At 43.3% G+C, this 71,268-nt stretch overlaps 3 protein-coding genes across 4 annotated transcripts in view; 2 read left to right on the top strand and 1 right to left on the bottom strand.

Annotated features, from left to right (window-relative positions):
* Positions 1 to 11,406, top strand: part of FFAR4 (free fatty acid receptor 4) — a 17,912-nt gene extending 6,506 nt beyond the window's left edge. The window contains exons 2-3 of the mRNA XM_036336568.1: positions 1,941 to 2,069; positions 10,798 to 11,406. Coding sequence (XP_036192461.1) covers positions 1,941 to 2,069; positions 10,798 to 11,187 — 519 coding nt within the window. The 3' untranslated portion in view covers positions 11,188 to 11,406. The remainder of the gene's footprint in view (positions 1 to 1,940; positions 2,070 to 10,797) is intronic.
* Positions 11,407 to 11,792: 386 nt separating this feature from the next.
* On the bottom strand, positions 11,793 to 21,196 carry RBP4 (retinol binding protein 4). Of its 2 annotated transcripts, none has more exons than XM_036336569.1 (6): positions 21,066 to 21,196; positions 20,806 to 20,933; positions 20,569 to 20,705; positions 20,302 to 20,408; positions 15,307 to 15,519; positions 11,793 to 13,812 (listed from the first exon to the last, which is right to left on the bottom strand). In XM_036336569.1, the coding sequence occupies exons 2-6, from the start codon at positions 20,914 to 20,916 to the stop codon at positions 13,775 to 13,777; spliced, it is 606 nt and encodes a 201-aa protein (XP_036192462.1). In that variant the 5' UTR covers positions 20,917 to 20,933; positions 21,066 to 21,196; the 3' UTR covers positions 11,793 to 13,774. The 2 variants fall into 2 exon arrangements, with proteins under 2 accessions (XP_036192462.1, XP_036192463.1); XM_036336570.1 differs by having other exon boundaries at positions 21,087 to 21,109.
* A 7,200-nt stretch (positions 21,197 to 28,396) lies between these two features.
* PDE6C (phosphodiesterase 6C) lies at positions 28,397 to 68,759 on the top strand. Its single transcript, XM_036336567.1, has 22 exons — positions 28,397 to 28,876; positions 35,631 to 35,783; positions 35,891 to 35,980; positions 36,805 to 36,945; positions 38,243 to 38,317; positions 39,276 to 39,340; positions 39,443 to 39,509; positions 41,089 to 41,136; positions 42,471 to 42,620; positions 43,181 to 43,324; positions 44,581 to 44,649; positions 49,672 to 49,818; positions 50,048 to 50,155; positions 51,010 to 51,119; positions 53,607 to 53,694; positions 62,369 to 62,469; positions 63,911 to 64,018; positions 64,107 to 64,170; positions 65,468 to 65,542; positions 65,659 to 65,742; positions 66,110 to 66,266; positions 68,698 to 68,759. The coding sequence occupies exons 1-22, from the start codon at positions 28,397 to 28,399 to the stop codon at positions 68,757 to 68,759; spliced, it is 2,586 nt and encodes an 861-aa protein (XP_036192460.1).
* The last annotated feature ends 2,509 nt before the right edge of the window (positions 68,760 to 71,268 follow it).

The following is a 71,268-nucleotide window of genomic DNA, read 5'->3' as shown; positions in this document are numbered from 1 at the left end:
AACAAAGCAGGCCTAGCACTTTGGGTTTTCAAATTTCCTTTTTAAAATCAGGAAACATTTCAAACATGCAGAGAATATTATAACGCTCTGCCCCCACCTTCGAGATTTGACTCGCTGCCAAACTCCTGTGAGTCACAGCCTGGGAGAGAATACCTAGAATCAAAATGATTTACGTCAAATAGACTTTCCCATAGAAACACAATTATAACATCGAGTTAGAGCTGTGACTCTGGGCCTGGTCCTTGCTGATTTTTTTTTTAATTTTTAAAATGAAATTAAACACTGCATTTAACCAAGGATGCCTTGGGGTGAGGTTCTTGTTTTCCCAGTTTTGCTAATTGTTAGGCACGTGGGGCTTTCTGCCCTGGTGACTTTCTGTGCCTGGCCCATCGTCCTTGTTTTGCTCATGTCTGACTGTCTACCACAGCTGGTCTTAGCTCTTTAGGGAAAATATATGATTCACCAGGACTGCATCATTAGTGTTATATTATTTGAGGAGTATGTTTCTAAGCCTTAGTTTCCTCCTCTGTGTAATTCAAAAAATAGTAATAATACATCTCCATAAGGTTGTTGTGAACACCCAATGAGATAATGTAAGTGTTACTTGGTGCGGACTAAGTGCTTTGTTGATACTGACTAGCCCAGTGATGGCGAACCTATGACACACGTGTCAGAGGTGACACGCAAACTCATTTTTTTGGTTGATTTTTCTTTGTTAAATGGCATTTAAATATATAAAATAAATATCAAAAATATAAGTCTTTGTTTTACTATGGTTGCAAATATCAAAAAATTTATATATGTGACACGGCACCGGAGTTAAGTTAGGGTTTTTCAAAATGCTGACACGCTGAGCTCAAAAGGTTCGCCATCACTGGACTAGGAGAAGAAGGGACTATCTGACAGTATTTTGAGTTTGACCACCTAATTATGATACATGTTGAGAAATGACAAAAACTTTGCCTTTGCCTAGTATAGCATTTAGTAAATATTGAATGAATGAATGAATGAATGAATGGTGCTATGGATGATAATATTTCTTCTGGACAGTGGTTAAGATGCCTTGTTCACCAGAAATCAATAATACGGTCCTTTTACACAAATATACTTTTCAAAACCTATGTCACGTGTTTGGAAGAGCAACTTGTTTCCTGAACAGTTTTGTTCCTATAGTGAAGCGGGCACAGGATATTTGTGTTTGGGAGGAGGGATGGGTAGATGATAGATAGATAGATAGATAGATAGATAGGAATCTTCATTGGCCTACTTATTCACCAGAGGACACTGTTGCAGCACCTCTTGACTATTCAGTAATGTCCTGCTGTTTGGGGGTCTGTATTAATGCCAGATATTTGAATTCAACACAACACAGTGGCAGCAGCATGGTCACGCCTGCAGGTTCTTTAGCCACATTCCAGTGGTCGCCACTTGAACTGATGGAGACTTGTGCTTGCGTCTTGCTCTGGGGCTGCCGTGTGCTCCTCTGGGGAGAGGCCCCCCCAGACAGAACTCCCGAGTCTGGGCACCAGCATTGCCCTGGCGTCAGCCATGCCCTTCTCTGATGCAGCATGATGCTTGTAGACGTTTGCACAGCCTTTAAATGAACTCTATGCCTTAATGTGGACCCTGTTGCCTTGAGCACTGGGCTTGGAGTCATGCCTGGGAACTAACTCTGGCTCTTACCAGCCTGTGACCCTGAGGCCCGGTTGCCTCCCCTGGAGAACGGGAATAATAATGATAGTGATGGTGAGGTCAGAGGCAAATGATTTGTAAGTGGGGTTGCGTGGGCCGTGGAAGAGATTCTGGGATTTCTTGTCAGTTGTGTGGTAGTGTAACTAACACAACAGTGTTACAGTGCCAGGTAAACCCCCAGCTGGAATGAGCGTAAGGCAAAGAAGAAGCCAGCATTTAAATGACCTTCTCTTCCTTCTTGTGACTAGGAAATTCTGATTTGCACACTGGTTTGGCCCAGCATCGCCGGAGAAATCTCCTGGGATGTGTCCTTCGTCACCCTGAACTTCTTGGTGCCAGGACTGCTCATTGTGATCAGCTACTCCAAAATTTTACAGGTACGTGTGCTTCCGGACCGCAGCTGCCCTGCGCTCAGGTGGCGTCTTAGCATTTCTGGGTTAGACGTTACCTTAGCCAGAAGTTACCAATTCTGGCTCACTGCTGAGATCTACGCCTCCTGCAAAAAGAAAAGTTATACCTTTATGATGGCTATTATTTGTCACTAATCACTAAATACAAGTTTATTACAAAAAAATTAAAGACATATGGAAATGGGTAACATACAAACTAAAAATCTATGCTACCCCGGTTGTGAATTCATTGTATGTTTTTCCAAGTTATTTACATATAGACATAGTTTTTTTCTATGTATGTGATAAACCATATAAAATGATCAAATATCAACTATTTTTCAGATTTGAGATACTACTATCTGTTTCTTAACTTTCTTTTTTCGATTAACACTCTGTCATAACATCTTCCCATATCAGATCCTTTATCTCTGCCTCATTATTTTGATAATCTTCTGTCATACAGCTGTGACATAATTTATTTTATGGGCTTTAGGACTGTGTCCTTGTTTCCCTACCACACACAGCAATGTAGTGAGAGAACACACACTTTTAAAATGTTTTATTGACGCATAATCTACATACAGAAAAGCACACCCAGCATACACACCCAGCCTGCAAACTGACCCCACTCCCGGAGCAGCTTCCAGAAACAGCACGACAGACAGCACCGTCCCCAGCTCCCACCACTCTCCTTGCACCCGCTGCCCTAGCCCCCAGCCCCGGAAATGTGCCTTTCCAAAGCCGCTGACACAGGCCCTGGCCTCTGCCTTCGGAGCAAGCATGTAGGGGTGTAAAAAGACCTGCCAGCCTGTTTACATGTATGTGCTGGCCCAGGTCAATCATGTGTATGTGTGTTTGTGCCTGTTTGAGAAGGTTTACTGCAAAGCCTTTGAGTCCTCTCAGAGGTTTACAGTTGTCCGATCTTGGTTTTACAGCATATTATGGGTCAACTGGCACACAGGGATATTGAAGTGGGGCCCTGTAGGTCCTGCTTGCTGTCTGGCCACTTTTATGGCTCTTGCTTTGTAGCTGAGATCTGTCACCGTTTAGATGCTCAAAACCCAAAGCCAGCCGCACCTCCATCCGAGTCTGCTAGTCCTGGGTCCCGTGGTATCCCCTGGACTCCCCCCCATCAGTGGACTTCTGACCCTCCTTCAAGTGACCCCTTCTGGGGCTTTTCAAGGGCATGAGGTCAGTTCAGGCCTAGAGTTAAGGTCTGTAAGGTGCCTGCTACAGTGTCTAGCATGTGTAAGTGCTATGTGGTACGTGTTTGCTATTACTGTTATGTTAAAGGAAGTGAGGGGATAAGGAAATGTAAAATGTATAGAGATGTAGAAATAATTTTAAATTATTTTTAAAAATTATTTAACAAATATTTATGTAGTGTTTATAGTGTGTTAGGAACTAACTCATTCAATACTGCTAAGAATGACAGATGAGGAAACCAAGGTACAGAGAGGTTAAGTAACTTGCCCGAGGCCACACAGCTCATAAGCAGCAGTATCAAAATGCAAGGTCGCCTGGCTCCAGAGTTCCTTAGAAGCCAAGAGGACTCTGGCCTTCTCCTTTCACTCATGTCTCCTACTTCTCAGCTGCCAAGAGGGAGGACTGACTTATTCTAAGAAAAGGTTTCCTACTCACCCCTTCATTCCTTCATTGTTTTCACAGGCAAGGGCCCACCTGGAACATTCTAGGAGACCCCAGGAGCCCTGATGAGTTGGGGGATGTGTAAAGAAAGTGAGGGGATCTAATTGTATCTTCGCCCCATCACTCAGGGCACCATTTCACAACTGTGAGTCGTGATAGATATTCTGTTTCATCCAGGAGCTGTCCTGGGTTCTGTGATAGGAAGGACTGAAGGCTGGCCTTGGGTTTATATGCAGAGTCCCAGAAGACTGATGAATTGGCTAGGAGACACCTCCTTAAGGTTCTATGTGATCTGGCCCCTGCCTGCCCCTCTCACCTCATCTTCTCCCCTCTGTTGTGTCCATGTTGGCTTTGGGGCTATTCTTCCCATGTGCCAGCACATTGCTGCCTTAGAGCCATTGCATCTGCCTTCTTTGCTCCTAGATCTCTCATCCCCAAATTCCTGCATGGGCCATTCCTCCCCTTCAGTTAGGTCTCCATTCAAAAGGCTGTCCCCCACAGAGACTTCCCATCATTCTCCAATTCTCTTTATTTACTTCTTCTCAAAGCACTTACAACCCCATCATATTCCCTTTATATGTATCTATTTGTATGTCATCTGTCTTTCCCATTGGAATGCGAGCTCCATGAGGGCAGCCTTTGTTTGCTGTTATAGCCCCATGCTTAGATCAGGGGCCTGGCTCATCCCTTGTTAGTGCTCAATGAACACTCACTGAGTGAGTAAGGCACTGATAGGGCCAACAGGACCTTCTCCTCGTGGGCAGTGGGAAAATCACTGGTTGAAGAGTCTGAAGACCCGGGTGCTAGTCCAAGCCTTATTTCTGTGTGACCTTAGGCAAGTCACTCTGTTTTCTCTGGAGCTAAATGGGCCCCAGTGGATTGTTTAGCACAACAAAATGAGAGCAGATAATGATAATGTTTTGAAAATCACAATGTTAATGCAAATATAAGACTTTTTAAAAAATTACTTCTCACTTACTAGCAAAACTGTTGCCCATTTTCCGGGAGGACTATAACATGTGTCCTCGCTTTGCACCTGTGGGTTTGCCAGGCTGGTAACTTGGAAGCGGGTGAGTTGCCGCCAGGTGGATGGAGGGTCTGGGCAGGATACCTCTGAAGACATCCATACGCAGAGATACCAAACCAGCTTTTCTGCTGAGTTTTTCTGTCAAGAGCATAACTCAGTAAAAGCAATAGAATGTCAGTGTTAATTAGCCACCTTCATAGAGACACAATTAGCAAATCATGTGAAGCCATGGGACACAAAGCTACACCACGTACCCCTTTCTCGTCAGCCCCACCTTTCACCTGTCACTACTGACTGTAACTCGGGTTCCATCTCTAGGCCTGAGAAGTGCCCCTTACAGATCACCCTGATCTTTTATTCCTCTAAAGCAGGGTTCCCCCTTATGCACTCTCTAGAACTCCATGGGATGTTAGATATTAGGAAGGGTTCCATGATCAAACGAGTTTGGGAAATGCTAAGCTAATCAAAGTTACATGGATTTCTTGGCTGCAGGACTTCTCAGAGTCTTTACTATGTTAATGTACTTTGGGAACCACCAGCACAGGGTCAGAGGAGACAGCATGGCTGAACCTGACAGCAGGACTCTACTCCCCACAGAGCATCTCTCTGGGCTGGCGCCCCACGCGTCTCCTTTGGGAAACTGCTCTGAAGGCCCCACCCTCATTGCTGGTTCTGCCCTGGTCAGGATTGAGAGTAGACGTCACCTGGGCTCTTCCCGTCTTATCTGCCCTTCTGCCTGCCCTGCTTCCTTTTCACTCATGACTCAGCCAGGCTATACATCTTCAGTGGCTTTTTCCAGTCAACAGTTTCCCAGGGAAATAGTCTCCCAGCCACTCCCAAGTACCTTCGATCGGGCTGTCCATGTTAGCTGTTGGGCCTTGGTTTATATTGTCACCCAGCAACCATTGCCATGGCAAGGTGAGACGCTTCTACCCTTTGTTTGTATGTTTCTTGTTCCTCCTCCCCATTCCCTACTACACACTAACGTGGAAGTGCAGGGTAGACAGGGTGCCCTTGCTTTTTGCTATATATCCAGCACCTATACGAGTGCTTGGCACATAGAAGGGGCTCAATAAATGTTTATTGCGTGGGAGTGAGTCTGTGGCTTAAAGCTGGACAATGCTTTTCTATCTCAGAGCTTACCTGAGAAACAAAACGTTTCAGCTGAACGTGAAGGTGCTGGGAAGTGAACACGCATGACCCTCATTCCCCACGTCTGACCCTCATTCCCCAGCTCTGAGGCCTGTTTGCTATGGAAAGGGAGATGGGCCTTCTGGGAGGATGGAGGCTATTGTCTGATGATTCTAATTAGGAAGTTGCTGATTGACCAAGCAGCCCCCAAGGGGACCCAGCGCTCAAGGACCTGAGCCGTGTCGGTGGGGAGCAACCTCTCCCAGCACCCACCTGTCAGCAACCATGGTCTGGGGGAGTGGCTAAGGGTCTGAGGTGGAGAGAAGGGTCCCTCACAGCCTTCAGATGAAGGCGACGAGTCTCAAACAATTTATCAAGTGACTCCTCAAGCCCTGCCAGTGTGGCTCAGTGGTTGAACATTGACCTATGAACCAGGAGGTCATGGTTCGATTTCTGGTCAGGGCACATGCTCAGGTTTCGGGCTTGATCCCCAGTGGGGGCGGTGCAGGAGGCAGCCAATCAATGATTCTCTCTCAGCATTGATGTTTCTCTCTCTCTCCCTTCCTCTCTGAAATCAATAAAAAATATATATATATTTTTAAAGTGACTCCTCAAAGGTCTGGGAGAAAGTTCAAGTCTGTTGCCCCAGATCAGTAGTTCTCGTGCTTTAGTGGGGAGACTCATCTGGGGAGCTTATGAAAGTGTAGATTTCTAGGCTTTACTCAGACCCACAGAAGCAGAGTGTGTGAAAGCAGCCCAACCAGGTGCATTTTATCAAGTGCCAGGTGACTGATGCAGGTGGCTGTGGACCACATTCCCGGCGCTGTCCTCTCTCCCTGCAGCAGTGCCCAGTGAGGAACTCCCCCACCCAGGTCCACACTCCCACTTGGTCTCCAGGCTTTGTGCAAGTCACTTCACTGCTCAGAGCCTCGTCTCTTGTTCCTAAATGGGGTAATGACAGAACATACCCCATTGGCTTGTTTTAAGGATTAAAGTTAATCCTCAGAAGTGAATTGAGCATTTAGTTTCAAAGCACATCAAGCATTCTGCCCAATGCCAGGGACACTGAAAGCCCTGGGTAGCAGCTGACAAGTCTTGTCATCTAATGTGGGGAAGAGAGAAGAGGAGGAGCCACCTTTCATTATAATGGGCCCATTTTCCTCCTCACTCCCCAGAAGTTGCAGAAACTGCCCAGAAGGAAATAGTAGCAGCAGTCAGTTCTAAAAAAAGACGCAACCACGTAGCTACTTGGCTCATGAGTCAGTCCAATTTGTCTGTCTGTCTGCTCACAGTCATTGTCAGGCACAGAAGCCACAGGGCAGCCCGGCACCCAGGGAGCTGGGGTTCAGAGGCAAGAATGACGCTCCAGCATCTGTCACTCAGCGTATGTGGCAGGTGCCATGCGACTGCCTGAAACAAAGCACCGCTGGTGCCGAGCAGACGAACCGGGAAGCCTTCCTTCTCAGAGCTCCTGGCACTGGAGCTTGGAGTTACAGGCTGGGCAAAGGCTTTCCACTGCTGGAGACAGTAGAGAGCGGGAAGGAACTCGTTTAAGAGCATGGGCTGGGTTTGAAGCCCAGCTCTGCAAGTGCTGGGTGCTGTTGGGCAAGTTGTTTAACCTCTTTTAGCCTTAGTTTCCTCATCTGTAAAATGGGGATCCTCAAAGTACATATGTCACAGAACTGCTGGGAGAATTTAAAGAGATAAACCAAGTGATATGTACAGGGCCTGGCACATAAGTGCTCAATCAGGATGAACCTTCATCACCATCATTCATTCCAGAAAATGTCTAAGACCAAGTACCAGGGATTTCATCCTTCTTGGCAGGCAATGTGGGCAGCACGAGCGATGAGGCTGCTTTTGAATCATTCCTTATGTGTCCACCAGGCTGCACATAGGACTAGACCAAGGGTGGGCAAACTTTTTGACTCGAGGGCCACAATGGGTTCTTAAACTGGACCGGAGGGCCGGAACAAAAGCATGGATGGAGTGTGTGTGTGAACTAATATAAATTCAAAGTAAACATCATTACATAAAAGGGTACGGTCTTTTTTTTTTTTTTTTAGTTTTATTCATTTCAAACAGGCCCGCGGGCCGTAGTTTGCCCATGGCTGGACTAGAGTGACACCCCTATTCAGAGGTGGTGGCATTTCCCCTGCAGCCCTTCCACCTGCCAACCTGCCCAGCAGTTACTCTCCTAGGTCTGTTGGCCCAGGTAGTCTCAGCTTAAGCAGCTTTCACCTGCACACACATTCTAACTTGATTCTACGCAGCAGCTTCCAGACCTGGGTGTGCCAATGTGACCTCAGGCATGCGAGCCTGAGATGGTGGGTTATGTCTCCTGGGCAGCCCCACCCTGCGGAACAGGCAGAGGCGGGGGGGGCTGAAGAGGATGGCAGCCCCTTTGGAGCCTTTTATGATGTGGCTCGTCTTTATCTCAACTAAGCTGGGTTTGCACAGATGGGGACTTTGACCAGGTATCACCAGTGAAGTAACCCTCAACAAGTTACTCGAATTGCCTGGGGTTCATTATCCTCATCTCTGCAGCTGAAATAATGATAGTACCAATCTACAGAGCAGCTGTAAAGATGAAACGCGATAATTTATAAATATAAATGCACAGTACAGTGCCTGGCACACAGGGAGCCCTCCCCGAGGGCTGATTCCCAGCGAGCCTGATTCCCTCTGTTCTTGAGGTTGGGATGTGGGTGGGGAAGAGAGGGCTCTGTTCACTCAGCATCTGCTGCCCTGGTCTCCGGCACCAAGAGGTGGACCTAAGCTACTGCACAGAAGCCACAAGCAATTGCATTTCATCATAAAACACACAGCTACTCTTTAATGAGCTAGTAACAGGTATTCTAAGCAGACTATTTTAAGCCATTGTGACCTTTTAGTTAAACTTGCCCAAACTGTGAATTACGCTAATTGCTTTCAAATTGCTTCCCCTCTTGAGATTCCAGAATCTTAGTGGAATGGGCCTAGGCAGGCCTGCTAATGAGATTTGTGGCCATTAATGTCTCCAGTCATGTAAGCACCCACTGGGTGGCTATAGCAGGACACGGGGCCAGACTAAGCAAATGGGAGTTAGCAAGGACCATGCATGTGACCAACACATTCTAAATTTGATCTCTTCCTTGGGGACAGAGGTCGCAGGCTGGAACAAAGCATGTCAAGCTAACAGGTACAGTGCCCCATTGCATCCTGTGCTAGCTAGGCACCAGTTTGTCCCCTGTTCACCATCACAAATCTTTGTCCCTCTCACCCCCAAAACTCTGGGTACCATTAAAGCTGAGCAAGTGATAGGGGACAGCAGGCCTTCTGCCCTCTGGCTGTGCTTAAAGGACAACTGGAATTAGGCATCAAGGCAGGATGCTGAATGTATCTCCAGGGCGGCCTGCACCTGAGCACTGGACTCTTCCCAGCCACCAGGGAGGCCAGACTCCTCCGCCCCCCCCCCCCCCCCCCCACCCCGAGCCTACCCACCACCCCGGGCCTGGGAGACACACTTCACTACTCAAAGTGTGGCCCTCGGACCAGCAGCAGCAGCAGCTGCACAGGAGCTCATGAGAAACGCCGAAGCTCAGCCCCACCCCAGACTCCTTCGGCATCGTCCTGTTTAAGTTTGTATCTTCAGCACATGTTGCTTTTGTGCAAACAATACTTAGCTCTTTCAAAAAAAGAGACAGTAGGGAAGTTGTGTGTCTCAGTCTCTTTGGACTGTCATCACAAAATACCGCAGACTGCGTGGCTTATAAACAATAGACATTGATTTCTCACCGCTCCAGAACCTGGAAGTGGGAAATCAGGGCGCCAGCATGGGGTCCTGGTGAGAGCCTCCCTCAGGCTGCAGACTGCCCACCTCACACCATGTCTTCCCACAGCAGCAGTGTCCAGGGAGCACTCTCGGGCCTCTTTTCTAATGTTTTAATTCAAAATATTTTAAATTACAGTTGATATTGAGTATTAATTTGTTTTTCAGGTGTGCAGCATAGTGGTTAGATATTTATATGACTTACCTGATGATCTCTCAGATAATCTTCCACCCACCTGGCACCTCCATGGTTATTACAATATCACTGTATTGACTACATCCCCATGACTATTCTATAACTGCCAATGAATGAAGATTAATCCCTTCATCTCTCTCTCTCTCTTTTTTAGTAGAATATTTCTAAGGAGTGCTCTGTTTATCAGAAGAGGAGAATCGATTCTTTTCTTTTTTTTTTATTGATTTCAGGGAGGAAGGGAGAGATAGAAACATCAATGATGAGAATCATTGATCAGCTGCCTCCTGCACGCACCCTACTAGGGATCGAGCCTACAACTCAGGCATGTGCCCTTGACCAGAATCGAACCTGGGACCCATCAGTCCACAGGCAGATGCTCTATCCACGGAGCCTAACCGGCTAGGGCCCTTCATCTCTTCCTTAAGGGCACTAATCCCACTCAGCAGGGCTTCCTCCCTATGACCTAATCACCTCGCAAAGGCCCCACCTCCTAATAGCATAGCTTTGGAGGTTAGGTTTTAACAAATACATCTGGGAGAAGGACACACTCAGCCCAAAGCCCTGTGCTTCTGTTCTCACCTCCCTCTTCTACCCCATCCAATGCAGGCCTTTCACTTCCCCTCGTCCACTACAAGTGGATGATTTCCTGCCTTTTTTCTCAGGGGGCCACCCAGGTGCCCCATTTCTTCAACGAACCTAAGGGTGGACCAACCTCACCTAAGGGTGGACCAACCTCTCCTAAGGGTAGACCAATCTCTCCTAAGGATGCGCTCTCCGCACAAAATAGTCCCAGTGCAGCGGGGGCAGCAGATTCCAACTCTGGCGCCCTGTGCTCCTCATGACCCAAATCTCCCTGCTGTCACCTGCGGTGACTGTGGCTCGGCTGCTTGTGTCCCCGCAGATCACCAAGGCGTCGCGCCGGAGGCTGACGGTGAGCCTGGCGTACTCGGAGAGCCACCAGATCCGCGTGTCGCAGCAGGACTTCCGGCTCTTCCGCACCCTCTTCCTGCTCATGATCTCCTTCTTCATCATGTGGAGCCCCATCATCATCACCATCCTGCTCATCCTGATCCAGAACTTCAAGCAGGACCTGGTCATCTGGCCATCACTCTTCTTCTGGGTGGTGGCCTTCACGTTCGCCAACGCGGCCCTGAACCCCATCCTCTACAACATGTCCCTGTTCAGGAACGAATGGAGGAAAATTTTCCGGGGCATCTTCTTCCCAGACAAGGGAGCCATGTTTACAGACACGTCTCTCAGGAGAAATGACCTGTCCATCATTTCCACATAATTAATTTTTCTCTAGAGGCAGAGTGGGTCACTCTGGTGAGCCACTGGTGTGTCTTCGAAGGGAGTGCATCTCCAGGACCCTCACACCAGGGTGCCCTGCTTTAGGAAGATGTAACCTATGCAAATATGTTCAGGGCACCAGTAAATTAAGGGGAGATCCTTCAGCGAAAGCATTGTAGCCTTTATAAAAGGATTTGTTATGGGTTTCTTGAAATATGAACTTTTTCAGTGTGTTTGTCGTATGATTGAATGTAATAAATTTTTATTTATACCTGTTCAACAATCACATCTCCTGCATATAAAGCCACACCTGGCTGGTTTCTGAAGTGAATCTTGCAACTGGTTCCGGACTCAGATTTCTCTGAAGGGCCACAGCCACTCTAGGTCCCTCCCCTGGACTCGCAAGGCCTCAGGATCGTTCATTAATGTTGATAATGCTTGAGGAATTTCCCAGGACAACCAAAGGTGACTTTTTTATTTATTTATAAGAAATGCTATGGACCCCTTTAGGAGATTGGGTGTCATGAAATCAGAAGATATAGGATAACTCCAATGTTTGGAGGCCAGAGGAGCGGGGGAGAATGATCATAGTACATACTTTGGGAAGATGGAGCAAGCACGATTTATTGATGGATGAGATGTACAATGTGAGGGAAAGACAGGATGCAAGGGTGACTTCTAGATTTGTAGACTGACACTGGTTGGATAGTGGGCCAACCAACAACAAGGGGGGGAAGCCTGGGGGGTGGGAGAGCCAAGGATTTTATTTGAGGCTTGTGTGAGTGTGAAATCCAGTGAGATCCAAATGGAGAGTAGGTCGTTGGATGCCAGGTTGTGGAGTGTGGGTCTGAAGGTGCAATGGGGCGAGTCATCAGATCGTGTTTACAGGTCTAAGCTTTTAGGAATTATTCCTGGGAGAGAAGAGAAAGAAGAAACCAGAGCCAAACAGAACCATGGGACATGCCATCACATGGAAGTTGGGCCCGTGCTTGGAATGCGCAGTAGCTTGGGGCCTGGTACATAGGAGGTGCTCAACATGGCTTTGTTGTCAAGTACATCAGCAGCAGTAGTTCCATTGCTTGTGGAGTTTCTTGAATAGCTTCTTCTGCAGTAGGTCTCATGGTGCTCGAGGACAAGAGGACAGGGATTTTCTGTTCATCTTTAGTTAATAGACTTGATGAATTAAAACTATTTTGAAGTGATGTGTGGCTATCTTATGGGTCTCTGGGTTGTCAAACTGAGGCTGAAGGGCCTGGCTCTGACAATCTGCTGCTCTGTGTGATACAGGTAGGCCTTTCCCATACATGGTCACCTGTTTCCTCCTTCCTTGGTGGGAGGACAAGCACACTGGGGTGGGGGACCCAGGAGCCTCCCATGGGCCCTTGATAGGCCAGCACCCATGCAGAGATCTCTGCACACAGGGGAAAAAGGTGTCCTTCCCCACCTGACACATTTCATAGCTGTTAGCCATGCCTGGCCAGTGTTTGCACAGCTCCTACGTGCTCTAATTGAATCCTCACTGCATCCCATCAGGAAGATACTGTTTCCCCGTGTTTCATAAGAGAAAAGTGAGGCTCAGAAAAGCCATGTAATCAGCTCAAATCACACAGCTACTATGTCAGAACTGGACTTGGACTTAAAGACTCTGGCACCAAAGCCTCCTGGGAGTTCCTGGGAAACTGGGGCAAATGGCTTTGCAGCAATTGAACAGTGATGTTCACAAGTACTGCTGATGGTGTGGGGTCCTGGTGCTCACCGCCACCCACCATGCTCTTTCCTGCTGCTCCAAGTCCAGGTAGGGAGCACTGGGAGCTTCCCCCAGACCTGGCTTCCGAGGGCCCCATGTTCTAATTCCCTCAGGGAAGCCCAAGGCCTCCTCTCCTCAACATTTTGGCCGCATATGAAATAAGTGAATTAAGTGCTAGAAACAGTGGGCGGCTGGGATGTTTGCCAGAGCTGACCCAGTCCCATGCCTCTCACACACACCCAGGTGAGCCAGCCATGCTGCCCCTTCCCTGGCCCTGGGCTGCCCGGGGCTTTGGGCTCATGGGCCTGGCCTGGCCCACACTCACTCACCTGCTGTTTTAGCCCCGGTGCCTTGGTCAGGCTGGCAGCTAGGGCCTTCCTGGGTTAATGGAGAACACCCTTTGCAGGAAGTTGGGAGAAGCCACTGTCACTAATGGAGATCAGGCACCAGAATAGGCCAAGATCATAAAGAACCAGGGAGGCAAGAACACCTCCAGGGGTATAGAAGCGCATCCTACCCAACCATCTGCAGGACTTCTCACTTCGACAACATGTGGACACAAATGAACACCCACATCATAGGAAACAGGAGACTACGTTTTAATAATTCAAAGTCTGGAATCCTAAGCCTCAAACGATTCCCTAGAAAACCCCAGAAAAAAACATACATCTGACTGCAAATGGCTTCACTTGTTCCCACATGTATTTTTATGTGTCCTGAAGGTTTTATGTTTCCTGAGGAAGAGGGGAGGAGAGAGGGCCAGACTAAACTACGATAAATAGAGTTGAAGGCTGAGCGAAAGTGGGAAGTTTTCAAATGAAACTTGACCTCCTTGATGTTGCTACAAAAGGTTTCTTTCTGATTTGCCATCACAGTAACCTGAAATATAGAAAACAAAGTCATCAGTGACAGAAAGATGGACCCAGTGCGTAAGGTAGATTACAAATTCTGGACCCATTCTTGTAAGGTTACAGCAGGATGGGGCTGTAATTCATAATCACCTTCAAGGCTTTTTCTGCAACCCTTTGAATTTATCTGGGGCAATGGGATCTGCTGTATGAAATACTGTTCTTTTTATTTGTCTTAAATTTGCCTCACTGCATTTCAAAGGGTTGGGGGGAGGGTGCATCCTCCTTTTCAGAAAGTGTGTCTGCAGGGGATTGTCAAGGGCGGGGGGGGGGGGGGGGGGGAGGACACATATGTAATACTCTTTGTAATACTTTAAGCAATAAAAAAAATAAATAAATAAAATAAAATAAAAAATTAAAAAATAATTACCAAAAGAAAAAAAAAGAAAGTGTGCCTGATTGCAGCCATCCCACTAGTAATTTTATAGAAAGTTCCCCATGTTCTGTGCCCTGTATCACCAGGTGGTGCCACAAGGGGCTTCAGTGCCAAAACAAAACAAAACCACAACATTTTGGTTTGCATACAACTCAGCTACTTACTATACAGATCTTGGGAAACTTTTGTAATCTTCCTTAGCCTCTATTTTCTCATCAGATAGATGAGATATAGGCAAAGGGTTTGGCCTGGAGTCTGCCCATGCTGAAATCCTTGCCTAGACCACCCCAGGGTGAAATATCAAAATCTTACTGATTTATGTTTTTGGTCTGGGTTCATATTGTTTTGGTGTAGTTTTGCTCAGCTAGTTAGAAGACCAACCGAAAAGTTCAGTTTTGTTCTCTTTTTCCTACATTTTAACATTGCCATAGTTTTCCATGGGAGTGAGTGTCAATTCAAGTAGACAGCACTCTTTCTTCTAGAATGTTCCTGGTTTTCAGATCAATATCAGATGAGGATAGAATCTATATAAAGACCCAATTGTCATTCCAGGAAATATCCAAAAACATAAGTGAGGAAGATCAGCTGGTCAATTTGGTTTCACGGTAGAGGAAGAGCATTTGTTGAAATCATTTTTAACTTGCTGTGATAATGTCTCTAAGTTTTTACACCAATGGCCACATTTGCAGCCCAACTCTTTACTGGGGCCACTGAATCCCCAAATAATATTAATTCAGTCAAAAAGGGTTTGGGGCAGAGTATCCAGGGGCAAAATCCTGTGACTTACCAACTGGGCCAAATTGGCAGAAAAAAAGGAAGAGTCCCCTGCAGTTTCACTTAAGTAAAAGTGCCAGGTTTTTGAAAAAAGGCGTTTGTCCACTCCTCCCACATCAGCCCCATGATGAGGCCACTGAAACATCTGATTGAGAAGAGCCAAGACTTGGGCTCCCAGGGGCTTCTAAGGCTCCCTGTTTTCTCCTGCAGGCAGATGAAACACATCCCACCGGCAGGTGGGCACAAACTCCCTGCCCACCGACCCCTCAGGGAGAGCTGGCTGCTGCCCGGGCTCCTGCCCACCAGCCCACTCACCATTGTGCATAATCAGCCTATACTGCCTGCCCAGGCACAGCTCCTCCTGCCTCCGCCTCACGACCTTCTGCACTTCTGGAGGCAGGCCGTAGGGGTTGCGGGCAAACACGAAGGAGTAGCTGTCAGCACAGGTGCCGTCGAAGTTCAGGAGGCGGCAGGAGTACTGCACGGCGTAGGTGTCATAGTCCGTGTCGATGATCCAGTGGTCGTCATCTGCAAGCCAGAAACAGAGCCAATGCCTCGCGTTCAGCCGGCTCAGCCCGCAGGGAAACTCCCCAAACTGAGAAGCCAGCGGCTTCCTGAAACTGGTTTCATTGTGTTAGGAGCAGGAGACCCCAGAGAATTCTGACAGCTTTTATAAGTCTGGGGATGTTGTTCTTGTTTACAGATAAAAAGTTTGATTTGGGGGATCCTCATTCACTTCAATGATTATCTCTCCCCCTGATGACAAATGTGACAGCATCTTTTTAAAGAACAACTGAGCATGTGGGCCCATCAAAACCATGGAATAGATCTTCCTCCTGTGTCTTCTCCATCAATCCCCCAACAGCTATGCCTTAGGGCTGATGTCTGATGGCCACCAACTTATGTTATCTCAACATCTGGATATATCTCTTGAGATGGTCTCTATCAGCTAGCTCCCAGTCATTTCAGTAACCATGCTGCCCTCCTGCCTCTCAATCATGGGAGGAGGCCACTCTGATGGCCTGGTTCATGGCTTTTCTGGCTCCATCCTAATTCCTGTCTAGTAACCCTGCCCATTTTTCCTAGCAGGCAAAGGAATAGTCTTTGCTTTGGGGGTGGGTGGGAGGGGGAAGGGCACATGATGCCTTCCATCTGTCATCAAGTATTCTTTTTAGAGCTTGTACTTGTCAGAACTCCTCTGATAGAGGGAGAGTTAAGTCAATGAAAAATTTAGATATTTATTCCTAAGACTGGGGTATAAGCCACAAATAAGTGTACATGAAGGTGGGGGAAATGCCAATGCCAACAAAGGCAGGATGGGAAATAAGGATGTATGTGAAGGATCTGCCATGGAGAAACAATACTCAGGTTTATCCAAATACCTTATATATGGTAAAAAAAAAAAAAAAGGAAAAAAAAAAAAAAAAGTGCCACATCTCTATTTAATTTAACATTCTCATTGACACATAACCATGAATAGGGCTTTCTGAGCACTTAGCCATGTCAGTCATTGTGTAGACACTTTCCCTTTCGCCCCCAGTTACTTTTTACATGAACCAAAAAGTACACACTATCACCCCCATTTTATAGATGAGGAAAGTGAGGCACGGAGAAACTAAATAATTCACCCAGGATCCCAAAGAGCAGGGCAGAACTGGGTTTCCATTGGACTCAGGGGCCCACTTGCATAAACTCTACACCACGTTGTCTCCAGGCAACAAGTAAATTAGGAGCAGAGGAAACAAGAAACAAAAAGGCTTTGCATCTCTATCTCATGTGGGTCATGAAACAAGTGATCATCTCTGCCCTGTGTCGCGCTCTGCACTGGAGGCTGCAGCGGTCTTGGATTCCCCAGCATTAGAGGCTGTGAGGGAGATGGCTAACACTGCCCTACGTCACCTCCGGCTGTGCCTTCTGGCTCACAGAATGCCAGCCAGTAGGAGTTCAGCCCCAGCCCAGGCCCTGCAGGAGGCCTGCAGAGCAGGAGGTGGTGGAGGCCCCTCTTCAGCTCACTCCAGGTCCCCCAGGAAGAAAGAGCCACCCCTGCACCTCCCAGGCTTAACCACAGAGAGAGTGTCAGGGGCCAGGTGGGGGTGCGCAGACACATGACTGCTCAGGGGTGGCCTTGCAGTTATTCAGCAGGTGGGCCAGGAACAGAAGCCAAGGGGCTGCCTGCTGAGCCCCACCCTAACCACCAGCTCCCCTCGCAGGCTCTGGGCAGAGTCTGCCTTCTCTCCGAATGAAATCATTTCTTCCCTGGTTATGGGCCTCACTGTGTCTCTCAGTCACAGGCAGCCCAGCAGCCTACCCCTCAGACACAAAAGTGCTGTGCTTTGAAATATGACCCGGATTCATGATCCAGGCAGCTATTAGCTCAGCAAATCTGCAGCTTAATTTTTCCCCAGAGTTGTTGCCAGAATGGGAATCCTAACATAGGAAATAAGTAAATTTCAAAGCTCAGCTTTAAGAAAATTGGCTACCTTCTTGACTTTTATAAAAGGCCTAAGCTGGCTAGGTGTTATGTCCAGGCTCTTTTTTGGCTAACTAGTGCAGAGATGAAGAATTTAAACTCTAACAATCTTTACTCGACTCTCCCTCCTAAAACAAAGAGATGAACTGTCAGAGCCATCCTAGAAAGAGTGAGCTCACGTCTCCCACCTCTTCACTGCCAGCTGCTCGGGTGGGTCCCTCTGAAGAGCCAGACGCCCCAGACATTTCTGGATGGCAGCTATCCGCACACAGCAGAGCCAGGGAGAGTAGAGACAGTGGCCATACGGAGGCCTCTGTGTCTACAGATGGGTCCAGAGGTTTTGATTACCAGTCCAAAATCCAAAACAAAAAACCCACTCAGTTTGAGGGAGCCAACTCTGGCTTCCTGTGGTGGGCCTAGAATGTGTCTCTCCAGCTCCCTACGCCTGTGTCTTGCAATCTCCTAAAGTGATGAGAAGGTCCCTGCAGTTCTCAGGTCTAACTGTCCAGGTGGCCAGCCAGACGGTGGTGTGATGCTAGTTCTGACTAATCACCTGAAAAACCCAGCAGGCCTTGTCAAAGAGGAGTCTGAGGCCTGGGGACCCGAGTGATTAGCTGTGTGGCCCTAGGCTAGCCACCTCTCTAACTCGAAGATCTCAATGCCTGATTCTTTTAGTAAAAATAGAGACTCCTGCTGCCTGGACTGTGCGCGTAGTGTGTGTGTGTGTGCGCCTTTACGCTGGAAACGCAGGAGGCCTCGTTTCTGAGTAGGCCTCCGTCGCCTGTAAAATGTTTGGATGTTTAAACCTTAATAAAACTGGGTGTTAACGGGGGGGGGGGGGGGGGGAAGGGCTTTCTCTAATTTGTTCATTGGAAAATGAGAGTCTTGAATCCGATGCTCTTTGTGGATCCTATCATCCCGGACCCAGACTATCAAGCTATTATTTCATGACTGGGGAGAGCTAAGCAGTAATAATATACACGGAGAGAGAACGCATGTCTGAGGCACTGTGCTAAGTGCTTTCTGCACAGTTAACTCATGGCCTCCCCATAACACAACTCCATGAGGCAGGTGCTATGATCACCTCCTTGTACAGGTGAGGAAACCGAGGCACAGAGAAGATAAGGAACGTATCTAAGGTCCCACAAAGTAGGATTTGAACTCGGGCAATCTAACTTTAACTGCGCGCTTAACCACTACACTGCACAGCTTCTTTTCTGAAAAATCCCTGAGAAGGAATTTATCCTTACACCTTCCATAGTTATCTCAATATCATAGCAATCACTTTCAAGATTTCAATGCTTTTTCTCTAAATGAAATCATAGATAGAACCACAATCTACAAGAGGTAAGGGCAGAACAAATCTGGTTAGTTCTCAAGGGGGAGGAGAAGGCAAGAGGCAAAACCCTCTTGCTCATGGGGCCTTCTCTACCCTGCCCAAATGCAGTACCAATAGGATCCTAGTCCTTCAAAGAGTGCATCTCAAAATGCCACTGAGAATTATGTGTTTATGCTTTGTAGAAAGTAATCTTGTACTCCGGTATTGACTTTTGTAACGCATCATCAGAAAAGTATATATTTCATGCTATGTGATTCACTTTTGAAAGTTTTGCTTCATTGTTTGTAATAATTATGATTACTTCTAAGGATAAGAGATTTTTACCCCTTGTAAGATAACAACGCCATCTGTACAGTGTAAATCAGAGCTGAAGCTACATTAGATAAAGCACGCGCTTTTATCTAATATACAACTTTAGAGGAAGTCAAGGTGTATGTGCCCTGTGTAGAGTGATGGGCCACGTAAAGAATGCTTCTGCCCTGGACGACCAGCTAAGAGAGTCACCCCCTGCCCCCCGCCCCCCCCCCCCCCGCCCCTCAAACAGCCCCCTGTGGCCTACCCCACAGGAGAGACCGATGCTTTGTAAAAGCTGGTCTGTAAATTAGGAGTCCCTGCTGCTCAGGGCCACCTAATCCTGGCCCAGGAGCTGGAACCCCCGGCTCTGACACTGACTCTCACAAACTTGTATGACCGTGAGCAAAGCACTTCATTCTCTTGGCCTCGGTTTATTCATCTGTTTATTGAAACCTTTGTAGGGTTAACTATCTCTAAGATCCCATGACCCCCACCCCCACCCCCCCACCCTCGCCCGGCTTGCACAATTCCCTAAGTACCAAGTAGATTACAGGTTTGAAATTTAGGAGAAATGGGTGGCGGCGGCAGGGGCGGAGTAGAAAGAGCCTACAGATGTTGTGTTCTCATGATCAGGCCAAGTTTTAGGATGCTCTTCTGAGAGTCCTCAATACTCTCCCTCCCCCCATCTGAGTTTTGGTGCTTGGGAGAAAGGGAAGAGGGCATTGCCACCAAGAGCACTGTGCCTGGCTCAGAATCTCTGCATCATGAGACAGGGCAGAGGGCGGGCAGTGGGCCAACCCTATGCACCATGCTCCCTACATCCTTGGATGGGGGTCTACCAGCCTCTGCTATCCCAGGGATTCAACCCAAAGAGATAGAGGAAATGCAAAGCCAGGTTGAGTGGTGATGTGGGCTGGGTGGTAAACTTGGAGAAGGCTACACACCCTGGAATAGTGGCTGGACAGAAAAATGGCAGGAGGGGGCCTCACAAGCCCAAAGGTCCTTTGAGCTTGGGCCAGGTTTTATGAGCTGGGGGCATGGGGGGAGGTGGGCCAATCTCATGCCCTAACCTCAGGTGGTGCCCAGGGTTCGTGCCACTTAGAGACCACGTTTTTCCCAAGGGCGCCACTGGAAAAGAAACCCAGAGATTTGGCCCGGTTGTGGCCCTCCTAGCCCCCAAGGCAGTCCCACTGAGCTGATTACTCACTTCCTCTCTGGAGAAAGGACGCTACACCCCAGTACTTCATCTTGAACTTGGCAGGGTCCTCCGTGTCTGTGAAGGTGCCCACCATGTCTGCGCACACGTCCCAGTTGCTGCAAAGGCCAAGGGGATCCTGAGCCAGGTCGGTCAAAGGCTTCCTCCCTCCATCCTCCATCCACCACCCCGGGTGCTCCCTTCCCTCCCCTTCAGGGTTTGGGGCCCAGCCCGGGGGACCCCGGGGCGCAGAGAGCTCTGCCGCCCAGAGCCACTGACTTCAACAGACGGACTCGGCCCTTGGCGGTGGCGCTCATCTGGCCGTTCTCGTCCACGGAGAACTCGGCGATGATGTTGTCCTGCAGAAAGAGGCCCTCGGGGTCCTTCTTGGCCATGGCATACCAGGTCCCGGCGAACTGCAAAGGAGAGGAGAGCGGGTTTGGCGATGCGCGCACGGTGAGGCTGGCCGCGGGGCTGGGGGGACGCGGGCACCGGGGCCCCCGGGCCGGTACCTACCCGAGCCTTGTCGAAGTTCTCCTTTACTCGGAAGCTGCTCACCCGGCAGTCGCGCTCCGCCCGAGCGCTGCCCAGCGCAGCCAGCAGCACGAGTGCCCACACCCACTCCATCGCGCCCAGGAATCGCTCTGCGGGAAACGCGCGCCGTCGGTGAGCGCTGGACCGCGGAGCCTCCCCGCCCCCCGCCCCACGGCCCGCGCCGGCCCCCCGCGCCCTCCCCATCGTGCCGTCCCCGCCGTCCCCGCCCGGGCGCCGCTCACCACCGGGAGACGCGCGCAGACCTGACCGGGAGTCCGGGCGCGCAGGGAGCCAGGGAAGCGAGCGCGCCGCGGGGCCACCGGCCGCTTTATAGCGCCGGGGGGAGGGGGTCGCGCTGTCGCAACTGCGCCGAGGGGGAGGCGCGGGCCGGCGGGCCAGCACTTGCACAACGCGCCCTGACTCACAGGCGCCGCACGCTGGGAGGGTCCCGTTGGCCCGAGCCTCACCTCCAGCGCGGCCCGGGTTGGAGGAGCCGCCGCGCAGGGTGGCCTCGACGGAGCCCAAACTCTGCAGCGGCGACGAGCCGCGGGAACAGGCCTGGCCTCCTCAACTCGCACTCGTGCCAGCGGCCTCCAGCGGCGGCCTGGGGTGGCCTCGCGGCACAGTGGCTCTGGCGGGGGCCCAGGTCGGCCTGGCGGGAAAACCGTGGCCTCCCAGCGCGAGAGGCCCTACGATGATGCCTCCTGGTGCGTCAGTGCCTGGGCCTGGCTACGCCAACTTGGCCCCTCCGCCCTCTTAGGGCCAATTGTGAAGGGGTTGGGGAATATTTCGGCCAAGTCGTTTTTCATTTTATAAAGGATGTATTTTACTCCCTCTCAGGAGAGTTGTGGTGCTCTGTGGGTCAATATTTGTTCTTTCGTTTCAACATCTTTAGAAGCATTAAAACCCTCCCTGTTAAATATTCTCCAGAAACGCAACCCTGGTCAGGACAGGAAATATTTTAGCAACCTCGGTGGTCGCCTACTTTGTGGCGTTTTGCTCAAACCACTTTGAAACACACCTACCAATTGTGTATGATACGATTTCAAAGCCGTAGTAGGACTTCGTTTTGTTTTCAAAACAGCTAAAGCAGTTGTCTGAGTGGTGGACAAGAGGGAGGAGGTGAACTCTATGACAAACGTCTAATGGTCAATTAAGTTACAACGGTGTGACACATCATGCTATTTTTGTCTGCGTGATGGCACAATTTACCCACCTTATTTTTCTCTTTCCATTCAGACTTAACCAGTTCCTCTAATATAATCAAAGTAGCCCGAAGATTTGGCTTTTGGCGGAATGAGAATTAGTGATCTGACTAAGAAATACCCTTTTGTAACATTCCCTCCTTACAATGCCAGTTGTGTCTCCATGACCCAAATTGGAAAGAACTGAGATGAATTTGTACCATTTTGCTGACACAAACTAAGAGAGGGCTGGGGAAGAGAAGGTTGGCTGCCAGACATAGAAATAAGGGGTTGATGGTCCCACAGGGGAAAGCATTGGGGTTCCTGTTGAACCCCCTGAGAAGGCACCTGGGTTTTTCATCACCTTCCTGTTGAAGGAGACTAAAGTTTTGCCACCGGAAGTTGCCTTTTGGAATACTGGCCTTTAACTGGTTACTAAGAGACAAAGACTCAGAAAAGAACCTTTGACTCTCCTCCTTTCATGCCCAAGAGACTGAGAAACACCTGCTTCAGGAAGGGAACCTTAGGACCTCGGATGTCTGTCGCCTTAGCCTAATGTGAATTAAGCGTGGCAAGTAGGAGTGCGTCAGGCAGGGGCCTGCTAGCCAGATACTCCCTGTGTCCCACTGTTTCCTAGTTGCTTCGGGGGATTGTCATACCACCTGTGTTCCCTCTTCTTTAACTCCCTATAAATTGCCCATTCTCACTTTTGAAATCTTAGACCCCTAACCAACCCCCCCCCCCCCCCCCCGCCCCGCTTAACCCTCAACCTTTTTCCTTTGTCCAAAATATCATATATACCCACTGTTCCCTCACTGCCTTTGGAACTTTCATGCTTATTTGAATTCCTTGCATGTATTAACATTTTTATTTTCTCTTGTTAATCTGTCTCTGCTAATGTGATTATTAGCTCAACTAGAAGAATTTAGAAGGTGGGAGGGAAACTTTGTGGGTTTTTCAGCCCCCACACTGTAACTCTTTGGACATCTACCCACCTGTTCTGCTTCCACTTTGCACCTTCCCCTCCACTCCTGCTCCCATTTGAGTCTCTGGTGCCTCTGGAGAGCCAATGATGATGCTTTTATTCCTTACTGCCCCAGAGCTAGGAAAGCCCTGTTTCTGGCCTACGGGCTAACCAGAAGATCTTCTGACTAGGCTGGTTTTATCACAGGATGTATAATCCCTACCAGCTCAGATAACGTCTGCTCCAGAGCCACTCCCGCAGGCCACACAGGTGGTAGTATATGCACTGTAGGTGGGAAAGGACTTGAGGGCATCTCTCAATCTCCTGTGCAATGCTTGGATCCCTTCTGCCATTCCAGAGTAGAGATCTTCCAGGTTCTCCTCCAACACCTCTAGTGACGGAGAGCTCCCCACTTTGGACAGCTATTATGCTAGAAAAGTTCACCTAATACTTCAGCCCTTTCAATAATTTCTCCTAGATCAGTGGTCGGCAAACTCATTAGTCAACAGAGCCAAATATCAACAGTACAACGATTGAAATTTCTTTTGAGAGCCAAATTTTTTAAACTTAAACTATATAGGTAGGTACATTGTTATTAACTTAACTAGGGTACTCCTAAGGCTTAGGAAGAGCCACACTCAAGGGGCCAAAGAGCCGCATGTGGCTCGCGAGCCGCAGTTTGCCGACCATGGTCCTAGATCATATTCTGGTGGTCCTTACACACACTGTATACTGAATAAATGTAGGGGATTTCAATGCATTTTCATAGTGGTTGTTTTTATAGCAACACGTTTCCATTTATTTGTTAGATGCTTAAAGGTCAGTGTGTGTAAATGTTCCTCCTTCTACTCAAGCTCTCTCTTAATGCTAAATCAATGAATCTGTTGTCCCAGACGCTGGCAAAGGAAACAGTTTATTTTGGCATCCTCTCTCGAATTTCTTCATGATCACGGTACGTGAATACAGGTCAACAGGTCAACTGATGTTTTTAACTTTAGTGCTTTGAAATGTATCTACATAAAATACAATTTCAAATATGCATATATAGATAAAATATCAATGGGAAAAATGTTCACAGCAATTACCTCTGTGTGATAGGATTAGGGGCTGTAAAGGTGGGTTTGTTTGTTTTGTCATTTGGCTCCAAATTTTCCTACAGTGAAAATGTTTTATCAGAATATAAAACAGATATTCTCTTTGAAAACAGTTTTTTTCTACATGTAAAATTATGTTGCATATAATATACACAAAGGTTCATTTTCTTTCCTGTCCTGGAGTGACAGACCATGTTTCATTCACCTTGGTATCCGCCCCCACCAACTATTCCAATGGATTCATCCAGAGACTTGCACATAGCCCTATCTGGTTTGGCTCAGTGGATAGAGCATTGGCCTGTGGACTGAGGGGTCGCAGGTTCGATTCCTGTCAAGGCACATGCCCAGGTTGGGGGCTCGATCCCAGTAGGAGGCCTGCAGGAAGCAGCCGATCAATGATTCTCATCATTGATGTTTCTATCTCTCTCTCCCTTCCTCTCTGAAATCAATAAAAATATATTTTAAAAAAAGACTTGCACATAGTAGGTGTTCAATCAATAGATATTGATTTAATTTGTTGTAATAAAATTAGTCATTTTAGGTAAGCTTCAATAAAACATTTATTTAAAAAAACCTGGTCAGCAGTCATTCTTTCTAAAATATAATTTCTCAGGATTTAGTCCTTGTAGCAGAGGGGGCTAACCATCCTTCTATCAAAAAAAATTTGTACTCTCCTTCCATGATGTACACTTTTGGGGAAGAGGGATTGGCCAAAAGGAACCTCCCCACTTTCTGCATCTCTGTAAGGCCATAGGCCTAAGTTTTGGTCAATAGAAGGTGGACTAAAGTGCTGCGTGCTGTGTGCACGCAGACAGGGCTCATGAAAGCTGCCCATCCAATTTTCCTGGCTCTCCTTCCTCACCTGGCCACTGGTAGAGCCTCCATCAGCCTGGGACCCCCAGCAATGATTAATTTTATGTGAATGAGAAATAAACTCTCACTGGATTAAGCTGCTGAAATTTGGGCTTACCTGTAGTAACAGATTTAGTGTTTCCTTAATGAATGCATCAGCAAACAAGCCACTAACTCCTAGGAAATATTGAAAAATGTTTTACCATAATTGAAAGAAGATCTGATGCAATGAATGTATGCCCTTCCCATTATAAAAATTAAGCATTTCCAACCAGCTCCCTTTTGTACAGACTGACATTTACATCCATATCCTGACAGATAAGGAAAAATAGAAACAGAAAAAATGGGTAGCATTTATCTTCTGACTGCATTCAAAAAATGACAAAATAATTGGTGAGAAAATGAAGATTATTCAGCCAACATGTCCAAGTACAAAAAGTCAAACTAATTTTTTTCAATATGGTTTTTTCAGTGGTAACAAAGCTGTCATTAAATTTAATCAATTTAGTTACTTGATTAATAACCTCTGAGATGCCTGGTCATATCCATCAATTAGGTGCAAGGTGAAAGGGCCCTTTGCAGTTAGCTGCCAGGATGTGCCTGACATGCCTGCTGTTATCAGGGAATAAAGACCATGTGGATGGTCTTTCTCCATTGCTAGTGGGATTTGAAGTATTTACAATAACTTGAGAGACTTTTCTGAGACTCACATGGGAGGATGAGTGATTTTTGTCTGCGTGGAATTACATCCCTGGGTTTCCAAAGTCCCATTTCCTTTAATCCAGTCCTGGAAAATGTGTAGCTGGGGATTCAGCAGAGCTAAAAGCAAAGTCAGCATCCAAAGTTTCCTTCTGTGATGGAGTTGGGTCCAGTATAGCATTAGCTAGTTGCAGTCCATCAGTCCATTGTGTGGGGTCCTCATGGCTCACAGCAAATACAGGGAGACCAGGAGGGCACAGACCCTGCAACAAGAGTCCCAAGAACACAAGTAAGTGAAAGAGTGGACCTCTTTGTTTGGGAGATTAAATATCTTAAATTTCCCTGCGTTGGCAGTGGCCACGCTACTCTGGCCAATGACCTGTTCTCAGGTGTGACTGACAGGCAAATATCTTCCCGATTTCACCCACTTACTGTAGCTTCCTGGCAAAGATGCACAAATGGCATGCCCATAATATTTGGCCTTCCCTTTGCTTATTTCCAGTGATTAAAAGAACTCAGTTTATTACAATTTTGGCTATTTTATTGCCGGGGTCCAACCCCAGCGGGTCCAGGGGTCCCCAAAGGTGTGGATGGAGTGGGCGAAGAAGGAATGACACGGAGACAGCGTTCAGTTGATCAGCAGCCTAGCCAGGATCTCCAGCCAGGATCTCCAGCCAAGTTCTGGCCTGGATCTCCAGCGAAGTTCTGCCGTTTATTGTCTTGTTACATCCGTATTTATACCAGTTGATTTTAATCCTGTCAATTTCTATTACAAAGGTTAGGGCGTTTCTTATCTCCATTCCAGGGAGTAAAGATTATGTAGCTTAAGTATGATTGTTTGTAGTTAAAGTGATTAACTACCCACCTGGCACTTAGTTAAGGAGTTTCATCCCCTCCCTAACTTAAGGGAAAAATCCCTGCCTGGGGAAACAACCTTTCTCGGAGAGGTGACCTTGGTTAAAACACACAGGGCTAAGGGGAGCAAACATATTAAGAACAGCATGCTATATACGCCAGGTCCCTTGAAACATATGCTGTGCAGATGTTTCTATCCTGCAGCGACTGTGTCAAGCAGCAAGGATGGGCCGGCTTCTGGCATTTTATAAGCATTACTTCCTATAGAAATAGTTAACCACAGTGGAAAATGTTAGCAGTTTTGGAATTAAATATTATGTGTGTTTATTAATAAAGTATACTACTGAAAAGCATAATCTTGTTAAGCAGAAAGTTTAAGGAAGTTAAGCCATTCTTTGGTATATCTGTAGGCTTTTAAAAAGAGTTCCTGGGATTTTTATTTAACTCTTGTGTTGGTGTTTGACATTTTATGATCTCAGTCTAGATTTTAAATTCCTTGGCGGGAAGGTCTTTGTATATTCCCCTGTAAGCAGCTAGTATGATGTGCTATACAGCTCATGGGTGCACTCTTTAATTTAATTCTATTTAAGCTGGTAGTTTTGGGGCAGGTCACTATCACTTACTAGCTGTGAGGCCTTGAGCAAGTTAATTAATTTCTCTGTGCTTCGGTTTCTCACAAGTAAAAGCTGTATTTCTGTTCAAGGGAGTATGTAATACAAAGATTGTGGCTTTATTGAAATACTTAAAAGATCTTGAGTAAGGTTGAAATCAGCATTTAAATATTTAAGGAAAATTGGTTCATGAAACGGGTAGTTTGACTTATGAGTTGCATAATAGTGTTTAAATATTTGGGAAAATGTACTTAATCAATGTAAAAGCTTAATAAATTGAACATTAAACAAAACTAAGTAGTGGTAAGTGTACTTTCCAGGCCAGAAGTCCCTGAGACATTAAAGATCCTAGCAACAGACAAGACAAATTTTATCCAGTACATTTAACAGGTTGTACCTTAGAGCAAAAATGTATGAGGTCTGGCTATTACTATTGAAAACAAAATCCAGCTAATACGCTTAGCAGGAAAACCCAGTTAGCAGCTGCATGGGTTGCTTTTTGTGCTTATGTCTCTTGATAAGGATTATTTACGTTGGGGCTTGATGAGGCTTGGATCACAGACTAATGTTTTGCCACACTCACCTCTCTAGTAATAAGCCCAAGATTAGTTCCTTTAAAACACTTCCTAGATCCAGCTTTCTCAAGTGAGGGCAACTGAGAGGTGAGGGTTTTAGAGAAAAAAGTAGGCCATGCAACCTGGATAATCAAAGAATTTTTAGGAAGAGGAAAAATTAATATTCCATTTTATCTTGGGTTGATGTTAAACCCTTCCACCTCCCCCAGTGTTCATTAAAGTTGCTATATAAACAGACACAACCAAGGTTGTTCTCACTTCATATCGCTGTCTTGAAAGAATGATTCAAGTTGTCAATTTATGCTAATGGATATATTCACGGATATGTTGATGATGCTTCCGAGCTGTATGACGATTCCACTAAATGCAGAATCAGCATGTGCAGCTGTAAATGGTCACTTCAGTGTGCCGCTTGCCTGGCTGATCTAAGATGCTCTGAAGATTCTCCGAGGACGTACACGCTAATGATGCTTAGGGATTTGTGTCCTGAAGAACTCTGTAATCCTGTGCTTCCTGAATCCCACTCTAAGCCAGGACCTTCTGTCACATCCCAAGAGTTACAGGCAGTTGGAAAGCTCTGCTAAGCAACCATTCTGCTTGGCCTTTGGGGTTCAGTGAGGTGCCACTTAGGATCTACGCAGGAGCCTTGATCAGGATGTAGTTCCTTCTTGGCCCTCGGCCCCAGGTAGTGCTCTGAGGGTCTTCCTTCCTGAACAGCAGCAGTAAAGCCAGCCTTGCCATGGGCGAGGTCAGCCAAGAGGCTGTGGAGAGCTACCTGGAGGACCACCCTGGGTTTGCCGAGGAGTACTTCCACAGGAAGCTGCGGACAGGGGGGCTGAGAGAAGCCTCCGAGCACAGCGAGGTGCAGGGCCCGGCCGGCGGGTCCTCCCCCGGGCTGTCCACAGAGGAGGAGGCAGCCCTGTGCTTGGAGCTGTTCCAGGCCATGCAGGAGGAAGCGGGCAGCGCGGAACCTGCGGCGCACTTGGTCCTGCAGAGGCTGGCGCGGCTGCTGCGGGCGGACCGCTGCAGCCTGTTCCTGTGCCGGGCCCGCAACGGCTCGCCCGAGGTGGCCTCCAGGCTGCTGGACGTCACCCCCACATCCAAGTTTGAGGACAACCTGGTGGTCCCTGACAGAGAAGTGGTGTTTCCATTGGACATCGGGGTAGTGGGTTGGGTTGCTCACTCAAAGAAAGCCCTTAACGTCCCAGATGTAACAAAGGTAGGTGGCCTGAGGGCAGTGGGGCGGAGATGAGGACTTGGCAGGGTCCTGGAGGGACAATGGGAAAGAGAGCTGAGGTGGGGGTGGGGGTGGGGGCATCCTTGTGCCATGGGTTTGGCTCTAACCTGGGGAGTGGGGGCAGCAGAGGAGTACCCAGCTCCAGGGCTGCCAGATTTAGCAAGTAAAAAATTCCAGAGGCCTAGTTCAATCTGAATTTCAGGTAAAGAATAAATAACTTCATAGTGTAAATTTGGCATTTTGTCAGGTAACTTACCTGGGCCAGGTACAGTTCACACCTTCGCTTACACCTCCATGCTCTGGGCACATCCTTCTAACAGCACCACACAGGCTGCCCCTGGGGAGCTCAGCCAACAGTCAGGTGCCGCTCCCCATGCTTCTTACCCACAACACTCACGTCTTTGGGGTGGATTGGCTCCCAGATGGATTCTTTCGCCTGTAGACCAAATGTACAGAAAGAAAAAATAATACCATCGGAAAGTTCAGGTTTAGATCATTAAAAATGTGAATGTTGGTGATGGTTAAGAGCCATTGGCCATCCCCGCCCACCACCCCCCCCCCCCGCACCCCCCGACCCCCAATAATGCAGATCTATCAAGAATGAATTCCAATCTGGTAAATGGGACGTTTGGGCCCCCCTGAGACCAATATTGCACAAACGGTTATCTCCTTTTAAAACGTAACATTTAACTACTCCTTACCATTGCAATGTTGGTTTCTTTTAGGAAGATTCTAAAATACAAATAAAAAGGAGGAAATGCAAGTCACCCATAATCCCTCCACTCTGCAAGAGCCATAGGCAACAGCCTGGAGTCGTGAAACTTTTTCTACACGTGTCCCATTATTTTGATTTGCTATTAACGAAAGGGGAGAGGAGGATTATGCTGTCAGGGAGTCCACAGGGAGCCACCTCCGAAAGGCTTTCTACGTGGAGGCCTGTGAAGGGGGCAGCTGCAGGCAGGAGGATAATCTCCCTCCTGCCTCCCAAAGCTGATTACAGGGAGGAGAGGAGGGGTCCACCGATCCAGAAGTCATGAGTTGTCAAATATTAGCAACACTCAGCAAACAACCACAGGACAGCTCTCAGGTGCAAGGGTTGCTGCAAGCTGGACACATTAGTCCTCAGTCCTTCCCCACCCCTCCCTTCAGGGAGCTGAGGCTGCTTCAAGAGGCCTACTGCAGCTGCTTTGAGTGACTAAACCGAGCTGTGTCCTATGGCAAAGTTCCGGGGACACCATTTAGAAGGCTGTCCCCACACACCTGAGTTTTTCTCATGGAAATGTGCTTTTGGCCAGTCTCCAGCTGAGCCCATCTCCCAAATTACTAGGACATCAAACTTAAGAAAGTGACAAGCAAGATTTTTTTTCTTTCTAAGGAGAGATGGATAAGATGACTTCTGCTGTCATACTTTACTAATGAGCCCAGTTCTCCTTGTTGAGGGGAAAAAGGTAGAATGGAGCTGCTGAAAAGGTCAGTTGGCCTTGGTCTGTTGCTGTCCGTGGTGAGCTCCCTGCGTGGACAGGGCAGGTGATGTGGGATGGGCGTGCCATATCTCTCTGTCCTCCCTTTTCCTGAGGACCTCTGGCTGTTACAGGTGAGACAGAGGTGAGTGTGTTGAAGACAGACACCCTCCTGAGCTCAGAAGAGAGACAAAGGCCTCATTTCATCTCCATTTTTATTTTTTTCCCAAGAGTGGTGCTTTTCAGCTTTTGATGCACATTAAATCAAATTGGGAGTTTAAAAATACTGGTGTCTGAGACTCTCGGTAGATCAATTACATAGACTCTGAGGGGTTGGCATACAGGCAGTAGTATTTTTAAAAAGCTCCTCAGATGATTCCACTATAAGGCCAATGTTGAAAACCATTCCTCTCTGGGTGTGCAGATGTGAGAGGAGGAAGTGAATTTCAAGTCAACTGTGGGATAGGAGGCGGAAAGGGCTCCTGGAGTCCTTAGTCCAACTCTTTCCTGGGGCAGATGGGAAGTTAGGGTCACGGGAGCTGTATCTCTCCCAGAGCTCATGGTCTGGTCAGAGAATGAAAAGGGCTGGAAGAGAATCGAGGCCTCACCCTCACCAAACCCCATGTCTCTGCTGTTTCTTTCTAATGTGTTCTTTAATTATTATTTTTTTAATTTTAATTTTTTAATTACAGTTGACATTCACTATTATTCTGTATTAGTTTCAGGTGTACAGCAGAGTGGTTAGACAATTATATACTTTACAGAGCAATTCCCCCAATGTTTCCAGCACCCACCTGGCACCCATGACTGATCTGTAACTATCAATCTGTACTTGTAATCCTTCATTTTTTTCACCTAGTCCCGACCCCTGGTAGCCAGCAGTCCATGCTCTGCAAGCTCATCACCTTTCCGTCACTGTGGCAAAATCTGCAAAGAGAAAGGTGACAGAAACTGATGTTTTAAATGAAATTTCTATTACTTCTTCACCTTTTCCTTGCACTTGGCATGTTATAAAGATTTTCTCATTCTCAATCTCGCTTGATTCTGGCAAAGACCCTGTGGGAAAGGCATATCTATTTTTCCATCTTGTCTATATGAGACTCTTCACAAGGTCAATGAGGCAGGATGTGGTGGGCCTGGGACCATAACCCAGGCCTTCAGGGGCCGCCATCTTTTACTACACCGCTGACCACACACAACTTCTTTCGGCCAGCAGTGTGTGCACAGGTGAGGGAAGGTCTTCTCACACCCAGACAAAGGCAGAACGGCCCTCGGCCCCAGGTGGTGCTCTCAAAACTGGGGGTCCACAAAGGTTGTAACAGGGAAGCCACATGGTGTAGGGCAGTGGTTGGCAAACTGCAGCTCGGGAGCCACATGCGGCTCTTTGGCCCCTTGAGTGTGGCCCTTCCACAAAATACCACATGCGGGCGCGCACGTACAGTGCAATTGAAACTTCATGGCCCATGCGCAGAAGTCGGTATTTTGTGGAAGAGCCACACTCAAGGGGCCAAAGAGCCGCATGTGGCTCCCGAGCCACAGTTTGCCGACCACTGGAGGGTGACAGCTTTGATATCAGACAGACCTGGGTGCACATCCAGGTCTGAGATGAGGACTGGTGTGATGGATTGTTTCTGCACCTGAGAAATGGAGGTAACCAAATATACAGATTAAATGGACATGAAGTGCCTGATCGTTTTTTAAATTTTTTATTTATTGTTGAGAGTATTACAGAAGTTCCCCATTTTCCCCCAATGCCCCCCACCCACCTGGTTCCCACTCCACCCCAGGCCTTCACCATACTATTGGTCGTGTCCGTGAGCTATGCATGTAAGTGCCTGGTTCCGGTAGGTGGATAAATGATCGCTTTGACAGTATCACATTTATGCCAAAGGGGTTTGGGGGCTGCGTGTGGGTGGACAAAACTGGGTCAAGGGTTATTGCCTGTTTTTAAAATAGGTTAAAGGCAGGAAAACTTTGAATAACAGGAAACTGAGAGATATTCTTTCAAGTTAATAATTTATTTTTCTACTGGGAAAGCTGCTGATTAATTCTATGGATAGGTGATTCTTGTTCTGACTGTGGTTAAAAGAAAGCCATGGAGAAGCCCTACGTTTTCAATGATTAACACGGCGCTATAGCCTCCTTTCCTCCCTCCTCTCTCTTCCTTCTTTTCTCTTTCTGACTCCTAATCTCGAGGGATAATGGTATTTAATCAGAATTTAATAATGCTATGATCCAGGTGGGCTACTGTTCTACACAATGTTCTCGCCAATGCTTTTAGTGGCTGCTTTGAAGAAGGACCATCAAGGGGAGTTTGTGATTTGGAGAAATACAGAAATTACCCAAACAAACATCAATAAGGATGGTTTGAGCTGGTGAAAATTAAAAAGGAGAAAGCCCCATTTCTCCTTTCCTGTGTTTGGATGGGTGATTTCATCCAGGACTTTCAGATACAATAATAAGCAAGCATTCTATTTTCAAACGTATAAGCCATTTTCTCAAAACAGCCAATTGAACTTGAGAGCATTTCCTTGTGTGTAGAATCTAGAGTGAACTAGCATCAAGCATTGAAGTTGCAGAGTGGAGTGTCCACCAGGAGATGCTGACTGGACTCCGTGGTGCATGTTTCTGGCATTTTGATTATCCCTCTAGTGCCCCAGATTGCTGTGTAAGTGAAGGTGATCATGCTCTGTAATGGGTAACAGTTCGGAGGAAATCGGAACATAAGCTGGCCTGGGCAAGCAGTGCAAGAAGAGAAAGAGCCTGAGAGTGAAGATGCTACTGGAGCAGAGAAGTACCAGATAAAGTAGTTAGGAAAGAAATGTGCCGAAACTGGTTTGGCTCAGTGGAGAGAGCGTCGGCCTGCAGACTGAAAGGTCCCAGGTTCGATTCCAGTCAAGGGCATGTACCTGGGTTGCGGGCATATCCCCAGTGGGAGATGTGCAGGAGGCAGCTGATCGATGTTTCTCTCTCATTGATGTTTCTAACTATCTCTCTCCCTTTCTCTCTGTAAAAAATCAATAAAATATATTAAAAAAAAAAAAAAGAAATGTGGCTCTTGTTGGCATGGGGCAGTGTTGGCCCTCAGAAGGAGGCGTGGTCTTCCATCAGTGAAGAGCATTTAATTTCTTTACTGATTAGAACTAGTTAGAAAAACTAGAACTAAAAGCAAAATGGTAATTGTAAAAGATAGCTATTTTTCATCCAGGGAGACCCAAAAAGTTTCAGGTTTCTCCTCCTGGTATATTTTGAATGCCCACTATGTGTCAGACACCACACACTTTCTTTGTGAAGGATCCCATTTCTAGGGATTCTCCACAGGAGTGATTCACCCACTAAAAGTACAGATTGCTGGGGAAGACAGAACCCACTTTAGGAGATTAGAGTTGATGGGTCTGCTGTGAGGTCTGCAAATCTGCGTTTACCTGCAGGGGATTCTGAGGCACAGGCGGGGACTCCTGCTCTGAACTGAGCATTAGCACTGTTGACCAAACAGCCCATATTCCCTGGTGGAAATTCCAGTCCAGAAGTTACACCAGTGGACTCTCACCTTTTTACTTTGAGAAACTGATCAGAGTCCAGCCTCCAAGGTTTGTGCTGCTCTTAGAAGCACCATCAACATTAGGAAATGAAAATAATACAACTTGTGAGAGAACACCACGTTAATTTTGGCCAAGGATTCTCAGAGCTAGGCTGTAAGTTCAGTTCTAATTGAAGAAGCCTCAGGTCCAAAGAGAAGCTAGTCAGGACCAGGGAAGGCTGAGTCTATTCCCATGCAGAGTCATATTCCTCTGACTTACAGCCAATAAGACAACCACCATCCTTCACCTTCTTCTCAAGCCCTTTGTTTACGCACCCTTCCAAACTCACCTCTCTGCTCTTTCCATGGTGAGTGTATTAGAATCATCTCTTGCATCTACCACATGAGGCTTGTATCTGGGAAGATCTACTTCCTCTCTGCTAAAGAGAGAAGAAAAAAAGTATATGAATGAAAGACATTAGCCTGGTAGAACAATAGCAACTGATAAGGATCTGGTGCTGATAAGAGGGTGATCATCAGTGAAAGTAAGAATTCCAACCTTTTGTAAAAGTAATCTGTGTAAATAAAAACTGCATACACCTGGTGACCCAAAAGGGATTCCCACTTTGGGAAACCCATCATGTAAACATAAAAGCAAGAATGATCAGTGCAGCATTGCTTGCAGTGGAGAAAACTACAAACAGAATGAATCAGTAGAGGCTGGTTGAGTGGATCATGGAGCTTCCACACTGTCGAGTAATGTGCAAGAATTTAGGAGGTAAATTTGCATCTGTATGCACTGTTTTGGAGGGACGTCCATTACATTGTTATGTGATGAAAGTATTGTATGAAATGAGTAAGGAATTTTTTATTTAAAACACACACACACACACATACACACACACACACACACACACACACACACACACACACACACAGAAGAGCACTGGCTCCTTGGTTAGAGTGTTGGCCTGCACACCAGAGGGTCACAGGTTCGATTCAAGGTCAAGGGCAAGTTCCTGGGTTGCAGATTCCATCCCTGCCCCCAGTAGGGGCGTGTGTGGGAGGCAACCAATCAATGTCTCTCTCTCACATCGATGTCTCTCTCTCTCTCTCTCCCCATTCCACTCTCACTAAAAATCAATGGGGAAAATATCCTCACTCCTTGGGTGAGGATTAAAAAACACACACAAAAAAAAAACAACAACCAGAAAAGTCTTTGTCAAAGCGTAGAGCAAGGCATAGAAGGAGACATACCAAGCAGTTAACACTGATTTCCTGGCAGGCAAGATTAGAATTTTGGGGGAATACTAAATTTTCTTTAGGTGATGATGTACTGGTTCTCTGGTTCAACTGCACATTTTACTTTTGTGAGCTCTGTGAAACACACCTGTAACCCCAGCTGTGCTTTTCTTCCCGCCACACGCTTTCTGTTCACTGTAACAGTTAGTCTTTCCCTCCCTTCCTCTTAGCATCTTCTACCCACTTGGCCGTGGGATCACCTCTTTTCTCCTGGCCCAACCCAACCTCAGCCTAACCTGGATAGGCCACAGCTCAGCTGGAAAACGCTCCCTCTGACACGGGCAATTTCGTTCAATGCAATCACAGGATGGGGGGGTGTTTGCTCAGGACCACTGCGCTGGGGCCCCGGTTATCTGTCGATAGAATTTGGAATAGACGGAAGGACCTGCTGCCATTTCTAGATCCACACTCCATGGTTCTGTGCTGCTTGGCAAATGTGTGTGCATTTTTTCAGAACAGCCATTTTTCTGACTTCATGGACAAACAAACCGGGTATGTCACTCGGAACCTGCTGGCAACCCCGATTGTGATGGGCAAGGAGGTTCTGGCTGTGGTTATGGCAGTTAACAAAGTAAATGCATCTGAATTCTCCAAGCAGGATGAAGAGGTAATGCTAACCCTGGGCATCCAGTTGGAGGCTTAGGAAATGTATTTGTTATAGATCCAAGAGAAAGATGTCACACCTAATTTGCTTTTTTTCTCTGCTGTCTATAGGTCTTTTCCAAATACCTCACCTTTGTTTCCATCATCCTAAAGCTTCATCATACCCACTACTTGTACAGTGTTGAATCTCGAAGAAGCCAGGTAAAGGGGAGGTGACACTATCAGGCTGACTTATTCTGACAAAGGGGCCTGGAGGCAACAAGCCCAGACCCCTCCTCTCCCCTGTGGTGGTTTAGCCCACATGGAGCAGATCCCCAAATTTCAGCCCCAGATGTCTTCTCAAGGTCTGCCCTGGCTTTCCATTCCCACCTGCCTGCCATTCATCTGTATGTGCACTGGGTTCCTTTTTTCAGACTTCATCCAAGGTAGCCATGATTTCTTCATCTATGAGATGGCAATGATAATTATAGTACCTACCCCACATGGTTACTGTGATTCTTAAGTGGCCATTAGGTAAATTAGTTTACATAAAGCTCTTCGTAGTGCCTGGTACATAAAGCTATTAATTTCAGGAGCAAATCATTCCTCTGAAGTCTGTTTCCTCCTTGAGCCAGCAAAATAAAGAACAACATTGGGCCCTAGCTAGTTTGGCTCAGAGGATAGAGTGTCAGCCCTCGTACTGAAGGGTACTGATGAGGGTCAACAGGAGCCAGTGGGCCACCAATATTGCACTCTGCCTGGGGACTGTCTCTGCATCCAATTTTAGATGACCTGCCCTTCGAAGCCAAAACACTCAGATATAGGGACCAATCATAGCTCATCCTGTTTCATGAGCCCACAGCCTTGCAAAGGGCTACTCATTCTCCCACACAGAGAATCAGTATTTTGTCGGACGTGGACATGTTCGAAAATGGAATTGCATTGTCTAGTGATATGGATTCATTTTATTTGATGCAGCTCATGGCTAAAGCTCTATATTTTCATAGTGTATGTTGTCCTGTTTTATTTTTAATATCTACTTTCAGATCCTTATGTGGTCAGCCAATAAAGTATTTGAAGAGCTCACAGACGTTGAGCGACAGTTTCACAAAGTGCTCTACACAGTTCGAACATACCTGAACTGTGAACGGTACTCCATTGGACTGCTGGACATGACCAAGGAGAAGGTCCTCTCTGCTCCACACATTTTTGTCTTGCTTAAAATCACCTGTAAAACACATATCACATGAAATGTGGTTCATTTAAAAATGGATATGCTATGTGAATAATCAGTCATGATAGCTCACAAGAACCAGAACCAAGAAAGTAAGGTACAGAGGTAAAAAGTGAGCATTTTGGAGCAAAAAAGATCTGGGCTTGAATCTTGGCCTTTCTATTTTCTAGTTGTCTGTGTCTTCAATGAGTCTTTTATAAAAAATAAATATTAATTAAAAGACTCTCTTTTTTAAGAGAAATTTTAGGTTTATAGAAAAAAAGAGCAGAAAGTTCAGCTAGTTCCCATATTATTTGTCTCTCCTATTGTAACATCTTGCATTCATGTGGTGTGGTTGTTACCGTTGATGAATCAATTTTGATAAGTTATTATTAACTAAAATCCACAGTTTACATTCAGATTCACTCTTTGTGTTGTACAGTCTATGGGTTTGGACAAATGCATAATGTCATGTATCTGCCATTACAGTATCATACAGAATAGTGTACCTAAAAATCCTGTGTTCCTCCTATTTATCTCTCCCTCTCCCTACCCCAAGTCTCTGGCAACCTCTGATTTTTTTTTTTTTTACTGCCTCTATAGTTTTGCCTTTCCCATAATGCCATATAGTTGAAATTATACAGTATGTAGCTTTTCCAGATTGGGTTATTTTCCTTAGTAATAAACATAAGTTTCCTCCATGTCTTTTCAGGGCTCGATAGCTCCTTTTTTTTTTTTTTAATGCTGAATAATATTCCATTGTCTGGATGCACCACAGTTTATTCATTCACCTACTGAAGGACATCTTGGTTGCTTCCAAATGTTGGCTATTATAAATAAAATACAGATCTTTTTGTAGACATACATTTTCCATTCCTTTAGGTAAATACCAAGGAGGGTTATTGCTGGATCACATAAGACTATATTTAGCTTTGTGAGAAACCGCTAGATTTAATATTCTATAAAAGAGTTGCTCTTTATTGAGTACTTTTAACTAGGTATCAGAGTAGGTGCTTTGTATGTATTACTCACTTAATCCTCACAATGACTCTGTAGTATGAATTCTATTATTGTCCCCACTTGCTGATGAAAAAGGTTAAGTGACTTGTTCACACATATTCCTATAAGCAGTATTGCTGGGAATTACAGACGTTTTTCAGTGATAAAATTCCAGAATTATAAATTAACATAAAATATGCAAACATGAAATTCATATAAGATATGGTAGTTCATGGAACAGTTTAATAACGTTTAACTATAACTGTCTCCAGGAATTCTACGATGAATGGCCAGTCAAGCTTGGAGAAGTCGAGCCTTATAAAGGTCCAAAGACACCAGATGGCAGAGTAAGTGCCAATTGCCTTGGTGATATCCATACATGGTGCAAGGTGCTAAAACCAGAGGCAGCCACGCATAGAGGAAGGAGCATGAGCCCCAGAAGGCCTGGGTTCTAGTCCTGTAACTTTCTGCGGGGCCTTGGAGTAGTAGAAAGAGTACTACACAAGGGTTTGAGGTTCCAGTCCCAGTTCTGCCCCAAGCCAGTGGGGTGGCCGGGCCTTAACTCATGGTTTAACTTCTCCTTTTCCGGAAATCCAAGGCTTGGGACCAGTGGTTCTCAACAGGGAGGGACACGTCAGAGCTACTTGCACAGCTTTTGAAACACACTGTTCCCAGGTCCTTCCTCTGACATTGAATCTCTAGGGAAGGCTTGGGTTAGATTTATTCCCCACCTTCAACTGCAAGCTTCCAAGGGCAGGAATTGTGGCTTGCCACTGTATCCCCAGCACACAGGAAAGGCAAGGTGATGGGACACAACGTGTCCAGGCCTCAGGTTCTTCTCTGTCCAAAGAACTAGTGAGCTAGTTCTCAACATAGCCACCGAATCCTGTTTCCAAGGCACTTGTCCAGATGAGCCAGTGCCGGAGGGAGTGAGTGCTCACTGCCCAGCTGGAAGGGAAAACATTGACTGAGGTTGAGAAATGACAGGATTTGTTCTAATGAAGTTATCAGTCAGATCCTTCTGGACAATAGAAAGGGATTGAAGGAAAAACAAATTTCCTCTAAAAATTGTTCAGGTGAATTCAACTTTGTAAATTTAATTAAATAGGATTGCTCATGTAGATAAATGGCCAATGATGTTTCTAGTTTTATTACAAGCTTGTCATCAGGACACCAGCAGTTTTCTAATTTATATTATGCCAAGAAATATGGTTGGGAAATAAGGGACTATTCATATAAGTTCATCAGTGAAAAGTGCTTATTGGGAAATAAGATTTTTCTCATAATCTCTCTCTTTCCTCTTAGGAAATCATCTTTTATAAAATCATTGACTACATTTTGCATGGGAAGGAAGAGATCAAAGTGATTCCGTGAGTATTACTATAAAGCAGCTGTAGGAGTTGCCATTTATTTTTGTACACAGTGCACTTCTCAGTGTAGCAGTGATTTTCTTTCTTCTAATCTTCCTCAAGGACACCTCCCGCAGACCACTGGACTCTCGTTAGTGGATTACCAACATATGTTGCTGAAAATGGATTTGTAAGTTATTGAACAAAATTAAATAATATTGAATGTAACTCTTATTAGCTAAGAGTTGCAAACAAATGTGAAAGCCAGAATATATCAGGGAAAGGTGAGGGACCACTTCCTTTGGCACAGGACATCGGTGAGAGCAACCTTGGCAGTTGAATGTAGGCTAACTAGAGACTCCCAAACTCTACAAGAAAATATTTTGTCAGCAGGAGAAAAATTGATCCATTCCCCAGCCTTTATTTTTTCATTTCCATATATGTTTATTCATATTTACCTTGTCACAAAAAAGATTTAAGTTTCAACAACCAAATAAAGCAATATAACACAAAATAAAAATAGGTGAAAACGCAAAAGGAAAAAAAAATCAAGGGCAGGATGTAAATTAGAGCCAGAACTAAAGATAACGATGATTTGTTGCTCAATGCCCTCCACATTAATAAAATTAGGCTGCACATTTGCTCTTAGCTTTCCAGTTAAATAGGAAAACTGATCAGGTACAGATTTTACAGTGTTCCTATGATAGAATCATTTTGTTTAGAATAAAAGACATTATATTCTGATCCAAAGACTAGAAAAACATGTTTTCCTTGCTGTCTCCATGAAGTAAATACCATGTAATACTGTAAATAAGAGCATCACCTATGTAATACATGTAGTGGACCCCAGCTTTTTAAACTGTAGCCACACAAATTTCAGAGTTCTTTGGAAGCCCATGATCATGATTCCTGCTGGGTTTAATTTTATCTCAAGTACAATTCCCTTGGTCAAGACTTCAGAAGCATGGAAGATTACTGACAAAAGAGAAAAATACATAAAGAGAGAATTTTGCCACTGATTGCAATGCAAGATGTAGTGAGTTGGTAAAGGAAGTGAAGATTGTTGCCCTGGTCTGTTGGGTGGGCCCGGTGGACAGTAGGCTAGTTCTGGCTGTGAGAGGTCAGGTGCAGGAAGACAACAAGCATAAGATCTCTGGTAGGTCCCAGAGGTCTCAAGGCCAGAGGATGGGGCCACCATAGCTTTCCCACTTGACCTCAAAAACACTCTCCCTCCTTCATAGCTGACTTCTTTCTCCCGAGTTGGGCTTCTCCACCATCTGTTTTTTGTTTGTTTGTTTGTTTTTGACATCAAAATTCCTCCCTGCAAGAATGTTTGATGCTTTTAACATTTCTTTATGTTGGCATTTTTCTTTCCTCCCCCTTCAGATCCAAGTTCCCGAAATATATGTGCAGCATTTATTTGCATATTTGCTTTTTCTTTAGTGTTGTCCTTGTATTTTTTGCAGTGTTCATTCATCTAGTTGCTTTGAATTTGGAAGAATCCTTAGAGGCTGGGAGAGTAGGAAGGTGCAGAGATAGTGCTACTAGTAAATGTCATCCAGTGACTTAATTAGCAGAAGAGAAGCTAACTTCAATGTGTTGTTAGCAAATTTGTCCTAGCCAAGGTCCACTGCCAATAATTTGCTTGTGAGCTATCAAGACCTATGGAAGAAATACTCACACCTGGTGTGTTCTTTCTTATTCTGCATTGTGGGTTAATGGCTTCAGCACATGATGTTTCAGGACTTCTGTCTCCTCTTGCTTTACAGATATGTAATATGCTGAATGCCCCCGCAGATGAATACTTCACATTTCAGGTAACCTTGCCCTCTTCCAGGCCGCACCTCTCAGTGCTGAGGAAGAGGGGAGCAGCACTACCTCCCCCCCCCCCCCCACCACCACCACACACACACCATTTCTCTCCTCTCCAGAGTCGGCTCTAGACTCAGAGACAAAAAAACACACCAACAATTCTGAAGCATTTGGAAAATATCTTTAAATGCTAAATTAATGGTCCAGACTATAACTGCTTTTGGAATTCTGAAAAAGAAAATTTCCATATGAGTGAAAAAAGTTAGAGAAGGCTTTATGCGAGAGGCGAGGCTTACCTGGGGCCTCAAAGGATGACCAACTAAGCTAACACGAGGCTGAAGAATGAAGAATGTGATGTTGAGTGCTTGACTACCTTTGCTTTGCTGCCTACTGTGTCGGTGCCACATCATGGTTCCATGATTCTCAGACTTCGGAGGGCATCAGAAGTACCCAATAATTTACTCAAGATGCATGCCCAGAGGTTATGAAACGAGCTAAAAAAAAATAAACAAACACATTCATATGGCCCTGGGGCCACACTTTGAAAAACATTCCTAAATATCTATGTCTGCATCCCCCACTAGATTGTGGTCATCTTGAGGTTAGGGCCTGTGATGTATTCATTTTTGTATCCAGCAACTAGGTTCTGATACATCATAGGGGCTTGACAGATATTTACCAGATAGAACTACATCACAGTACAACAGATTACCTTGATAGATCAGTCAGGAAAACAGAAACCACACTAAGTATTTCAACAGAAATAATTTAATATAAAGAATTAACTAAACAGGTGTTGGAGGGCAGACAAAGTGAAACAGGGAACACAGAGATAAGTGCTTCTCATCCCTAGGGCTGGGGAGACAAAGACAGGAGGACAGACACTTGGTTCTAGTACACTTAATTGAATGTACCAGAATACTTTTATGGCCATATAATCCTAGACATGTTCTGACACAACATAGGAATTGTGCATCTAATACCCAAAGATTATTTTTCTTTAAATTAAAAATAACCCCAGTGGGGAGTGATGGGGTGGTAGCTATTATGGTGCTGGGTTAGTTTTGTATCTCTATTCTAGTGCAGGTTACACAAATCTACTCATGTGATGAATTTGCATAAAGCCATACACACATGTGCACACACGAATAAATACACATAAGTATGGTGAAATTTGAATAAGCTTCACAGATTAGGTCTATTTCCTGGTTTACAAGATAGTCCATTGAGAAAACTACTGGGTCAATGGTACCTGGGACCTCTCTGTACATTTCTTTTGCTACATTTATTTCAAAATTAAAAATTAAAAAAATAATCTGAGTGCCTTTATTGTTTTTAGAAAGGACCTGTAGATGACACTGGCTGGGTCATTAAAAATGTCTTGTCCCTGCCTATTGTCAACAAGAAAGAAGACATTGTGGGAGTAGCTACATTTTACAACAGGGAAGATGGAAAACCTTTTGATGAATATGATGAACACATTACTGAGGCAAGTGCAATTATAAAATAATTGAGGTAAATGAAATTCACAAAATAATAGAGGATGCATAATTATTTGTTATTTTGGAATGATATTTTTGAAGGGCAATTAAACATGAGTCATACAAGGTTGTAGCCAATATGTCATTGTGTCATTTCTCTTTCCTGACTTCTGTAAACTGCAACATTTTTTTTTTACTAAAGAATGATCTTTGGCTTAATCAAAATTCTTTACAATACTAGGAAACTGGGAAAGAAGGTTTCTGTATCCTTTCTCCCCACCCCTACTTCTATTCCCTCTTATTCTTGCTCTCATCCCCAGCCCTCTCTCTGATTTTCAGGTCATTCTTATTCTACTGGATTTTTGTAATTTCTCTCCTCTAGTAAAGTATTCAGGATGCACAGTGCACTTTGGAAATCAGGGCTTAGTCAACTTTATTGTCTGGGGCATTGTTAATATGTTTTGTTCTTAGATTAAAAGGGAGATTGATAGGGAAGCATGTGGTTTGCTGCCTTCAAATCAATTTTCCTTTCATTTTAGAGAATTGAATCATATTTTATATATTTCAGACTCTCACACAACTTCTTGGATGGTCTCTTTTAAATACTGATACATATGAGAAAATGAATAAGCTAGAAAACAGAAAGGCAATAGCTCAGGAAATGCTCATGAACCAGATCAAAGCCACTCCTGATGAAATCGAGTCTATTTTGGTAAGTGGGGAATTCGGTCCTGTGGATATTAGGTGGTATCTAACCAGGGCTTCTGGAATTCACCTAATTACCCAGAGGTCTGACTAATGAGAATAGGTTTAGTCCTGAGCTAAGGAGGGGAGGTAAAGAAGGAGGGACTAAGGGGGGACCTGGTGGCCCAGTGTACGTGGACCCTGACTGGACTTTCAGGCTGCTTGGTTGGAATAGCACTTTGTTAAAAATAGTGTCTGGGCCTGTAGGAGCTCAAGTAGTGATACCTGGATTCAAGTGTGTTAGCAGGGGAAAAAAATATTTCCAGGAAGAGAAATATACCAGTCAGCTATTGCCATGTAATGCAGCATAACAACCATAACATCTCAGTGCTTTCCAACAATAAACATCTAATTCTCACTCAGCATTTGTGGGTTGACCAGGCTTCAATTGATCTTAGTTGGGCTTGGCTCCAAGCTGTGCATTTGGTTTGTTCTATGTATAACCCTCATTTTTCTTGATCAGGTGCTCCATAATAGGTGTTCTTCTCATGAACATGACACAGAGCAACAGAGCAAGCCCACTGTGCAAGCACATTTCAAGTCTTTACTCATAACATTCACTTAAATTCTCACTGGCCAAACATGACCAAGATCAACATCATGGATGGTCGGAGAGAAAGTAGATATTTGCTAGGAGTGTTCTAATTACCACCAAATGAAGAAATATATCACACTATTTTTATTCCTCTGTTCCTTTTATTTATCCAGCTTTTAGAGTGTGTAGGTATAGTTTTGATGGGTTGTTTTTAGTTGTGTGTCTTTTTGTTGTTGTTTGATTGGTTGGTTTTGCTGGATAATTTGAGAGTTCAGAGAGTTTGACTTGAGAATTTGAGATGTTGAAGATGAGAAGGTCTGGGGAGAATAAAGGGAAATTGCTATAAACTAAAAAAGCAATAAACAAACAAAATAACAAAAAATGTAAGCCACTTATTTTTCTTTCTTACCTACATACAAAAAAAACCTCTCTCTCTCTCTCTCTCTTTCCTCACTCAGACAGCTTATGTTACCTTTTGGGGGAATAGAGAAATCAATTAGATTATTTCTTGGAGAAAATTCTTCATAATCAGATGCATTAGATTTTTTTTTTTGTATCCAGAATGTATCTTTGTCATGAAACTCATTACAGCATATTTAAAATATATTTTAACTGATTTTGAGAGCAGAGGAATCAAATAGAAATATCCTTTATAGGAATTTCACATCTCAATTGCTTCTACATTTTAGAAATTTAAAGAGAAGTTAAGTATAGATGTAATTGAAGACTGTGAAGAAAAACAACTTGTCACAATTTTGGTAAGTGTTTTACTTCTATCCTTAATGCCTTTTTAATAAAATATATTAGGACATGCTTTCTCATTTTTCAAATAAATGTTGAGTTTTTTCTTCCCTGACAACTTTCAAAGCTAAAAAGAAATGATATTTCTTCTAAAGAGTCATCTTCTGGCTACCTGATTTCCTTTCCTTTGTCTTCTACAGTCCGATCCACACAGATAATTTAGAATCACAGCTAAACTAGACTATGGCATAAGGAACTTGAGGCACATATTCTAGAGATGTCCTGGTCTGATTTATTTTAATAGTTTTGGATCTCACCATGGCCACCCCAGAAGACATGATGGGATCACAGAACATATGAACCTTCTAAGAACAATATATCAGGCACAATTATTATCGCCATCGCTAGCTTCTCTTTTGGAGCCTGGAGGAACTCAGTTCTTTTTTCTTTTTCTTTTTTTTATAGATAAACATTGATTTAATTTTTATATATATATTTTATTGATTTTTTTACAGAGAGGAAGGGAGAGGGATAGAGAGAAACATCGATGAGAGAGAAACATCGATCAGCCGCCTCCTGCACACCTCCTACTGGGGATGTGCCCGCAACCAAGGTACATGCCCTTGACTGGAATGGAACCCGGGACCTTTCAGTCCACAGGCCAACGCTCTATCCACTGAGCCAAACCAGTCAGGGCTCAGTTCTTTTTTCATTGTCATTAGACCATCTCTATTATTTCTGGTTGAAATTAATTCCTTTTCCAATTAATTCATCCTGTATTTTGTTGCATCCTATTAAACATACCTAAACTCATTTTCCACAATTTACAGTTAGATTCATCCAATAATTTTTTAATTTCAGAGTTAATCTTTTTCAGTTCTAGAATGTGCATTTAATTTTTTTAAAGATTCCAACTCTTCGTTAAAACTTTTCATCATTTTATCTACTTTGTGTATCTTTCCCTCTATTCTCTTGAATTTATTGACCACATTTATTTTAAAATTTCCATCTCAATACCTGAATCACCTATAGGTCTGATTCTACTGTCTAGTTTTGCTCTTGGGTTTCAGTCATTTGATTATTTTAAAATATGCTTCATAGTTCTTTTTCATTGAAAACTGGACATTGTGAATGAAAACTTGTAGGGCCTCTGGGTGGCATTATCTTTCTGCAGCACTAGATTTTCTTCTGACAGGTAAATAAAGTTGATTTTAGATTTTGTTATAGATGATTTATTTCAGTTTTGCCCTTACTATGAGGGTAGAGGCCTTATTTCTAGAGTGAGGCCCTTCTGGGATCCCAACTGAAAGCCAAGCCCCCTAGGCCTGGAACTTTAAAAATTTGAATGAAATTGAAATAGTATCATATCTATTTCCTAACTAACTACCTCACCCTGTTTTCCTCTGTCCTTTTGGAATTCATGATGTAAGTGTTCTGCTTTCTAAACTGAGACATACTGACAACCTCACCTTCACCCTTGCCATCTTTTATAAGGCGTGTCTTCCTGTTCTCTGCCACCACAGAGCCAGTGGCCTTTGACCTCTGTTTGAGGGCTCCATTCCCACCCTGCATAATTTTGTGTCACCTGAGGATCCCACTCTTCTTGGTTTGACTTCTAAACACTTTCTTCTCACACTTGGCCCAGAAGATAATCCTTCCTTCTCCTTGCTTGCCCTCAACAACATGCATCTTCTTGTAAAATAAAATTCTGATTGACATCATGACACTTTAGAAATTCTCTAGTTGTCTATTTAGAGGAAGGAGGACCTTATGTTGGAGAAGCAATAAAATGGATAAAGAACCAGTAGCTTTACCAACACACACCCTATTTTAATGGAAATCTGCTCTAAGTTTGGCCCAAATCATTGCTGTGTAAAACTTAGGAACTCAAGAAACAAACAAGTATTTCAGAGGAATTCTTCAAAATTATCTTGGCATAATTTCTTAGCTACATAATTATTCATGTATCTGTCCTCACCACGATTCTTTCTCCAGGTGTGCACTTTAATTCTAGGTTCAGGGAAGGCCAGGTCTATTTTATAGGTGTAGCAGCAGGTGCATGTCACTGTGCTGGGGAGGACTGAGGCAGCTGTGCACTGACTCAGACAAAGTAAGTGAGGGAAGTCCTCCTCCCACCTTTGTCTTGCTTCCAGAACATTTCAGATAACCCATAGGTACACCATCTGGAGAGAAGGCCCCAGAGAAATACCTCACCCATTCATCTTTTATTTAAATTTTTTCCCCATTCATTCAGTAATCATTGAGATGCACTGTAGTACAAAGAACTCTGTAAGGTCCTGAGAGCAGAAGATAGTATGGTCTGGTTCTTATCTGGTTCAAGAAGCCTCCTGCTTAATAGGGAGACCAAAATATAAGCAATGACACCGACATTGCCCTGTGTGGACAAGTTCACAGAGTGGAAGTACCAAGGGCCCTCAGAAGCCCAGGGCCTGCTTCTACTCACAGAAGGTGGTAGAATAGGAATGACAGCCATGGCCCTGAGGTGTGAAGAGAAAGCAGTTGTGGGCTAGGCAGCGATTGATGATGGGGCTTGGCGATGGCTGGAGATGAGAAGAGGAAGCAGGGCATACAGACCAGGGCCTGGAGACACAGGATAGCTTGCTATCTGAGGGAAACCAAAGAGAGCTGCTGTGGCCAGCGCCCCAGTGAGCAGAGGGGAGGAGCAGCCCAGGAGGCCTGACAGGACACACCTCAGCTGTGTGATTCCTGCAAACAGCAGAACATCAGCCTTGGGCGCCAGGCTTCCTACTTCTCAGACCAATCAAAAGCCTTTATTTTCATCAACCTCTCTGTATCACAGACTTACAAATGGTTGTTCTTCAAAACCTGTGATTTCTGCATTAAAGTGTTATTTTACTGGTTCTTCTTTAACTGCGCCTGGGAATCATAATTCTGAGAACTTACTTTGTTTCTTGCTAAAATACACATTTACATTTAAGTATCACTGACCCTGAAATGCATGAAAAAACAATTTCACATTTTATCTTTACGTAACACTCTGGGAACTGTACGGGAGCAACGACCTCCAGCAAGGAGGCTAAGTGGCACAGGGCGCTCCTACCGCTGCCCATAACTCTCTCCCATAACTCTTCTCTTGCTCTGATTTTTTTTAAATCCTCACTTGAGAATATATTTTTATTGATTTTTAGAGGAAAAGGAAGGGAGAAAGGAGAGAGAGAGAGAGAGAGAGAGAGAGAGAGAGAGAGAGAGAGAGAGAGAGAGAGAAACAGTGATGTGAGAAACACTGATCGGTTGCCTTCTGTATGTGCCCCAACCAGGGTTCCAACCCGCAACCCAGATATGTGCCCTGGCTGGGAATCGAACCCGAAACCTTTTGTTGTATGGGATGACACTCCAACCAACCAGACTCATCTGGCAGGGGCTCTCTTACTCTGATTTTTATAAGCTGTGCTAATGTTCTGCTCATGAGAACATGTTTCAGGGGCAATGACAACATTTTTATTCATTGCTTTCTCCATAATGCCTAGAAAACAGAAACCAACAAATGTTCGTTGAATGAATAATAGATGAATAAATGAAAAAGAAGAGCCTCTTTGGGCAAGGAATCTGGGAGCATTTGGAGAGAGAAAGAAAGTGATGAGAATGAGTAACAAAGGGTATCAGAGGGCCCTATGAGAAATGGAGAAAGGAATTTTGTAAAGTATTACTATGAGTTGTGAATTGAATCCCCTCAAATTTTCTTGGACTCATGCAAATAGAATTGCTTTTTAATCAAAATTACTTTTTAATTAAAACAACAAAGACAAAAAGATTATTAGTATCCTTCCTATTTTACAAATGAGAATATTGAGGCCTGATCCATTTGGGAGACATGCTAAGCCAAACCCAGAACTGAACATTAGTCTCCTGGCCCAAGCCATTGCTTTGCAGGAAAAAGTCTCTGCCTAAAGTGATGGTCTGAGAGTGGCATTGGTGAGGAGGGAGCCCCAGGGAGAGGAGAGAAGGGCAAGGGTGTGAGGGACGAGCCCAGATCAGGGGCTAGAGGGCCAAAAACCGTATTTTTACCTAAAATATCTGTGTACCATTATTGAGAGAAGGGACCTCAACACAGTAGTAAGCTCAGTGAACTCAGTAGATGCCCACTGAACTGAATTGCTCCCCTGCATCTATCTGGTAGACCCTAATAGCCTTTTCTAACTCCTGCCTCCTGGCGCTTCCTCTCCTACCAAATCAGCTGAATACCCTTCCAGAATATCTCCTCCTTTAACTCCCCCCTCCTCCTGCCCTCGGGCAATCAATTTCTCCCACAGTCCCAGGCACTTGAAGCTAAGCTCTGTGCGTTTTCTAAGCTCTCACCTTTCCCTGGTCTGCATTCTATAACCATTTCAATAAGTTAAGTTCTTTAAGGGTAAGGTCCTTTTTTAAATTTCCCAAGCCAAGTCAATACTCTTGTGCTTCATTCATAGTCCTATGAATAAGATATCTGCAATATACTACAGGGCCCTCATTCATTCACTCAATAAACATCTACCAAACCCCTTCATGGGACAGGCACTGCAGATCTGAGGCACCACACAAACAGAAGGGACACGATCCCACTCTGGTGCAGCTCACAGTCTGATGGGAAAGCGTCACTGAGCATGTAAAGAAAATGTGATAGAATTGAATTAAACAGTCACTTACTGTTTCCTGAATATTTCTTGAAAAGGAAAAAAGAGAAGCTGAGTATCGAAGATGGGTGAAGCTGCTGCAACCCAGCATTTCATTTTGCATCATAGAAAGAAAATAGCCACTGGAACATGATTGGAAGTGTATCTCCCCCACCCCCACCCCCCCTTAGAAAGTTTCTTGATATAGCTGAGTCTCAGTTTCACCATCTGTAAACTGGGTGAAATTGTGCAGGTTTGTTGTGAGGATAGCACATGCAAACTGCATCACCCAGCGCCAGGCACGTAAAGGCTCAGCAAATTGTGGCTGGTGACTTTTTATTGTAATTTGTTTCACACCCAATGTTGGATGTGTGAATGCAATCTGACAGTTTGTCCTTATTTCAACAGGAAGAGGACTTGCCAGACCCAAAGGCAGTAGACCTGTGTGAATTCCACTTCAGTGACTTTCCCATTACAGAGCACGGGCTGATTAAGTGTGGACTACGACTATTTTTTGAAATAAATGTGGTGGAGAAATTCAAAGTACCCGTAGAGGTAGATGGTCTTTAATGTAAAATACTGGGCGATTCTGTTGCTGTACTTCACTAATGTTTCCTGTGGTTTAAAAGATTAACTTCAGTTTGAATTTTAAATTATTATTAACTTTGTAAATATATCAGCTTAACCTCTGTAAACAAGACCAATCGATAAGATTGTCACAGACCTTCCAACCTTTCGCATTCTGTTCCAAAGTCTGAATGGCGTTATCTTCTGTGGGTGACAGGTTCTTACCAGATGGATGTACACCGTGAGAAAAGGGTACCGTTCCGTCACTTACCACAACTGGCGGCATGGATTCAATGTGGGGCAGACCATGTTCACTTTGCTGATGGTAGGTCCAGAGCGCTGTCAATCATAAACCTGCACATTTCCCTGTTGAGCATGGCGAGCGAGGACCGGAGACAGTCCATCAGTCTAGATCAGTAATTCTGGAATTCATAGGCACAATCCCATAAGCCCCAAACTCCCCTGTAGATGATACCAGACAATATGGGGATGCCTGGGCACTTGGCTGGATTGTCACTCTTAAGAGAAACCTTAAACTTATTGAGGACAATCATGTACCTCCTCGAAGGAAATTTCAGTTACCTGCTGGCTGGTTGGGTTTTTTTGTTTTATTTTTTAAAATTTATTGTCTAAAATTTTACATATGTCTTATTTTTCCCTGCTTGACACCCTCCCACCCCCTGCCAGCCATTCCTACCCCGGGCAAGCCCCCACTGCCCCAGTGTCTGTGTCCATTGGTTATGCTAATATGCATGCATACAAGTCCTTTGGTTGTGGTTGTTTTTTAAGTTTTGTTTTAATTACAGTTAACAGACAGTATTATATTCGTTTTAGGTGCACACATTACACCTGAAACGAATATAGACATGTATGTGCCTCACAGAGTGATTGCAATATTGACTACATTCCCTATGCTGTACCTTACATCCCCGTGACTGGTTTGTATCTGGCAATTTGTACGTCTTCATCCCTTTATTTTTTCCACCCATCCCTCCAACCCCTTCCCATCCTTCTGGGTTTTGTAATTGCCCAGAATTAGCTACAATACTCAGTAAGAAATAAAAACAACTTGCTCTAAAAGTACAGCATATCTCCTTCATTGCAGGCAGGCCTCACAGCACATGTATAGAGGTGTATTAATCCAAGTAAATATATATATATATGCATATATTCTTTTAGACAGGAAGGCTAAAGAAATACTATACAGACCTCGAAGCTTTTGCCATGCTCGCTGCTGCTTTCTGCCATGACATTGACCACAGAGGCACCAATAATCTGTATCAGATGAAGTGAGTGAACACATGTGCAGTGTCGACAGGTACTTGTGACGTTTGAGGTTGTCTAAGGGGAGAAGAAATGAAAATCACCTGATACCAGGTTTAGTTGTCATATCTTTAATCTCCTTTAATCTGGAGTCATTCCTCAACCTTGCGTGTCTTTCAGGATATTGATGTTTCTGAAGAGTCTAGGCCAGTTGTTTTGCAGACTATGCCTCTATTTGGCTTTGTCTGATTGTTTCCAGGTTACTAGATTCAGGGGAAACGTTGTGGGTAGGAATTCTACATAGACATTGTGTACTTCTCAGTGCCTTGCACCAAGAGACCTATGATATTAATTTGTCCCATTATCTGTTTATGAATAATGTCTAGCTGATCTCTTTATGCAAAGGTACATTTTCTCCTTTGTATTAATAAATAATCTGAGGTGTTACTTTGAGACTGGGTGAATATTTAGTTCCTCTGTAACCTTTTTTGACTGATGTTTTTAAACCCAAAGGAATTAAAGATAATCACTCTTTCCCACTGGAATTGAGCTTTATTCATCTTTGTAAAATCTCCAGTGCTGACACAGAGTAGGCATTTGAATGTGAATTAAAATTCTAATCCCTGCCCAGCCAGTGTGGCTCAGTGTTTGAGCATCGACCCATGAATCAAGGGGTCACCGGTTCGATTACCAGTCAGGTCAAATGCCCCGGTTGGGGGCTCAATCCTCAGTGGGGGGCATGCAGGAGACAGCTGGTCAATGTTTCTCTCTCATTGATGTTTCCGTCTCTCTATTCCTCTCTCTCCCTCTCTAAAAATTCAATGAAAAGATATTTTAAAAAATTCTGACCCCTAACTAGGATATTTGGTTACTAAACCTGTTCATGACCCCTCTCCTCCCTGAAGTTCTGTTCTTTCTGAAACAAAATGAAACTTCTCTATGAAGGCTGCAGCCCATATTACTGATGTCTTCCTTTCTTAAAATTATTTATTCCATATTTCCATCACAACATTTCCACATTATCAAGGTACACCTGTGACTTCAGCCTCTCTCCATCTTTTCTTTTTCATCTTTTTATTTTTGAATTCACTTTCCCTCCATCCAACAGGAAGAACTGAAGAAAGACAGGGTACCGAAGACTGAGGTCCCCACTTACATAAAGCATGATCCAAGTATTAGCAAATGGGAAATTTGAGTTTAAATTTATCTCATTGTCATGGAGAAGAAGTGTTACTTGATAGTGATTTTCATTTTAGTTCCTATACATTCTTTTTCTTCCTCTTTCTTAAAAAATGTTTAAGCCCTAACCGGTTTGGCTCAGCAGATAGAGCAGTGATGGCGAACCTATGACACCTCTGACATGCTAACTCATTTTTTTGGTTGATTTTTCTTTGTTAAATGGCATTTAAATATATAAAATAAATATAAAAAATATAACTTTGTTTTACTATGGTTGCAAATGTCAAAAATTTCTATATGTGACACGGCACCAGAGTTAAGTTAGGGTTTTTCAAAATGCTGACACGCTGAGCTCAAAAGGTTCGCTATCACTGGGATAGAGCATCAGCCTGCAGACTCAAGGGTCCCAGGTTCGATTCCGGTCAAGGGCATGTACCTTGGTGGTGGGCACATCCCCAGTGGGGAGTGTGCTGGAGGCAGCTGATCAATGTTTCTCTCTCATTGATGTTTCTAATGCTCTATCCCTCTCCCTTCCTCTCTGTAAAACATCAATCAAAATATTAAAAAAAGTTTAAAATTTCCAGTTGATGTACAATATTATAATAGCTTCAGGTGTAAAACAAAGTGATTAGACATTTATATTACTTGGGAAGTGGTCACCCTGAAAAGTCTAGTACCTATCTGAAACCATACATACTTATCACAACACTAGTGGCCTGGTGCACTGATTCGTGCACATTGAAAGGAAATTAATTAGAAGAAATACTTTAATATCACTATTCACCCTTTCTCTATAATAGAGGTGTCAACCAAATTCACAATCAACAATGACAGATCAAAACACACGCGTGCAATTAGCGCCAGCAAGAGCTTTATATGTATCGCACATGTATAGATTATTGACCATATTCTCAATGCTGTATTTATAAGAATACTCAATTCCTAATGAACACTTTCTCTATAAATGAGCTACAGGCTTTATCAGGTTTGCTACATGCTCTATAAGTCATATTCAACCACCATAAACTCTGGGGACAAAGATTTTAGATGCAGAAGGACCAGACTTCTGAGTTTAAACAGTTCAATCATTTTATGCATTCAATAAATAAGGATGTTGTTTTTTTTTTTAAGGAAATTGTTTTAAAGAGCATATTCTCATCTTCTAAATCTAAAACATCTTTTTCAATATGTAACTTTTGACCATTTCACGGGCATTAGGGGAGAGGGAGAGAGAGGAAATGAAAAAAATCCTCAGATAGTAAAGATTCTATATTGTATGGACATATGCATAATCTTTAAACAGCTAAAATCATGGCATATCCCTCTCCTTCTAGATCCACGTCTCCATTGGCAAAGCTTCATGGATCTTCTATTTTGGAGAGGCACCATCTGGAGTACAGTAAGACTCTCCTGCAGGATGAGGTACATGAGCCTCTCTCCAGGGCAGCTCACAAGCTCTGGGTCAAAACACTAACCTACAGAAAATGCTTGGAAAGAGGTGGCCTTGAGGGGTGGAGGCTGACAGTGTTTACCTCATAAAAGTCAATGACAGAAATGGCTAAATTGCAACAGTTTTGAACAACCAAGTTGGAAGTAGCTGGGATAGAGGACAAAAGAGCCATGAAACCTCACAGAATCTCTGTGGGTCTGTTGAAAAAAGAAGAAAAGGCTTATAGTGGATGTGTAAATCAGGCTCTGGCTTTCTTTTTCATTCCTGGGCACTCCCTTTCATTCAAGGGCATGGTCTGTACTTTCAGAAAGTCAAGCTTTCGTAGCGGAGAGAGGCATGAAACTGGGATATAAGGCAGAATCGGACAACTGCCCTCAGAGGGGCACTGAGAGTTCCAGAGGGAGATATCACACTCAGGAGTGGGCAGGGCACAGGGGAGGACAGATTGCACCAGGGACAGCTTTATGCAGGAAGTGTCTTTGAACTTGGTCTTGAATTCACTGATTTGCATGTATCACTACTACTAGCATTCCATGGGAAGTAGTCCATCTTCCCTTTATCAATTTTATTTAAGGGTACATAGGCTTGTGGAAAAGTTGTGGATATAGTCTAGTTATATCTCCTTTTTTAAAAATCAGTTGAGAAAGTTCCAAACCAAACAATTAAAAGGAGCCATTGATTAGCCGGAGGGGAACACTTGTGTCTTGGCAGAGGACGCGTCTAGAACTGCAGATGCCCATTAGGATGCACCAGCCCTCTCCAGGGTGGAGCTTTGCTCAGTTTCCATCACAATCATTATTACAGGCTCAGGGGAAGGAAAGCACAGAAATATGTCCCAAGTTTCGAGATAACACTACAGTCTTTTAGGTCATGAAAGGCCAAGTGGAAAAACTTATAAGGCAGAGTGACCAGGAAGAAAAGTGTATATGTAGTGAAGTGCCTTGAGTGTTTTTAAGAGCCTATGACTGATACAGCACCCAGACATGGGGACCCAGAGCAGCTGCGTCAGAATCATTGATTTCACAGGGCGGGGTGGGTGGGCAGGTTGTTAAGGACAGATTCTGGCCCTAGCTGGTTTGGCTCAGTGGATAGAGCATCAGCCTGCGGACCAAAGGGTTCCGGGTTTGACTCCGGGCAAAGGCATGTACCTTGGTTGCAAGCTCCTCCCCAGCCAGGGCCATGGTCAGGGCACATGCAGGAAAAACCAATTGATGTGTTTCTCTCACATCGATGTTTCCCTCTCTCTTCCACTCTCCCTAAAAAAATCAATGGAAAAATATCCTCGGGTGAGGATTAACAAAACAAAACACACCAAAAAAACAGATCCTGGGCTGCTTTTCATACTTACTGACGGCTCTCAGGGGTGGGGGCCAAGAAACCTGCACTTTCACCAAGAACTGTAATAGTTCTCCCTGCAGTAGCATTTATGCCATAAAAATGATAATATCTATTCTGGGAGAATTCAAAGGAGAATTGGAAAGTAATTCAGAGAGATAAGACTAAATTGTTAATTATCCAATTTGTTATCAGTCTTTGTTTTACTGGTTGAGACTATCTTATATTTTTGAGAAAGAATTTTCTAATTCCTAGTGATTATGTGATACCAAAGGCAGATTGTGTCAAATATATTTTTAATTTTGTTATTTAATTGTATTTACTAAAGGAAAATATGTTTAAAAACTACAGCCAAATATCTAAATGCTTACCATTGGAAGGCTCCTCATATCTCATAAGTTTTTTCTTTTTGGGACTGGGGAGTTTATAATAAGGTTGTGGTTTTCCATATTAAATTTTTTAATGTTATTTATTCTGCAGCCTGAACTGGGTTTGATGGCTATATAAAGGTTTATTATTCATTCTAAAAAGGAATATTGCATCTCAGTAATCTTTACCATCTTGGCGAGGACCTGCCTACAATGCTATTCAATCTGCTAATTGCAGACTTTTAAGGCCTGTAAATAGAGTCGCTAGGCAATGCAATCACAGAGCTTTTTATAAGCACGCAAATTGAATGCTGGGGGAAAAAAGAAATTTTTAGCCATCCTACGTAGACAATGTGACTCTTTTATTTACTTATTTTTGTATAAAAATGTTTACTTTTAAAATCTTTAATTTTTAAAACAAGGAAGATCCTTAGAATTTATCTAGCAACTTCAGCATTTCATGGGCATGACTCAGACATTTTGTTTTGCATATTATAAGGTTTTGACCTAAAATGGCCTTTTATCCCCATAGTGGGATTCACTGCTTTGAGAATTAGAACCACTTATATTCTAACCAGACAGAAACCTACCCTTTAACCTGAGTGAATGGCTGGAAATACCTGTTAGTCAGATTTGTGAGAGTATACATTGTAATATTATAATGTACTATAAAAATGACAAAATAAATTGCTCAGCATAAATAACAGAACCCTTTTGTTACTCAAAAACATTTCATTACAAAGTGCATAATAATTCTATTCATACCAACCCCATCTCATACAAAGAAGGCATGAAGAAACTAAGTATCTTCTGTAGGTCACCAGTGAGCCTGAACAGGTGGGCACTCTCCTCCAACGTGAAGACTAAAACTGCCTGTACTTTCTGTGGCTTCTCCTCTCCTGGGAGCCTTAATCAGAATGAATTAGAGCCACTTAAACCTATTTTGATGTGCTATGCAGAATTTATATTTTTATTGCCATTTTAATAGTAGAGGGAGAATAAAAATATACTCTTTCTTTGAGTAAGTGGGCCTTTGCTCCAATGAATGCATCTTTGCTTACTTAAAAAAAAATTGCATGCATGAATATGTGTTTAATCCTCAATTTTTTTCCAAAATGATTTGGTGGAGCTTCCAAAAATACATATAACATTAGAGAGGGCTAATGGAAAAATAAGAAAAATAAGACAAAGTATGGTAAAGTCTCAAAATGTTCCCAAAATGTGTACAGTGAGGTATAAATATTTATTAGACATGGGCCACAAATTTGATCAAGAGCTTTCCAGCAACTAATACAAAACAGAAGCAGGATACTTCGTATGAATCTATGTCCACAGCTTAAAAAGAAACCACTTAGAAGTTTTTCTTTTAAAGGCCTTAACTATGAAAGGAATAAAAGAGAAAATATGAAAGAATATAGAATTAAGAAATGGTTTTTCAATTAGTAGACTTGCACAGTTTTTTAGATAAAAGTGAAATGAATGAGGAAAAAAATGATGAGTGAAATTTAGGTATATTGTGCTATCTATTAAAAAAGCAGTGCTGAAAAATTGAATGTACACTCATTTTCCTTAATCATACCAATTTTAAAAGTATGCCATGTTCATCTTTTTAAAAAATCCAATATTGATTTACTTTGTAATCTGAAAGACCTTTTGATAACCTGTCCGCTTTAAGACAGCTTTTTTATTATTTTGGATTAGAAAAAGGTATGACTTAAATGGGGTACAACAGGATTAGTCATATTTATTTTTATATTTCTCTTTATATGTAGCTTTTCCTCTCATACAGATATACTTAGCAAATAGTAACAGGTATCCAGGTTTACAAATACAAACAATATACATTAAAATAATTGGTGCATAAAAATATTGATTTATTTGGTCGATGGCTATAGATTATGCGCCCTGTACAATCTGACACTTGGTAGAGACAGGAAGTTATAGCCTAAAGGATTATTTAAATTCATCAGCCTATTTTGCTTTCCTGCCCCCACCCATTTTGTTTTAATTTGGCTCTTCTTCCTAAATTTTTGTTCATTTTATTTTTTAAGATTACATATATTACAAGGTGTACAACATGTTTCAACATACATATACATAGTGAGATGATTACCACAACCAGCTAATTAACATATCCATCTCCTCACATATTTACCTTTTTGTGAATGTGTGGTGAGAACTCCTGAGACCTATTCTCTTAGCAAATTTTCAGTATACAGTAAAATTAAAATGTCTTCATGTGCTTTTAATATTAATTAGTCTAAAAGTTTAAGGCATTTCTACACATGCCCTCACTTTTTCCCCCAGTACAGCAATCAAGGATGAATTTAAGTGTCACTGGAGCTACAAAGTATATGTCACATTACATTTGGAACATAAAAATGTGTATTAATGAACAAATAAAGACAGTAAGTGACTCAATGACATAAACATGCCATTGGGTCACCACCAGTCCAAAGGCCACCATGGTGCCAAAATCAAGGGCAGGAAGTGAGATTAAAATTGTAAATGCTCTCTTTGCTCTTCCTTCTTCCTGGCCAATTCAGGCCAGGTTGAAAATGCCCTGTATCCAGATTTGGTTCAGAGTATGGACTGGGATGCCCCAGGGGCTGCTGTGAACTGTGCCAAGTAAGAAACTGATTTTGATCTAGACAGGTTTTCTTTTGTTTACTGTACTTCTTGGAGTGTTCAACAGCCATTTTTTCATTCTATCAATTTAAATAGACTATAGTTGCCATTATGAACTCATAATTTTAACAAAAAATATCACAGCTTTCCTTTCTACTACTTATAACTGTTGTGTAAAATACTATTTTTGGTCCTAGAATTTATTTTATAAAAAGATTACTTAAGTGAAAGCTTATATAACATATGATATAAAAAACTTGAGTTCTTGTTCATTTCTTGCTTTCTAGTATTTCAATCTCCTGGAATGACAGAGAGCCATAGTTGGTCTTGGGTTTGCAAGTCTCTTTTAACCTGAAGCTAGCCTCAAAACTTTACATAACCAGAATAATGACATGGCCTTTGTAGCAATTTATGGTTTTAAAATGCATTCTCAGTTATCTCATTTGAGTTAACATTCCACAAATATTTATTGAGCATAGACTAAGTGCTAGGCAGTTAGGCAGGGCAGCTGTTATTATCCCCATTTGAGAAAGCAAATACAGATGCTAAATGACGTGTCCGAGATTATACAACTACCAAGTGGTGAATATGGGAACCGAACCTGGGTTCCTTGTTGAGAGGCAGTGTAATGCCATGCTGCACTGGTTTAGATTCCAGCTCTGCCGTGTACTCACTGTTTAACCATGAGCAAGTTACTTAACCTCTCTGTACTGTGGTTTGTTTTAAGATTAGAGTATTCATAAAGCATTTAGAATAGTGCCTGGTAAGCAGTAAGTATTATGTGAGTTGCTGCTATCATTATATGGTGTTTAGCCTAGTAAATTTGTTATAAAAAATGACTTAAGTGAAGGTTTATATAACATATACTAGAGGCCCAGTGCATGAAATTCATGCATAGGTAGGGTCCCTAGGCCTGGCCAGTGATCAGGGCTGATCTATAGGGTGACCGGTGGGGCGATTGGGGCCCCCACTCACAACCGCTTTGGCCTGGCTCCACCTGCTCACCTGCTCCACCATCCCGCCGAGGTCCCACTCTTGTTGGGGCCCATTGGAGCCAGCAGCGCCTCCACTGCCGCCTGCTGCCAGTGCCACGTCGCCAATGCCCGCCATGTTCCACGCCGCCCCCTGGTGGCCAGTGCATGTCTAACTCCCAGTCAGTTGAACTCCCGCCTGTGGGGACAATTTGCATATTAACCTTTTATTATATAGGACTAGTGGCCCGGTGCACAAAATTCGTGCACGGGGGTGTGTATCCCTCAGCCCAGCCTGCACCCTCTCCAATCTGGGACCCGTTGGGGGATGTCTGACTGCCAGTTGAGGCCTGATCCCTACGTCTGATCAGGCCTAAACCGGCAGTCGGACATCCCTCTCACAATCCGGGACCACTGGCTCTTAACTGCTCACCTGCCTGCCTCCTTAATCACCCTTAACCACTCTGCCTGCCAGTCTGCTTGCCCCCAACTGTCCTCCCCTTCTAGGCCTGATCACCCCCAACTGCCCCCACCCACCAGCCTGATAGCTCACAACTCCCCCCCACCCCCCGCCAGCCAGCTGGCCAACTGTGCCCCCCTGCTGACCTGCTCACCCCCAACTGCCCCCTCTGCTGGCCAGATCACCCCGAACTGCCCTCCCCTCCTGGCCTGATTGCCCCTGACTGCCTCTGCCTCAGCCCCGCCACCATGGCTTTGTCCGGAAGGACGTCCAGAAGGTCTCCCAGTCTAATTACCATATTACCCTTTTATTTGTATAGATAATATAGAAAACTTGAGTTCTTTGTTCATTTCTTGCTTTCTAGTTTTTCAGTCTCTTGGAATAACAGAGAGCCATAGCTGGTCTTGGGTTTGCAAGTCTATTTTATGCTGCCTCTATCTCTACATAAGTTAATATACTATTTCCTCTTTTCTTTCCAACGGAACTTTTCCTGTATTTCATAACAGTCAATTTTATTTGGCAAAACCACTATACATCTGTCCTTTAGCCTGTATGCCGATAAAGGTCTATTTGGAATATCAGATCTTTTAAAAACCACTCCCAACTTTATACTCTAGTTTTCTAGAACACTAAGAAAGGAAGCCAATCCATATGTGAAGAGATCATTAGTGGGAAACTCTTTCAAGAAAGGTCTAGTTAAGTCTTTGTAAAATATTATTGCAAGGATACATTTGGAGAACATCTTGGGAGAATTTCATTATTTTTCATACACACACATGAGTACTAGTGTAATTCACAGTTCCTGAAAATTTTCCTGTGATCACTCTGAAATTACATGGTAGGTAATTCAACATGGATATCTAACAGTTGGACATCTACCAGATATTCTTTTTTTTTTAATTAAATCTTTATTGTTCAGATTATTACATTTGTTCCTCTTTCCCCCCCCCCATAACTCCCCTCCTTCCAGTTCCCACCCCACCCTCTGCCCTCACTCTCCACCCACTGTCCTCATCCATAGGTGCACGATTTTTGTCCAGTCTCTTCCCGCATCTCCCACACCCCTTTCCCCCCCCCAAGAATAGTCAGTCCATTCCCTTTCTATGTCCCTGATTCTATTATAATCACCAGTTCATTCTGTTCATCAGATTATTTATTCACTTGATTCTTAGATTCACTTGTTGATAGATGCATATTTGTTGTTCATAATTTGTATCTTTACCTTTTTCTTCTTCTTCCTCTTCTTAAAGGATACCTTTCAGCATTTCATATAATACTGGTTTGGTGGTGATGAACTCCTTTAGCTTTTCCTTATCTGTGAAGCTCTTTATCTGACCTTCAATTCTGAATGAGAGCTTTGCTGGATAAAGTAATCTTGGTTGTAGGTTCTTGACATTCATCACTTTGAATATTTCTTGCCACTCCCTTCTTGCCTGCTGAGTTTGAGAAATCAGCTGACAGTCGTATGGGTATTCCCTTGTAGGTAACTGACTTTCTTTCTCTTGCTGCTTTTAAGATTCTCTCTTTGTCTTTTGCTCTTGGCATTTTAATGATGATGTGTCTTGGTGTGGTCCTCTTTGGATTCCTTTTGTTTGGGGTTCTCTGTGCTTCCTGGACTTGTAAGTCTATTTCTTTCACCAGGTAGGGGAAGTTTTCTGTCATGATTTCTTCAAATAGGTTTTCAATATCTTGCGCTCTCTCATCTTCTGGCACCCCTATAATTTGGATGTTGGTACGCTTGAAGCTGTCCCAGAGGCTCCTTACACTATCTTCGTATTTTCGGATTCTTTATTCATTTTGCTTTTCCGGTTGGGTGTTTTTTGCTTCTTCGTATTTCAAATCTTTGACTTGATTCTTGCGCTCCTCTGGTCTGCTGTTGGGAGTCTGTATAATATTCTTTATTTCAGTCCATGTATGCTTAATTTCTAGTTGGTTCTTTATCACAACATCGAGGGTCTCATTAGATTTCTTGTAGATCTCAATAAGTTTATCGGCAACTTCTAGACAGTTCTTGAGAGACCTTAAAAGTGTGGTTCTGAACTCAATATCCTCCATTGACAATTTTGTCCTGTTTCTTTGTCTCCGCATTTTTTATGCTTTCTTGGTGCACCCCCTAGTGGTCTTTGTGCGCAGTCTTGTTGTAGTTAAGCCTTGATTGTTGTAGTTAATACTGGGGGGATTTGACCTCCAGGCCAACTGGCTGTGAGAATCAGCTGTGTCTGCAGTGGGAAAATTTCTGTCCTCTGGGGAGGTGCTAATCTAGCCTTTGCCTGAGGCTATCCAGCAAATGGTTCTGGGCAGGGCTTGGGTGGGGCAGGTCGCACTGGATCTTTGTATTTTCCGCACTGCACCTCCTCTGAGTCTCGGTATGCCGTTCTCTTTCCTTCTAGTTGAAGAATTTCCCCTCAGCCAGCCTTCTTGTGGTTCTGGGTGATGTCCCTTCCGTCTTCTAGTTGTATTTTTGAAGTGGTTGTTCGAGGCAGCAAACTCCGGTATTTACCTATGCCGCCATCTTGGTTTTCTCCCAGATATTCTTTATTAAAGCTCTTTGATTAATACAAGCACATATTTAAACCTATTAGTATTATTTAAATGGTCCTGGAAGAAAACACTTTTATTTACTTCAAAATCTTATACTGATTACATGAACGTTTGCTAATATCTATTTTTATGGGTAAATTACTTACTCAAAGTAGAGAGGTTTTCTTAATCCAAGATGCAAAAATTGAAAGCAAACAGTGAAAGCAAAAATTGAAAGCAAAACAGTGGAAGACCTAGTTTTCTTCTCTCTGTAAATAATCTTTATTTTAGGCATAGTTTGGTTTGTTTGTTGAATCACAGGCAAATTAATGATTGCACTTTATTGTGAATGTTCATCTTACAGAGTTTAAACATCTTCCAGAACCTAAATAAACGCCAGTTTGAAACAGTTATTCATTTGTTTGAAGTTGCAATAATAGCAACTGACCTGGCTTTATACTTCAAGTAAGTACAGAACTTCCTTATACCTGTGTGGTTCTGCCTTCCATAAATGGTCCATTGCAATAAACTTGAAGGACATTTATTCAAACACACATTTATTAGTCTCCTTTTGGGTTATCAATAAAACACCTTCAAGATGCATGACAGTGAATTTCTAGACATCTGGAAACTTTTAAAAGCTAAGCCTGTAATATTAAATAGTTCATCTGAAAAAGGTTGAGTTGAGGAATATTCAGCAAGATTGTCACATTGCCAGAAGGGTGATCCCACACAACCTCATGAGGTGGCTTTTGTCCTGAATTCACCATGGTCCGGAGTCTGGGAGATGAACAATCTTGGTGATACTGATGCAAATTAACCAAACTCCCAGAATTCTGAGTTATATACAGCAGAGTACCAGCTTACTTATTATAATAATAGTTACCAGGGACCAGATACTTCAAGCTTCTGCATATTTTCTTATCAGTGAACCATAAAACTGCTTGGTGAAAATGGATTAGAACAAAGTGAACAAGTTATAGGATCCAAATATTTAATGACTTTGATGGGAAGTATCAAATTGTGCCTCTCTGATCCTTCTTAATTAAAAATTTAATATTAGATAGTTCAAACATGAAGACAGATACTTAGGATAATATAACTCAGATTCAACAAATGCTAAGATTTTTCCATACCTGTCTTATTTTTTTTTAAAGGAGAAAAAAAGTGATAGAAATGAGATTTTTCACACACACACACACACACACACACACACTCCACCATGAAAGACCCCTCCTTTCTCCCTCAAAGACATGACCATTCAGAGGCTGATGTGTATTTGTGTATTCCTTTCCATCCATGTTTTTATATGGTATTGTGAAGTATATTTAAAAATTTCCCATAAATGGTATCATACTGTATATACCTTTCTGCAACTTGCTTTTTACATGCAACATTTTCTTTTAAAGATTTGCCTTGGCAGTAAATGGAGATCCAGTTAATTCCTTTGAACTGTGTATTCAACTGTATGCATATACCATAATTAATTTAGCCATCCTTCTATTCACGGACATTTAGATTATTTCAAATTTTTCATAATTGCCCACAATACTAAATTGTATGTCCTTGGATATATGTTTCCTAAAAACTCTCCCTAGAAATGAAATTGCTGTAGGGTTTGCATATCTTCAATTTTACACCTCATTGTGAAAGGTGACCCAACAGAGCTTACGCGCAGTAAGACAATTTAACTGAATAGTACAGTGTGCGTGGAGCTTGTCTCAGATACAGTCATGCAAACATGGCTATACTTTATGCACAGACATATTATAAAATGTAACTTCTTACCTTGGCGTCCACCCACAGAGTCATTGGCTGTGCTTCAGGAGATCTGAAAAGCTCATGTTAAAGATACCTTTTTACCCTCTGGTCTTATATGCTATCGCACAGCTGCATCTTTTTTTAGGAAGAGAACCATGTTTCAAAAAATTGTTGATGCCTGTGAAAAAATGGAAACTGAAGAAGAGGCCATCAAATACATAACCACTGATCCAACCAAAAAAGAGATCATCATGTGAGTAGTCAGAATTTTATTCCTATTTTGGTAAAAATCACTTATTTTGTATTTCTTTCTGTATTAACAATTTTTGTTTCTTCCAAAGGGCAATGATGATGACTGCATGTGACTTGTCAGCTATAACGAAGCCCTGGGAGGTTCAAAGTCAGGTGAATAAAATTATGTTTCCTTTTCTGTCACACTCGTAGGTCCCACGTAAAAGGGAACGAGAGTATATCGGGTAACCTCAGACATTTATTCACACACACATTTATTATTCTCCTTCTGGTTTATCAATAGAGTTATCAAGTGATATTATAGCTATCACTTATTTGAACTAATCTAAATGTCCATGAATAGAAGGATGGCTAAATTAATTATGATATATCACTTATATGAAGCTATTATCTTCCATTACCCTGGACTTGTGCTCTCAAGCAATCAGTTTATAATTTAAAAAGATGGAAAGAGGAACTTGAGAAGTTAAGACAAAGATAAAATGTTCCCTGTTGGGTATGAAAAAAGGCAAATTGCTTTCACGAGCTCACAAATGTAAGACAATAGGTCTTTTTGATCAGGCCCCAGAACAAGACAAGTAGAGGGAATATTGGAAAGAAAATGCTTTCCTGAAAGTATTCCTTATCACTGGACAGGCAATGAAAAGTTTACGTACAGTTATTCAGGGATTGTGTGATAAATCAGCATGAGGATGAATCATTAGTGCTTTTCTCTTTCCTACAATCCCTTCTTCAGTGCACAATCTCCCCCCTTTATTAAACTTAAATTTACTCCATTCTCCTTGTTCCATAACATTCATACTATTACTGTTATAGCACTTACCACACTGTATACTAGTACATGACTGCCTTCACTGAACTGTGAGCATCTTAAAGAAAAATGTCACATCTCATTCTTCTTAGCAAGCCTGGCTCATGCCAATATAAGGCAGCTAGTAGGTGTTCAATAAATTTGATATTGGGTTTTTAAAAAGGATATAAATAAACCCTCAAATATCTGCACACTGTAATTAAGTAAAGCTGTGTTCTAGCCTTTGTGTGCATATGTGTGAGTGTGGTGTGCATCACACATGCAGATAGATGCTAGACGCTAATAGAAGCAGGACAGAAGGAATTGGGAGATTCCAGAGCTTGAAGCATAATATAATGGAATTAAATATCTTCCCATTTCCCTTTTTCACTGTTGAGAGATGGTGGCAATAGCAACTAGGAGGTAGGCACTCCCAGAATGAGTTTGGAACACTGATAAGAAGAGAAATTCTCCTTTCCCATTTTCATACGATCTGTAAATGTCATCTTTTTAAAACCAAAGAGCATGCGGTATGACAATATGCTCAGAGGTACTTTAAACAGTAACTATAAACCCTGTCTTAAATGTCATTCATACTAATACAATGCAGATTCTCTATTAATAAGTTGCTTTCATGAACCAAGTCTTTCTTATTTGCAGGTAGCACTTCTAGTTGCAAGTGAATTTTGGGAACAAGGAGATCTGGAGAGAACAGTGCTGCAGCAACAACCTATTGTAAAGACCTTGACATAAAAAACACACTATTTATTTAAAAATATTGATACAAATCAGTCTATTTTGTTTGCTGAACCTTAGAAAACTATCTTTAAAGGGTTTATTTTTCTTTCTAGCCTATGATGGACAGAAACAAAAAAGATGAACTGCCTAAACTTCAAGTTGGATTTATTGACTTTGTTTGTACTTTTGTATATAAGGTAAGTAAACAAATTATTTGGGTGAAATACATAATCATCTGGATGAGAATTTTGCTTTCAAACTGTTAACCAAATACAAAAAGACCCCACATGAAAAGCCATTAGTGGTGTCCTTATTTCTCCAAGGTAGTTTGCGGTATTATCCTAATCTCTCATTCAGGAGTGGAAGGAGAAAGAACTCAGGTGAGAGCAAATTGACTTAGGCAGGCAGGAAAGGAAGCCCCTGTCTCCGTTCCCAAGGCACTGAGTTAAATTTGACCTAGCAGCGCTGAACACCAGAACATTTTCTTAGAGCTCTTCTGCATATGGAAAGTACTGAATATTAACCACACAATTTAAGTAGTTTTTGACCTGAAATTCTCTGTAGGAGTTCTCCCGGTTTCACCAAGAAGTCACCCCCATGCTGAATGGCCTTCAGAATAACAGAATGGAGTGGAAATCTCTGGCTGATGAATATGATGCAAAGGTGAAGGTAATGGAAGAGGAGGTGAAAAAGCAGGAAGAAGGAAACATGACTGAAAAAGGTTAGATGGAATTTGATTTTCCTTCTTGCAAGTAGCCAGAAGTCACATGACAAAAGCATAAAAAGTAAACACAAATATTAAACTTGCTTTACTGTACGGTCTGATAATTTTAAGATGTTAGTGATTTTCAGGTTACCTCCCCTCCCTCCAACCACCCGCTCCCCCAACACACACACACAGACCTTCCTTAGAATTCCAGATGGAATGGGCTGGTCCCATTGAGCTAGGGGTGGGCCTAGGCTTCCTCATCCACTCTAGAAGTTGGCTCCTGAGGCACCTCTGCAGATACTGAGTTTTTAGAAATAACATGAAAACCATGAAATCAAAGGAATCAACAATTTTAGTCCCAACATTATGCATTCGCTGTGAGACTTTGAGCAACTTGCTGAACCTCTCTGAGCTTAATATTCTTCTCTATATAATGAGAAGGTTTTACAGATCTCCAGGTAGCCCTACATGTAAAGCAAAGCTGGCCAGCTGAGTGAGGTGTCAACAGGTACTCCAAGACTTAGCCTGCCTGCGCCTCAAATGTCTCCACGGCTATTTTTCCTAATGAAATCTCTACTCTTAAAATCACTTTGTTAGACTTTCTTCAGAAAACCTCTGTAAGACACTCAGGATCAATTATTAGCTCATCAGATGTCTCAAAATGTCATCTCTAAAGTGGAATGTGAATACGATGAGATTTTTTTTTTTTTTTTGAGAGTTCAGCACTCAAAAAGTTTGTAAGAAATTCTTATTAAAAAAGAATTCATCTCTATCTGGAAAGGTCTTGCAAAACAGAAGATACAACAGTCCTTTTAGAGCGTTCTATTGTGTTTAAGAGTATTTTAAAGACTTTAAAGAGGGAGAAAGTCTTTTGCTGAAGAGGCTAAGGATATCCTTCAACAGAATAAAAATAGGATTTCTGACTCCTTGATATCCACTTATGTACTTATTCAGTACAAGGCCCTGTGTTAGGAAGGCCCTGTGTTAGGCAGGCCCTGGGGAGACACTGAGCCCTTATCTCACAGATGGGGGAGCTAGATGTTAAAATAAGTGAGTGCTTGGTTATCTAACTATCAGAGGAAGCATGAGGTGTGTACCTGAGGAAGGATGCTTATGCTAAACTCTGAACTCTGGCTAAGCAAAGAGAGGTGGGGTTCAGAAAGGAGAGAAAGAAGAGAATATGTACAAAGGCTTTGAAGTGGCAATAAGCTTGGTGCAACTGGAGAACTTAAGGAGACTAGACAGTAACCAGGGCAAAGTATCAGAGGCTGGTAATGCAGGCAGCCCTGCCAGGTTGTATTGCCTTGAAGGCCTTACTAAGAATGTGTCCTCCAGAAGAGCTAGGGGAAGTCATTAAAGGGATTTAAATAGGAAAGCCATAATATCTAATTTGCACTACAAAAAGATATCAAAAGTGGTAATATTACTGAGCAAGTGATATCTCTTAGTACAATAAAATTTAATCTTTCGCTCAATTTTATGATAAACAGGGTAATAGGGTATCAGGTCCTTTAAGTGGCTCGTGGCATTTTTATTTATCTATCTATCTATCTAGCTAGCTAGCTATTTATTTGTATTCAGTATATTGAACTAGAGGCCCGGTGCACAAAAATTTGTGCACTCGGGGGGGTCCCTCAGCCCAGCCTGTGCACTCTCGCAGTCTGGGACCCCTCAGGGGATGACCACCTGCTGGCTTAGGCCCGCTCCCCAGGGAATTGGGCCTAAGCTGGCAGTCAGACATCCCTCTAGCAGCCCAGGAGCCCTTGGGGGTGTCCACTTGCCAGTGGGGAGCAGGCCTACCTGCAGTGGGACAGCCTTAGCACTGCTGAGGAGGAGGGAGAGGCTCCCACCACCACAGCTGTACTGGCAGCCATCAGTCTGGCTTGTGGCTGAGCAGAGCTCCCCCTGTGGGAGCACACTGACCACCAGGGGGCAGCTCCTGCATTAAGCATCTGCCCCCTGGTGGTCAGTGTGTGTCATAGTGACCAGTCATTCCCAGTCGCTCTGCTGTTAGGATCAATTTGCATATTACCCTTTTACTATATAGGGTGTGGATCTTCTCTACTTTATGTGCATAAAAATCACTGCTGGACCTTTTTCCTATTACAGTGACAAGTTTTTGTGAACTAGGAACATTATTTTGTATTTCCAGGCAACAAGCTTTGTGCCTAGCCCAAAGCAACAACTCAGATTCCCAGATTGTGTACTTCAGTGGTTCTCTTAAGAAACAGATGTTATAATTGGCTAATTCTTTATTAGATTCTATTTTTAAGTGGACTAATTCTGAATATGTATTTAAGTTTTTAAATAGTCAAGCCTTTAGTATTTGCTATAAGCTAAAACTAATTAAGCCATAAAGTTAATACTAACATCATTAGAGTGTTAGAATAAAAACACTATGTATCCACACTCCCAATAATACTGCTTTTCTCCTTTTTACTAGCTACAGAAGATTCAGGAGATGGTGTTGATGACAAAAAGTCCAAAACATGCCTAATGTTGTAGTATGATCCCTTGTTCTACATTTCAAATATTGTTTCTACTCTTGAAGAAAAAGAGAAAACATTCAAAAGAACTTCAGCAAATTTCATTCAGCAAACCATCAAGTAACACAGTAGAAGGGGCTTCAGAAAAGCTCCTCTTGTGACTATCAGGGAAAAACACACTGAGGATAAAATAAAGTTCTACAAAAGTGCAAAATAAGATGAGCACGAGTGTTTTTTAAAAGTTATTAATTGTACACATCTGCTAGGGCTACCATAACAAAATATCACAGACTGGGTGACTAAAACAACAGGAATTTATTTTCTCACAGTTCTGGAGGCTAGAGGTCCAAGTTCTAGATGTTGGCAGGGTTGGTTTCTCCTAGGTTTGTAGATGGCCAGCCTCTCCCTGTGTCTTTACATGGTCTTCCTCCTGTGTATCTGTGTCCTAATCTCTCATAAGCACACAGTTGCATTGGATTAGGGCTCACTTATATGACCTCATATTACCTTAATTACCTCTTTACACACCCTATCTCCAAATACAGTACATTGAGGTACTGGGCATTTCTATTTCAACATGCCTTTGTGGCGGGGGGGGGAGACACAATTCAGCACATAGCATTAATAATTGTGATTTATAATCAAATCCCTTCCTGAACTAAAAATACCTAATCAACATGTCTTATTGTAAGAGTATATACAGCATAAAATGTATAATGTATATAAATACTATATAGAAAACAAAATGAGTCAAAGGTTATTTAATCTGAGCTGCTTATCATCTCTTTCCTCTACATTTTACCCTTGATAATGGAATGGTAAAGCCCACTCCACTTTTGGCAGCTTATAAACTATGTCTTATCCTATGCCCATCCCTCTCCACAAGTCTGAAATTTTTTATTTTATGTGTAACTAAGAATATTTTATGTTCTGATCTAGTGTTCTCATTGAAAGAATTATCTATTTATAAGACATTACCTGGATAAACCTAATGCAAATTAAACCAGCTGATAAATATTATGCATTATTCAGAAGAATGTAATTTGATTATGTGACACTTTTACTATCAAAGCCATAGGGAAGGACGTCGAGAGAGGTTACTTTTAAAAATGATTATTAGACCTATATATTGATTCTATGTACTTGTCCAGAGATGCTAAGGACAATCCACTACTTCTAGTACATGGTGCATGTCAGGACATTAGAAAAACTTAGCATTTCTTCCTTTACTTATCTATAACCATAGACTGAATTAAAAAACAGACCAAATAATAATAATTACACCATAGACTTTTAATCAAAATATATCTAAATTATAATGAAATGAATTGATGATTGAGCCTCTAATATTTTGTTAAACAGGAGATATTAATTTTAAGCAGCCAAGAAATAACTCACCATTTGTTATATTTTTATAAGATAGGTACTTAGAATTTTGACTGCTACTCTCACATAAGAATGTAAGGTCCATGAGATGAAAGTTTTTGTCCATTTTAGGCTGTTTTGTTCATAATGCTACCCAGGCACCTAAAGAAGTGCCCAGTGTTAAGGTAGGTGTTCAGTAAATACGAGTATTTTTAATAAATCTCATCACTCAGGTTTATAAATGAGGAGTGCCTGTAAGTTAATATTTTGAGGAAGAAAAAACTCAATATCTACAACCAAATAAGTGTTTTCTATTTAAGTGGGTAAGTGGTACTATACATCTTATTTCTATTGCTTAAAATAATTTTGAAATTCCACTTCTAGGGTTATTTTAGAGGCTGCATTAAAAAAATTATTCTTTAGCTTTATGTAATTTTAGACCCAAAAATATCAGTCAGCTCAAACAACTTCCCTTCCTCATTCACTAGAAAGTGAACTGTGGGGAAGAAATGTGCCACTTCTTAAGGTCTGCAAAAGTAGGAACTTCACTTAAGAGTAAGTATAAGTAAGTACATTTCATATCCCAAACCAATGGCTCACTGCACACCACTGACTGCATTATAGTCAAATTTGAAATAGGTCTATGGGAGAATCAATATTTAAACTCATCATCTTGAGGCCTTTTCAAAGACTCCTTAAAAATATGACTCCCATGATTTACCATCCTATCTAATAATAGAGAAACATGGTAATTAACCGTAACTTCGCTAACCTTCCCATTGGCTAATCAGCGAGATATGCAAATTAACTGCCAACCAAGATGGCGGCCGGCAGCCATGCAGCTGAAGTGAACAGGAGGCTTGCTTGCTCCAGTGAAGGAGGAAGCCAAGGTTCCCTGCCTGTCGCTGCCAGCCTCTGAGCTGCAGTCTAAGAAACAATGTTGCAAATATAGAAGCTAAACAAACCCCATGCTTTCAGCCAGCCAGCCAAGCTGGAGTTGCAACAGTGTTTCAATTATAGAACCCAAATAAACCAGAGACCTGCTTTCAGCAGCCAAGGTCTCAGAGCTGGAGCCGAGCCTCAGAGCTAAAGCTGGCTCTCAGTTCCAGTGACAGCCATAGAAGGTAAATAAATCCCAGAATAAAAAAAAAAAAAAAGAAAAA

The sequence above is a fragment of the Myotis myotis genome, unplaced genomic scaffold (assembly GCF_014108235.1).
Source record: "Myotis myotis isolate mMyoMyo1 unplaced genomic scaffold, mMyoMyo1.p scaffold_m19_p_15, whole genome shotgun sequence".
Classification (NCBI taxonomy): Eukaryota; Metazoa; Chordata; class Mammalia; order Chiroptera; family Vespertilionidae; genus Myotis; species Myotis myotis.
Note: the sequence above shows the minus strand (reverse complement) of the source record. Positions and strands in the feature narration are given on the sequence as shown.

What these genes read in the sequence shown, in the direction of transcription:
- RBP4 (XM_036336569.1), bottom strand. Translation starts at nt 20,916, where the DNA reads ATGGAGTGGGTGTGGGCACTCGTGCTGCTGGCTGCGCTGGGCAGCGCT. An exon ending in AGAACTTCGACAAGGCTCGG is followed by an intron (nt 20,706 to 20,805) that starts GTAGGTACCGGC and finishes TCTCCTTTGCAG; the next exon opens with TTCGCCGGGACCTGGTATGC. An exon ending in GTCCTTTCTCCAGAGAGGAA is followed by an intron (nt 15,520 to 20,301) that starts GTGAGTAATCAG and finishes TCTGGCTTGCAG; the next exon opens with ATGACGACCACTGGATCATC.
- PDE6C (XM_036336567.1), top strand. Translation starts at nt 28,397, where the DNA reads ATGGGCGAGGTCAGCCAAGAGGCTGTGGAGAGCTACCTGGAGGACCAC. An exon ending in GAAGAGATCAAAGTGATTCC is followed by an intron (nt 39,341 to 39,442) that starts GTGAGTATTACT and finishes ATCTTCCTCAAG; the next exon opens with GACACCTCCCGCAGACCACT. An exon ending in ATGAAATCGAGTCTATTTTG is followed by an intron (nt 43,325 to 44,580) that starts GTAAGTGGGGAA and finishes TCTACATTTTAG; the next exon opens with AAATTTAAAGAGAAGTTAAG.